The sequence below is a fragment of the Saccostrea cucullata genome, unplaced genomic scaffold (genome assembly GCF_032062105.1).
Source record: "Saccostrea cucullata isolate Sc308-1 unplaced genomic scaffold, CSIRO_AGI_Scuc_v1 ctg3711, whole genome shotgun sequence".
NCBI classification, from domain to species: domain Eukaryota; kingdom Metazoa; phylum Mollusca; class Bivalvia; order Ostreida; family Ostreidae; genus Saccostrea; species Saccostrea cuccullata.
In genome coordinates this window covers 1-52,058 of record NW_026932594.1, presented here as the reverse complement: position 1 = coordinate 52,058, position 52,058 = coordinate 1, and the positions used below count along the sequence as shown (strand labels likewise).

The 52,058-nt window shown below is 32.3% G+C and overlaps 1 protein-coding gene across 1 annotated transcript; it reads left to right on the top strand.

The window, feature by feature from the left end:
- Nucleotides 1-15,768: 15,768 nt before the first annotated feature.
- Nucleotides 15,769-51,824, top strand: LOC134235532 (uncharacterized; the record flags this gene model as incomplete). Its single annotated transcript, XM_062717673.1, has 4 exons — nucleotides 15,769-15,893; nucleotides 15,984-16,033; nucleotides 51,323-51,454; nucleotides 51,614-51,824. Coding segments are annotated over exons 1-4 (467 nt in total), but the record flags the coding sequence as incomplete, so codon positions are not given.
- Between the last annotated feature and the right edge of the window lie 234 nt (nucleotides 51,825-52,058).

The following is a 52,058-nucleotide window of genomic DNA, read 5'->3' as shown; positions in this document are numbered from 1 at the left end:
TGTAAAAATTTCAGGACTTCCCCAAGAAAAATCCTTCAAAACCTTCCAGTCCCTGGATGAGAAGGAAGAGACAGATTATGGAGCAAACACAGCTTATGGAAATGTTTGGGAATAGACTCATACTCATTGCAATTACTTTGACGCTGTCTAAAAATGTCTACGACTGAATTTTTTCGCAACATTTGACATTGAAATGCATTTAACTATACAGAATGGTGGAAAATTTCTGTCCCCACATTCAAGATAAATAATGTCAACATGCAAGATAATGATGTCTACATGCAAGAATATTATGTCTACATGCAAGTTATAAATCTGATTCAAATATGTTTAAAATCACTTGCGTAAGCCTATATCTGACATCTTAGACGCAAGATGCAACATTATTATGAAAATTGCGGTTATCTTATTTTAACATGCGCTATATTTGGGTAGACATGCAAGATATTTATGTCAGTATGCAAGTTTATTATGTTGACATACAACTTATTTATGTTAACACGCAAGATACTTATTTTGACATGCGAGATATTTATGCAGACATACAAGGTAATTATGTAGACATGCAATATATTTATGTTCACATGCAAGATATTTTTGTTCACGTACAAAATTATTATTATAACATGCTACTTATTTATGTCGACATGCGAGTAATATATTTATATACAAGATATTTATGTCAACATGCAAGATAATACGTTGCATATATCAACATACATATCTTGCATGTCAACATGATTCACTTGCATTTTGACATAAATATGTTACTTGCTTACATAATTATGTTGCATGTTAACATAATTTATCTTGCATGTAGGGGGTAGAAATACGCCACCATATAGTGGCATATTTCGGCCCCCTTGATGCTAGAAAAGTTATGTTAACATGAACAATATAATGTCTACATGCTAGATAATGATGTGTCCGTGAAAAAAATTTATGTTGACACGCAAGTTACAAATCTTATGTGAAAATGTGATTTTTGTAATGGATGAACCACGTACGTAAGCCCGTATCTGACATCGTAGATGCAATATGTATCATAATGATGACAAGATGCAATTAAATTACCGTATAAGTGGAAATATTAGCGAGACAAAAATTTAGCGATTTGTCCTTAATATTTTGTAGTTTATTTTTAGCGAGAAGTAATATTAACGATTTTGAAACGTTCTCTAAAGAAACTATTACAACTAGGACACAATTAATTTTTAGCGATATTCAATTTAGCGATCTTGGCACCCTCGCTAATAATGCCAAAATTAAATCCTCGCTATAAATTCTGTTTATACGGTATGTTAAACATGCGAGATAATTATGTAGACGTGCAAGATATCTATGTTTACATGCTAGATGGTTATGTTAATATGCTACGTATTTAATATATCAGCATGCGAATTATTTATATCAACATGCAAGTTATATTTTAACATACAAGATATTTATGTCATGCATAATAAGTTGCATATCAACTTCCATGTCTTCCATGCTGACATAGAGAGTCGCATGTCGACAGAATTATCTTGCAGGTGGACATAAATAAGTCGCATGTCTACAAAATTATGCTCATCTTGCATCTAAAATGTCAGATACAGGCGTTAGTAAGTAAATTTACCTATATTTGAATAATTATAAGATTGGTAACTTCCATGTCAACATAATTGACCAATGTATGTTGACATAAATATGTTGCATGTCTACACAATTATGTTGCATGCTAATATAATTAATCTTGCATGTAGGGGAAGAAATATGACACCATACCATCACAATACTGAAACTATGTTCCACCATCAGATTTTTTTGTATTTATCATATCTTATATTTTAAAAGGATGTGTTACATCTTTGTAAATGTAACAGATTATTTATGATAATTATGTAAAACAATTTTAATACTGAGTATAGAATTTGAATGTTTTCCGTGATATACTCGTGGTATATATTTAATATATATAACGGAAAAAAATTATATTTTATTTTTCATCAAATTCAGAGTATAAATTTCTTCCTGTTATTGCTTATTTTGAAAATTTTATTCATACAGGAATTGAACAACTGAACAAAATTTTCTTAAAAACTATATAATCCCAGATTTAAGTGATAATGGAATATTACTTTACTAAAAAGAGAATTGACGATGGAAAAGCTGGTGATTTTTTGTCATACAATATTCCTGTTTGACCTTATCATCTATCATCAAATATACATCCAAATATAAAACAGATGTGTCGGAACCTTTCATGCATTTGTCATTTCACTTCCACTGAGAACCCATAGAAATAACATCACAATTATTGATCTACAATGTGCAAAAATTTTTTTTTTATTAGACTTTTTTTGACTCGGAGTGAACATCCTCCTTATAATGAAGAATCTTAGAAATATAGATCCTTAACATACCTCTCCATTAAATGGAATTGATGAAATTTAAAATTCATCTCACTACTCTATGGAACCTGATCCCACCTCTGATGTTTTGGAGGTCCGTGTTTGCTCTGCTCCTGTTTTGTATTGTTTTATGGACTTTTGATCTTGAATACTGTTCGTTATCTCTGTATGTCTCATCTTTATTGTGAATGTTTGAAATTGTGCACATTCGGGTTTGATTGTTGAAATGTATTTGCACATAATATGTATTTTATAATCATACTTTATGATACATTGATATTGCATCAATTTAAAATGTTATTAATGTTTCTTTCACACGGGAATCACACATGTGTTGTAAAGGAAATATTTCATGTAGGTTTCAGTGTGGTTTGCACTAGGAAGTAACTAATAAACTGAATCAAAAATTCAGCAAAGCAAACATAGATCTCCAAAACGTATTTTTTCATAATCTTTAATTATAATTCAATATTAAGAGTATTCAATATTAAGAGTATAATTTTATATTTCATAAGAATTTTAAAATGAAATATATAGAGATAACGAACAGTACATATTCAGGGTTACAAGTTTTGGACTTTTGATTCCAAAATCGAATTCTACGGTTAAAACTTTAGTTTAAAACTTTGTTTTTAAACGTAGTTTTTAACCCTGATCTCTGAAAAAAGTTGATAAATATTGTTATTCATGGAAAAAAATTGACAAAGAATAATTCTAAACGATGCACGTGTGGCGCATGCTTAGTGTCATTTCTTTCGGACTTAAAAAAAAAAAAAAAAAAAAAAAAAAAAAAAAAAACAAACGAAATGACATTGAAGCTGAATTAGGATCTCGGAAAAATAAAGAAACAACTGAATTTTATAAACTTATTTAAAACACACGTCACTAACCCTAATCCATCGGATGGTAATGCAAGGACTAAGACGTTTAGACGAAATCTGCCGGGCAGATACTAGACTTACCCTAATCAGTCGAATTATGTGCAAGGACTAACCCTAATGTCTAGGATGGATGCAAGACTAACCCTAATCAGTCGAATACTAGTGCAAACTTACCCTAATCTCTCAGGTGGGAGCAAGACAAACTCTTATAAGTAGAATATAGTGCAAACCCATTTCAGTTGAGTGACGTAGTTGTTACGTCATAGTCCAATGAGCGCGAGGATCTTGCGGATCTGGGGACCGGTAAAATAAAGTCTACCCAGTCATATAATTTTTAATTTTAAGAACATTATAAATTTTATGGAATATGTATGGAAACATAATGAGACAACTTTTAAATTGGTTTAAAAAATCACAAAATATATTTTATTGACATTTTCATTCAATTTGAATTGAAAAAAAACCAAATATTGATTTTTTATACTTCATAAAATAAGGGGAAAAGTTTTGACAATCTTCGCATTTTCTCGGAGAACACTCATATAAAATGAGCATTGGTATTATATTTAAGTTTGTAACACATTTCTGATTATGTATTTGAACTAAACGAAGAAAGCATTTTTAATAGAGGAAATATAAAATTAAAAGAATATTGAACATAAGTAATTTAATAAAAACTTTATATCAATTAAGTGTAAATGCTAGTTTCTCCAGTTGAATTTCCTGAGTGTTCTTAGTGATATTTAAGAAGTATAAAACAAGAAATAACATTTTTTGAATTTTTGAATTAAAATATTTAATTATCAGACATGTTTCTGAGTTTTTAATTGATTGATGCCTAATTATAAAACTTTCTAAAAGCTAAACACCTGGTGTATATTAACTTATTAAGGAAGGACCCTTTTTCCTGGTCATTTAAAATATATAATTGGTATATATTCAAACGACTTTACAAGGAAACGTGCAATGAAATTAATTTGAGGTAAATGAAAATGGACGTTGTGTCGTTTGTGATATTCCTAAATGTTTTGTATTTCGCTATCACAATTGATCCAAATATGTGTAGGTAAGGGAAACAAGTGTTGTTGGCTTAATAGGTGCTCTAAGCTAATGCATATTTAAAGAAAAGCATATTTAAAGAAAAAAATATGTTTTTTACAGACCTGGAATATGCTGCTCTGGATATTTTCTCCAGGAAAACAAATGCACAGGTGATTTTTAATAGTAAAAATGATTGTTTAGTTTTCCAGGAAACTCTTTAAAGTGTAATCTTAATTGCATAATGCATATATGATTATCGATAGTGTATATATAAGAGAGTAATCATACTTTAGATCAGATATTACAAAAATAGGTGTAAATATAACAATAGGCTCTGCTCCTATTTTGAATTGTTTTATAAAATTTTGATCTTAAATACTGTTCGTTATCTCCATTTGTCTCATATATGGATTTTTATAAATGGTAACAACAAACACAAATAAAGGAAAAAGTGAAAATGATAGCAAAAACTCAATTTACTACACAAATCATTAACAGGGTTAATACAGGGGCACCTGAAACAAAGGAGAAGTAGGTATAGGCATCTCTTGTCGACCAGTCACCTCTACTGTGACCCTTTATATGTGTATCAATCACAGTAGGGAGAAATCGATATAAATATTACGTCCTAACAAATAAAAGAAAAAAAGGTCAGTCAGAACACAACTCAATATGACGATTGAATTTTTAAATGAAATCAATTAAAAAAAGTACCAAATGTTGCCTTTTAACTATTCTTTGTCATTGTTGAAAGCCCTTTAAAATTAAGTAAATTTCTACTACCCCTTTAATCTTTTTAATTATTTTTTCAAAATTATATATGAAAAGAATTATGTGAATTTTCTTCGCTCAGTAGAATTTACTTGACAGAAAGTCTATATTATGAGATCAATTTTTGAAGCAAAATTATTATAATTTTGAATTACTATTTAAAGAATGTATTCCCGGGAGATACGGAGCAAACTGTAGTAATGAATGTCATGAAGGCTTTTTTGGAAGAAAATGCAAAGAAAGATGTCCGACTATGTGCAAATATAGCTGCAATAAAACAACAGGGATATGTTTAGGTAAATTAATGAACACGAATTTGAAGATAATTCATAACAATCACTTTCGGAAGAGCAACGAATGCGGCGATGAAAAGAAAACCTGTAAAATAAGACTCAAATAAAGTGAGAGCATTAAAATTTGTATTTAATTTTGTTTTGTGAAAGAAATCGAAGAATTCTTTGAGGAAAAGCTGTTGGTCGTTATCGGAACATCATCATCCCTTGTTCTTATTTGCTGTACTTGTATGGGAGCGTTTCTACTCTGGTACGTGTCAAACAATTTATTTCATATTAGAGTCCGTTTTACACATGCATCTGATCTTATGTTTCTTCTTTGCCTCATGTATCTTTTTATTTAGACCAGTTTTCGTGAAGTTCTGTATTTCAGTCTTCTTTGTAAATACCTTATAAGTAGAATTTTTAGCGTGGATTTAATTTTGGCAATATTAGCGAAGGTGCTGACATCGCTAAAATTAATTGCGTATTTTTTGTAATAGCTTCTTTAGAAAATCGCTAAAATTACTTCTCGCTATAAATAAAATACCAGATTTTAGGTAGAAATCGTTAAATTTGCGTCTAAAATTTCCACTTATACGGTATGAAGTTTTATTCACCTAAAAACAAATCATCAAAATCCCTTTCTATTATAATCGTAGCTGATCAAATTATTCTTTGTTTCCTTTTAAGAAATAATCCCGGAAAAATATCATTTAAAAATATATATTGTGTAATAAAAAACACATATTAAGGAAACCCCTAAAATGATTATTTAAAAAATGGAACGACTTGTAGAAATGTAATTCTCTTTTTGCTGTTGGTGTAGATCATAAGAGAGGGGAAATGTTTACTTTGGTATGAAAATTTATAATCAGAAATTAAAAAAAAAAAGATAATTATTCAAAGCGTACCTGTTTTTTTTAAATTGTAATTCAATATGAATCCATAAATTATGAAAAAATGCCCCTTTCTATTTTTATTACTAGTATTTAATTCATTCTTTGGGGACAAAAAAAATCTGAAAACTGTGCATTTTGATAGGATTGACCTGATTATGGGTGAGGACGTCTAGCAGTTAATTGTTAAGCAACTCTGTATTCCATTGCCATATCTATGTGAAATGGGATTCTATTAATGCCATATCTATGTGAAATGGGATTCTATTAATAAACATAAATCTATTGGTTTCTTTTTCTCAGTAAAGGAAAACAGAAAAAGAATGGAGCATTTGGTAAAAGTTCTTCATTAATTATGAAATAAATATTATGATTATATTATGATAAAATATAACGAAAAGAAAATTTATTTCACCATGCAGATAAAAACATATGTTGGAAATTTTCGTAACTCTTTGCAACAAAATTTAAGTCGTATTTCAGATAATCAGTTGTGCCTGAGCAAAATCGTTTACTTTTTTATATTTAAGATAATGCTACTTCTGCAAAGCAAAATAAGATTTCCTCAAACAACGAAAGAAACGAAAGTGAAATGAAAATGCATAACTACCTTAGCAGTCCAATTCCACCTCCCCCTGCCCAGGATAATGGAGAAACCAAATTGTCCACCAATAAAACCGAAACAGACAGTTCAGAGGTGGTTTACAGTAAACCAGAAAAGAAAAGATTCCACATTACAGTGCAGGAATCGGACATGTCTCTGGAACTGTTAAGCCCGGATGTGTCAGATGGAGAAGACGTGCTTGATAGTGACGAATTTGATGACGAAGCAGATGTAATAAACATTGTAGAACATTCTGTCAACACCTTCATATCCACAACTGACAAGAAACAGACGAGAACAGACTATGAACATATGTTTTAATTCTAACAATGATATTTTGTACTTTTACAATAGTATTGATTTTGTTTAACTAAATCTAACATGATCTAAGGTTACTTTATTGTAATTTTTTTCACACTTTCACTTAACAGTCAGTCCTTTTTTTTTTTTAAAATTTCCAATACGTAATATGACAAAATCTTTGCTTCAGGTCCCCTCAGAGAAATGTTAAAAATCTTTTTATAAAGCATTTTAATGTGCATATGACGTTAAGTATTCATTAGGTTGAGAAAAAAAATATAACAAAAAAATATATTAACTTTATTAAATGCATTAATTTTTTTTATCATTTATACTAATTTTTTTCTACTACCTGAAATCAGCAGTAGAACAGCTTTCACAAAGTTAAGTTATAGATCTAAAATTGATCTGATAAAGTTCGGAAAAATTTATCTCTTACTGTCCAAAATGTTCAGAACATGCACAACATCATGGAATTCAAGAACAGGTCATTTTGTGTTTTACTGCCTTTTTACGAAATCATTATGCTGAATCTATTGTATAGAAATCGTACCTGCTTATGATTTCTACGCACCAGTAAATTGAAGTTGTAGCCACTTCAGCTATATGACAATGTTCTATTTGACAGATTATGATAAAGAGCGCTTGGTGGATAAAAGATGTCGAGACAACAAGCTTACTCCTTAATGGGCGTGATCCATTTCTGATTGTTTCAGAGATTTGTGTTTTTTATGTTTTTTTTCTGCTGCCTATTCGATGCATTTCAATGGGACATCTGGGCCTTAATTCTGCTTGCTATGTTCATAAAGTACATGTTTTCTACCCTTGATAGACGTTTTTTTTGTTCATAATCATGTCAATGGAGAGTTTTCACTATAGAGACTTGATGTAATAAATTTATCACTTTTTCCTCCACAAATCATACAATTTTTTAGAAACTTCTTAAAACAAATGTATATTGAAATCTTCTGAAGGATATGGAGACAAGGAACGGTATGCAATGTAAAAGTCAATAAAACAATACAGAATAGGAGTAAAGCAAACACGGACTTCTAAAACATCACAGGTGGTATCAGGTGCCATGGAGGAGTGAGCATCCCCTGCTGACCGGTCACACCTGCCGTGTGATCCTTGTCATAATAGTGAAATAACGGAAAAATTAATCGACAATTCATTGTTTAAATAATGGACGAACAATTAATATGAAAAACGTCAGTCAGCATTCAACTCAATGATAATTGCATTTGCTGACAATGTCATTGTGTCGACCAAAGAACTTACGAAATGATGATTTCAACCGAAACTGTTGAAATTCTTGTTTCATCAACTTGCTTATTAATAATTTACTCTTTAAAAAAATTGTTCATACGTAGAGCATGCTCTTGCTTTTCGAATCAACAGAGATATATAAACGCCGTATGAATACTAAATATGCTTCAAGTATCTTAAATGGATTTTAGATTAACGACTAACAAATTTCTTATAAATAAGACTGGTAAGATTTTACTTAATAAGGGAGTTTTTAATTTTGATGTGCTTATTCTCTATAATCAATATTGAGAATACTGAACAAATTATTTGCAATTAAAATAATTTGGATTTTTTAACTAGTTTCTGTGTCACAAAAGGTAGAAAGAAAAATGGATATAACGAACAGTGAAAAAGCTCCAATGGCCTTTCAAACAATGAAGATCAGAAATAGACAAACAAGATTAGCCATTGAGTAACAAGGAGACACCAAAGGCAGTATCATGTACCATGGAGGCGAAGCATTCAATTTTGACCGGCCAACCAATACGGATACACCTTGTGATAAACAGGCACTCTAGAATTTCCCTTAACAATATAGTGTACAAATAAAATACTAACAGGTAGTAAGAAAAATGACAGTTAACTTTCAAACAAATGATCAATTGTATTTTCAAGACAGTTTTGTTGTAAGGTTTAAATGAAAAAATTTTCTAGTTAGAATTGCAGAGGAAAAAAAATTGTCTGTTTTAGTTGCTAAATAGGAATGTCAGAGTATTTTATTTATTGGAAATACGTCGTCGATAACCAAATGTTGCAAGCTTTAAAGGATGCGTCAAGTGATTCCTTGTTCATGTAGATTTCAAAAATATATTATGCTTATATTAAGTCATCACATTTATCACAGAGCTTTGTTGTTAGATTACCATAAAAAATAAAATATTGAAATATGAAATAGATGTGTCAGACGTTTTTTTTTATCGGAAGATCCCCGGGATATATCAAATCGACGTATTGAAATAACCTTTGCTAGTTGACAAAACGTCATAATAACTTGATAAGATAAGATGCAGCTCTTTTTGATGTCAAAAGCCTAAACTTATCGTGAGTAATAATTGTTAAAGAATATTATTAATTAATATTAAAGAATATTGAGAATTTGGAAATTGGAATGCAATTGATTTTAATTTAATGTTTTCAATCCTTAGAGTTCTTAAGTATCCACATGTCCTTTAAACATATATATTGTAGCAAAGCATCAAAAATGTTTTTGAGATTGAAAAAAAATATTATAAAATAAATAGAGGATATTTAATGTTTTGTAGTTGAATATTGAATTTATTTCACGAGTGGGACAGGATTTTTGATATTTTCACGAGTGCGAAGCACGAGTGAAAATATCAAAAAATCCTGTTTCACGAGTGAAATAAATTCAATATTCAACTACAAAACATTGAATTTTCTGTTTATTACATTTTTAAAAAAAAAAATTTGATTTTTCCTTTGCCTCTGTCTTTTTTGTAATACATTCATGGACTCGTGACGTCATAGTTGAGCGGTTGAGACGTCATACCTAAGTGAAGCGAAAACATATTTTTTGTAATTTTGAAAGTTATATTCGCTGCCAGAATGTTTTATTTATTTCAATCTATCTTATATTAGGTCAAGGAAGATATTTTTACAGCAATCTTCGTTATGAGAAAGGAAATCGAGAGTTTTCCCGCACTTTTGATATTCGTCACACTGTGACAGGATATCATTTTGATATCCTTTCACACTGTGACAGGATATCATTTTTATTTAATGAATAAATTACAGTATTTCACGGGTAAAAACGTAATAAACTGATATATCCCCTTTGTTAGCAAAGTGAATTGTAAGGAAAGATCGGGCTATTTAAGCAGTATTTTCTTCCTAAAATAATCTTCTTTGCTATTTAAGCAAATCGTCTCAAAGAATTCTTGTTTCTGAAAGATGCATTTTCTTAGCAGATAATTAACAAGTGGTGAAATATTGTCAATTCATTTTGTAGAGTAAACATATTCAGTATATGATAAATATGGAACTTCATCTCATTTTAATTCTGTTGCGGACAACCTTTTCTTCTTTCTTTGATTTGTAAGTTGTCCTTATTAATTGATGCTATATCTGCAAATTATGCAGGTTTAAGCAAAGTTATTTGAACCAGATCTGAAATATTTACAATAGCAACGAAAATGAATTTTTACACTAGGCTAAATTAAAGCCAATCTTTACTTTAGAGATAATTGCAGTAGGGGGTATGTACAAACTACCAATCAACTTTTAAAGAGGACAGGTAACAAAACAAAAAAAAAAAAAAACGCTACGTAGCAACTGGTGTGATATTTTTCCACAAGAAATTTTTTAGGAGTCACTGGTAGAATTACCATTTCGCCAAATGGTCAAATTTTGGTCTAAGTAGTATTGCCAGAACAATGGTATATTATCAAAAACTTACTGTGACCACATTCTTATGATTCAGAAATGATCTTAATACAGTCGATTTAATGTCATTGTTGTTTTTAAAAATACTGATACTTGATTCTTTGATAAGCATGAATGAACAGAAAATCTTAGCCTCTATTCTTTTTTTTTGAAACAACAGCAATATTTCATGTAAGTTCTAGATTTGAAAACATATACTGTAAAACGAGAAAATTTGGCGCATACGTATTTTAGCGCAAAGGCAAGTGGGAATGCATTGGCACAAATAAATTTTAGCGCTTGCACTTGTCATTAAAATATATACATGTGATATATTTTTTTATCCACACCCGTATTTGATTAGTCAAGCACGGAAACACATTAGTACTCCCACATATCAGTAAACATTCGTTACCTTTAACGCAGTATGTGTTGCTATCACATGGACGTGTACAATGTTAAAATTTATTTTATTTCTATTTTCAATTAAAAGAAATTGAGTATTTACTTATTTAAATCACATTAAAACAATGCATGCATCAACAGAAAATTACTTAGATAAACGGTAATCCTAGTCAGGTATTGTCTGCTAGCTCAATCGCCTTGGTTGATTGCATTGTTTACCTCGAGGCGATAGATGATTGACACATCGAGAAGCCAAACTTTGAAGGTGCTAATGAAAATAATCAGGTAACAACTACCGGGCTAACGATAGTTTAATTAAAAATAATTTGACAGAATATTCTGTATTTCAAACATGTGCAGTGCTAGGGTGTATATAAAATCCAATGACCCTTTGACATTACATAATCGCGCTTTCCGGTTTACATGTACTTATGTAATAGCTTTGAATACACACAAAACTAGAGGTACTGTGAGCGATGAGCTCACTAAATGATACCTCCCGCCTCCATATAGTTATAATGGCAAAGTCCATGTTTTGCTATGGCCGGGAAACCCAAAATATGCGTCGGATCAAAAATTAAAATAGAAGGTGCACAATGGCAGTATATAATAAAGATTCTGTGAAAGTTTCATCAATTTCATTCAGTGGTATGAGAGGAGTTGCGGATAAGAGATGGGTACCCCAAAGCGTAACAGACTGAGGAACGGACGGACAGACGTACAGACGGTGTAAAGACGAATAATGACCCCATCGAATAATGACCGGGGGTCATTTTTCGACAGCGAAAAATGACCCCCGGTCATTATTCGACGTAGAAAAATGACCCTTTTGCCCGTAGAAAAAGTGTCACCACCCTAAACAAAATGCTAACCCACGAAGAAAAATTACCCCCTGTAGATTAAAGCTAAAATTTTTTGGGGGCAAAAAAAAAATTAGATTAAGAAGCATATTGGCCAAAATGCTCACCTGAGCTTATTGGGAATAAACTGATGATATGTTGATCTCATAACATTATACAAATATAGCTATATTTTAAGGTCAATGCAATGATTCAGAATCTAAAGGAGTAAAAGATTTATCAAGCCTTAAGGGTTAGGTAAACATTGCTTTTTGATGGTGGAAATCATCGAACTGACAGAAAAAAATCAGCAGTATTATATATTATTATATCCTCCGCTTGAAAAGCGGGTGGGTATATAGTGATCGGGATGTCCGTCCGTCCGTCTGTTACGCTTTGAGATATCCATCTCTTATCCGCAAATCCTCATATATAAAAAAGATGTGTTTGTGAAACAGCTATGCCCCTGTATGGCAACAAAGCGAAGATTAAACTTTTCTTAAATGCAATTTAAATACATGTATATTGTTACCCAAAGTAGGGTCTTCTCACAAGTAATACAACTGCAAAATAGGAAAGCCCTAGCACCACTTGTTCAAAAGAAATGGCTAAGGATAAGTTTTTGAAAGGTAGGTCAAACTCAAAGGTCAAAGATGATGATTTCTTAAGAAAATGTTTAATGTAACAAGGATTACATATGTGAAGTTTGAATACCCTAGCCCTTACCGTTCAAAAGTTATGGCCAAGGTAAAAAAAATCATAAGTACGGTCAAAAGGTCAAAGTTTTAAGTATCCAATGAAAGGTAAATGCCAAAAAACTACATATGTGAAGTATGAGAGTACTGGTATCTACCGTTTAAAAGTTATGGCCAAAGTAAAAATTTGGCATTTTTTATGTAAAATGGGACAAACTCCAAGGTAAAGATCAAAAGGTCAAATTTGGTGGTACCCAAAGTAAGGTCTTGTCACAAGGAATACACATATTAAATATGAAAGTCATAGCTCCATTAAATGAAAAGTTAAGGTCAAGGTTAAGGTTTTTGAGGACAAACAAACCGCCAGATAGACAGACGGACATACAGACGAACACGATAAAACTATATACCCCCGAATCTTCGATTACGGGGACATAAAAAGAAATGGTCTTCAATTAACTTTTCATATTATGATACATTATAAAGAAGACGTTACAACAATGAAAATGTTTGTTCTGATTTTTATATTAAATTCTCTGAAAAATATACCCAGAACTGAGTAAAACAAGAATTAAGGTAGAACCTATGTCGGAAAAGTCTTTGTCATAAGGCTTTCAAACTTTTCAAAATGATAAATTAGTACTTGCTTATCAATCAGTTAAAATATGATGTGTTTCCTTGTTTTTTAATCTAGAACAGGCTGTGAAACTTGGTATGGTATTTACATACTGCGACTTCACATTTTCAAATGTTTTTAGGAGTACATGTCATAAAGGAAATATGAAAAATCACAAAAATACTTCTTCAAACATCGTCGTTTATTTTATTAACTGAATAATATTAAACAATATTTTACCAAGAATAATTTATTTTTTATTCAATTAACATAAAAGATAAGTCCACCATTAAAAAAAAATAGTCAAATGAACTCTATTATTTTTAGTCAATTATGCACCCTACATTTGTAAATTTTTTTAGAAGTCACAATGTTTTCAATCTTCAATATGATGAAGAACATAGCCAAATGATTACAAAAAGTGATTAAAATATATACCTTTCCCCTCTAACTAATGAAAGATAGGCTATTTACCGATACTCATATTCTTGACCCTTTTGCACTTACATGGGATTTAATAATTAAATGTCTGTTTGGGGTTACTTTCAGATTAAATATTTATCAGAAATTGTACTTTTACTTTAAAAAGATCATATTTAATAGAAAAATTGTAATCAAACACAAAGAATATGAATAGGTAACAAATAATTGTTAAAAGGAATGCACATCATCTCATTATAGATATCACAAAAATGTACACACGATCAAACGATCTATAACACGTACATCTTTGACTTAGATACATTTCATCAAGATATTACACTATATAGCTGGCAACTAAAGATTTCTTGCAATTTATGCATTCCTTCAAAATGGTCACATACCATTCAAATTATAACGAAAGTTGTATATACATTGTAATTTCATTACACTAAATAGTCTTGGGTTTGTCAACTTCAGGTCTAGTAAATAAAAGGTGCCTACATATTTTCTCTTATTCCAGAAATATATTGCCATTAAGCATTATAAACCAAAATATATATGAATTGAATTAAGATTATGTTGGCATGATTGAATTCTGTGAATTTCAAAATGCAGTATTTTCTACCATTTTATTGAAGTTATCAAGTACGGGAAAAAGTGGCACTGAATTAATTATGACGTCTTAATGGGTTAGCACAGGTTAAACACATTTACCAATTATGATGTCATGCGAAGTAGGTTCTACGTTAAAAGAAATGTACTGAATACTGTGTGCTAAATCAAAAGTTTATGTCTACATGTATAGTTTTTGCATTAGAATGACTGTGTATTTTGCACTAGCCCATAGCTTTACAGAGCATACTTTTAGGTCTTATACATACCCCACCAGCTTTCTTATTTAGGAGGAAGTCGATATTGAACAAAAGCAAAAAAAAAAAAAAAAAAAAAAAAACCCTACCTTTATTTTTCTATAAGAAGGAATTAAAAATAAGCTTAAAATAATCTACTATTCTACTAATTTTTAACTGTAACTTTGCCACAATACTTTCAAGCATACCTCCACCAACATTTAAAGCATGCTTTAATCATGGCGAAGTAAACTATGATATGATAGTACTTGTGTGAATGCTAAACTTCATTTCAATATTTTATCTAGAGCCTCTTTCAGAATTATTGAAATGTAATATTTCCTATTAAAGAGTATTTAAACCTGATTTTTGCATGGTTTAATTTCTAAAAACAAGTGGAATATCATTCTTTAAGCAAACATTATAAGGAGGAATATTAAAAAGAAATTTTATCTACTTCACAATTAAAGAATCTCTTTTCAAACACATTTCATACGACTTTTTGTATTTTTCTGGTTACAGAAAATGTAAAAATTAGTTTCGCTGTAAAAAAGATATCGAAAAGTGTATATTTTGTATCACTTTAAAGGGGGTCATTTTTTAATGGGGGTCATTATTTTACAGGACTTACATATAAAATAATGACCCCCCAGGACTCTTTTTCTACAAAAAATGCTTTTTTTCTACGGGTGGGGGTCATTTTTTGTCGTTGAAAAATGACCCCCCAGTCATTATTCGATGGGGGTCATTATTCGTCTTTACAACGGACGGAATTAACGATTACTATATACCCACCCGCTTTTCAAGCGGGGGGTATAAATATTTAGAAATCCTTTAGCGCACAATAAATTTTAGCGCTCAGGGGGCTCTTGCTCCAAAGGCGCTAGAATTAGTAGTGCGCCAAATATTCTCGTTTTACAGTATCAAATATAATAAATAAGAGTTTACTTGGTTTTTATTGATGCACTCATATGTCAAGAATGATACTTCGAACACATATAAAATATACTTTTGGTGTAACTTACCTCATCAGAAAATAATTTCCAAATAAGGAAGAATGTTATTTTTCCTGGTTGTTTGAAGTATGAAAAAAAATTGAGGAGGAAGTATTAAAAAAAATAGGTGTGTCGTAAAGGAAAATGGATATTTTATCTTTTGTTACATTCCTGAATGTCATCCATGTCTCTATTGCTAGAGATCCATACATGTGTGGGTAAGAGAAACAATCGTTATAGGTTTGATAATGTAATTTGCATATTTAGTTAAATCATCAAATAAGAAGAAATATACTTTACTTTTTCAGTACTGGACTTTGCTGCAGCGGTTATTTTCTAAAAGGCAATATATGTACAGGTATGTTTGTAGTGGATTTTAGTCTGCCACATTAAACTAAAAACCACTTATATATATATATATATATATATATATATATATATATATATATATATATATATATATATATATATATATATATATATATATATATATATATATATATATATATATATATATATATATATAATGAATACAAGTGTCATACGAGTGTAATAGGGCTTGTTTCTATATCACAATATGCAAATGCTTCTAGTCTACTATTTAGACCGTAGAACTGACATTACAAATAGATGGAAGAAACTCAGATGCAAATTTCTATACTCTATAATATTATTTTTTTTATAGAATGTCCTCCCGGGACATACGGATTAAACTGTAGTAGTGACTGCTATGAAGGCCGTTATGGACGAAAATGTAAAGAGAAATGTCCTACAGAATGCGCACTCAGTTGTAACAAAACAACAGGGGCATGTCCAGGTAATTAGAGATAAGATGTAATGATTTTTTTCTTTATTTCCCGATCATGACAAGGAGCACACAGCGGGAGTGACCGGTCGGCAGGGGATGCTCACTCCTCAATGGCACCTGATCCCATCTCTGATTTTGTGGTGGCCCATGCTTGCTCTGCTCCTGTTTTGTTTCGTTTGTCTTTATAGGCCTCTGGTCTTGAATTCTATTCGTTTACTCCATATGTTTCATGCAAGTATATAGATTCACTCATTGTAGAAGCTATCACTTTAACTTGTTGCATGTACAAACAAACATGTAAAATATCGCTTCAGGGAGTAAAATATTGCTACAGTTGACTCCCAATGGCTCGAACCTTAATCTCTTGAAGTTCTCGATCTCTAGAAGTGACAGCTAGATGATCATTGTTAGAAAATAATTTAGAGATTTAACAATAATTTTCCATAGATAATGAACTTTATAATGGTTTACATAATTCCAATATGGTAAACATTGCGCAAAAAAATCCTATCACCAGAACTAAATTGAATACCAACTAGGAGACTTATTGTTCACAGAACAATAAGAGGTCTTTCCACCTTTATAAATTTCTTATGGTTTTATATTTTACTCTCTAATTTAATTTTAAGGTAAATGGCTTAAAAAAAGAAAATGAAAATTTAAAAAAAAAAAAATTGAAATGACCTTGACCTTTGACCTTGATCAGATCTTCAAGGTCAAAGGTCAAGGGTCACAATGCAATTGACCGCATGCCTCTACGACTTTTAGTTCTATAGTTATAAGTTTAAATTTTAAGTGCAAAGAAGTTAAAGGGCAATAACTCATTTAAGGGGTCATTAGATCCTTTAGTACTTATATAATGAAGGTGTGCCTTAAGACCCTTAAGACATTAGTGAAGGTTTCATGCCTCTACGGTCTACTGTTTTGAAGTAGTAGCGATAACAATGTTTTTCACATAAGGGGCAATAACTTTTGATAGGGTCAATCTTTGAGAACAAGAATGAAATCATTGAAATAGTTTTAAGAGTACATATTACTGATGCAAAGACTGATTGCACATGTTAAAAGACAAAAGATATATAAAAAGAGCTTAATTTCTCATTTTTGGAATGACCTTGACCTTTGACCTTGACAAAATATTTAAGGTCAAAGGTCAAGGGTCATTATGCAATTGACCCCAGGCTTCTGCCATTTATAGTTTTCAAGATGCAAGGTTTAATAGTAAGTATAAAGAAGTTAAAGGGCAATAACTCATATAAGGGGTCATCAGATTCTTTAACACTTATACAGTGAAGTTAGGACTAAGGACTCTTAAGACATTAGTGAAGGTTTGGTGTCTCTACGGTCTACAGTTTCGGAGGAGTAGAGATAACAGGGTTTTTCCCACAAGGGGCAATAACTTTGAAAAGGTTTAATCTTAGGGGACAAGAATGAAATCTTTGAGACAGTTTTAAGAGTACATATTAATGATGCATAGACATTAAGTATATGTTGAAAGACGAAAGAGATACAAAAAGAGCTAATTTTCTCATTTTTGGAATGACCTTGACCTTTGACCTTTACATGAATTTTAAGGTCATAGGTCAATGAATCTTATGCAGTTGGTCCCATGTCTCTACGACTTCTTGTTTTGAAATTTTTTAATTATTTGTAAAATTCAAAAACTTCCAGGGGCAATAACTCATTGATTGGGTCAACGAATGCTTTTGCAATGAATCAATGAAGGGTCTACTAAATTAGTCTAAGACATTAGTGAAGGTTTTATTTCTCTAGGGTTTACAGTTTCGGAGGAGTAGCGATAACAAGCTTTTTTGTGAAAGGGGTAATAACTCCGAAAGGGGTCATAGTTCATATACGCAGGGTCAACTGCGAAAATCTTTTACGGAGTACATTCTTATGAACTTAAAATCTTTTCGATAAATCTTGAAACTCAAAATCACACGGCGGAAAAATAATAAAAAATAACTAGGAGACTTATTGTTCACAGAACAATAAGAGGTCTTTCCACCTTCTTTAAATTTCAAATTTGTTTTATATCTGACTCCTAAAAATTAAATTCCATGAAAAAGAAATCAAAACCCTCTTAAAGCATAAAAAAAATGAAAATAAAAAAAAAGAATGGCCTTGACCTTTGACCTTGAGTAAATTTTCAAGGTCAAAGGTCAAGGATCACAATGCAGTTGACCCCATGCTTCTACGACTAATAGTTGCCAAGTTATAAGGTTTAATAGTAAGTACAAAGAAGTTAAAGGGCAATAACTCATATAAGGGGTCATCAGATCCTTTTGCACTTATACTGTGAAGTTAGGCCTAAAGACCCTTAAGACATCAGTGAAGGTTTGGTGTCTCTACGGTCTACAGTTTCGGAGGAGTAGCGATAACAAGGTTTTTAGCACAAGGGGCAATAACTTTTAAAGGGGTTAATGTTAGGGAACAAAAATGAAATCTTTGAAAGAGTTTTAAGAGTACATATTATTGATGCATAGACATAAAGTATATGTTAAAAGACAAAAGAGATATAAAAAAAGCTTAATTTCTCAGTTTTGGAATGACCTTGACCTTTGACCTTTGCATGAATTTGAAGGTCAAAGGTCAATAAATCTTATGCAGTTGGTTCCATGTCTCTACAACTTGTCGTTTTGAAAATTTTTAATTATTTGTAAAATTCATAAAGTTTCAAGGGAAATAACTCATTGAAGGGGTCACCGAATGCTCTTGCAATGTATCATTGAAGTGTCTACTAAATTAGTCAAAGATATTAGTGAAGGTTTCATTTCTCTACGGTTTAGGGTTTCAAAGGAGTAGCGATAACAAGCTTTCTTGCGAAAGGGGTAATAACTCCGAAAGGGATCATTATTCACATACGCAGGGTCAACTGCGAAAATCTTTTATGAAGTACATTCTTATGGATAAAAAATCTTTTCGATAAATCTTGAAACAAAAAATCACATGGCGGAAAAATAATAAAAAATAAGGAAAAGAAGAAACAGAAGGAAATCAATAGGTCTTTCCACAGAAAGGTGGAAAGACCTAATAAAAAAAAACAGAAGAAAATCAATAGGTCTTTCCACAGAAAGGTGGAAAGACCTAATTACGAGCAGTCTGGTGAAGGACCCGATAAAGACAGGGGTTTTACCACATCAAAATTAATTATTCAGGTTTCATATAATCATGAATTAAAAACAAATACTATAAATGATGAAAATTAATTTTTTTAATATGCAAAATACGACCATTACTGTTAAAATCAATTGAACTATCTGTAAAATTCCTAATAAAAACATGCAATGGTTGACATTATCAATATGATATATGTTATATTTTTTTTTTATATCTATAATAGTAGAACAATGATGATCGGGACTGGAAAATATTTTAGTTCCAGATTTTATTCATTTTTGATTTCTCGAACAACTCAATCATTTAAACATTTCTTACGCTTCTGTTAAATTCGAGAGACGAGATTTTCTGAACGAAACATATGGAGATAACAAACTGTATATGATAAAAGGCTAAAAATATAAAGTTGTTACATTCATCGATAATTATTGAAAAATAAATGCCATAAATATGAACTTTATATAATTGCAATTTAAAGTCATAGATTCCGGAACATACGGATTCCATGGTAGTGAAGAATGTTCTGAAGGCCTATATGGAAGAGGGTGTACCGAATCATGTCCAATAGAATGTGTTCGTAGTTGTAACAGATCAACAGGGGATGGTCCAGGTAATATAAAATCATATGAATGGTTTTGCAGTAAAGCACACATCATAATAATATATAAAAAATACCCACATCAATAACATCAAAACGTACATTTGTTCAAATACATTCTTTACGCACACACAAGTACATGTACTCCAATGTTGTTTCATGAGTTTCTAATTGTTAATATACGTAGCATTGAACATACATTTGAGGACATTTTACAATCTGTTGAAAATCCCATGTATTCCAAATACGCCGTGATATTAGCAGACTTTGTTTCGTAATCCTATTTAGCAGAATCTGTTTTATTTTACATAAAAATAAGTATTTCACTGTGACTTTCAGCTTTATAAGCTATATCGATGACGCTTTTTCATGCAATAAACATGTACATTTTATATTCTAAGTCTAATTTCAAATAAACTGCATTACCTTAAACAAGGATCACTATAAAGAGTAACACATCTGTTCTATTATTAGACTTACATCAAAACATTATGATAAACATGATGACGTCAACATTGTTATCATCATTCCCAAACTTATGTTGTAGTTAAAAATTATCACTTGCTTACGAAGTTTATGTATCTCAGTTGATTGAAGATTTCAGCAGTCGAACTATTACTTAAAATTTCGCAAATTATATGGTTTATACAATACCCTTGTAAAAGATTTTTTATACAAATTGTTGGGACCTATGTAGATAACGAACAGTTTTAAAGATCAAAAGCCCGTAAAAACAATATTACAATATATTAAAGAACAAGTTTTGGAAACTGGACGTTTTCCTTCCTGTATCTCACATTTGATGACAGTACCATTTTACGTGAGGTAAGCATGAAATATATCCATGTGTTTTGGATGATTATTTAATACATTTCAGAGGTTCAGTTATCACCATTGTGTCACAACCTACGTTTGCACCTCCAGCACTTCTCATTTACGTTACAGAACAAACCTTACTCCTGAAAGTAACAGTTACCAATGGATTTCTATATAAAATCAATTAAAAAATATCTGATATAACCTAACATTTACCTATCAACCGTCTATATGACGTGAGTTTCACCATTGCATCGACAAAACAAATTTGAGTGTACGAGCATTTTTTGAAAAAAATAAGCACTCCTAATTATAATTGAAAACACTAGAAGAATAACCTTGTCTTTCCCACAATTTATTTTAACCAAGTATTACTTTTCCTCTGGAATTCTTAGACTTGCAGTAAAACTTTCAAGTTTTTTTGTTCACGTCGGACTTAATACTCAAGCCAATTTTTAAATATCATATTTGCTAGCCCCTATTGGACCCACGTAACACAAGTTGAAATCCAGTAATGATTTATATGCATCTTTAAAAGAATCCTTTTAAAATACGACATAAAGCCTTTCAATATAATTGATGGCCAAAGGACGGACAAAGATCTGTTTGCTCTTGTGGCTCCTCTTTGAGAGTTAAATTAAGACTCTGATGCTTTTTTCAGTTATATACACACCACGCAGAAAATGTTCAATTCTTTACACATCAGAAGAAAAATAAACGCTTGACCTGGCCTTCAAATCAATTTTGACTTTTACATATATCGACAAAATGAAACTAATGGCGTACACAATTTTTTTCGTCCCATATTATTGTTGCATTCATAATCTGATAACATTAGTTACAAATTTTGAATTGACCAAAACACCAGCTGAAGTCCTCGTTGAACAACGATATCACTTGTACTAATACCAATATAATGACGAACATACGCCGTTACAAGTAAACAAAATCTAACAAATGCTGTATAACCCTTTCAAAGAAAACGGATAACATTTTGTTGAATAAATGGAATAACATGCATCCAGGAACCGAATACGATATGACTTGTACGTGTATTAAAACACAAAGTTGATTTAATACATTTACAAATCTAAAGAAAAAAGTAAGGGAAAATGTAAATTCTTAATCTTTTGTGTGTGAAAACGGTGATGATTGGCAGATAACAAAAAATAGGTCAGAATTAAATCCAAGCAAAGCCTGGGTTGAGAAATCTACGGAGGAAGAGTACAGGTAAGCCAAATAATCTTGTCAATCGTAACACTGATAAAATATTCAATATAGACAACCCTATTGATTTGAGATTTCAAGCTATTTACAGTACTCAACATCAAAAGTATTCAACATAAAAATGGATCAACACGTTTAAAAGATCATTTAAACACAATGATGCAAAGAAAAATTTAGTTTTGAGACATTTTGTACAAATATACAAGATATTGTCAAAATCAAAGCATTGCTTCAAATCCCATGTCCCTATGAAACATGCAATGATACAGCAACTTTCAGATTCTAAATGTTGCCAGCGTGGCAAGGGGCTTTAACGTTAAAAAATAATATCAATAAATAAATACTGTCAAATCACATATTTGCGAGGGGTAAAATTTTTGTGGTTTGAGAAAAATATATTGGTTCATGGGGATTTGATTTCGTGATTGAAGAATCGTTCAATAGTAATATATGTAAAACATTGCATTTCGTGGTGGAGATCAATTCGTGGGTCTCTTCATACATCGAAAACCATGAAAATTAACCCCCACGAAAATTGGTGATTTCACAGTATTAAAGATGCTACATGGTCAATAATCAGTGTTGACACTTATGAATTACATGAAATGTCCTATCAAATGTTGAGTATATATAGCGATTTATTCATAACGTAATCTTTCATTTTGTTTATCCTTTCATGTTTTGTTCTTTATAGTAGTACATTCTGAGATTTTTTTTAGCCCGTGGATCTTATTAGTTTGATTATATGAGTTTTTTTGTCGAGACAATGACCTTGTCAGCAAATTCAATTTATCAGTTTTTCATACTAACTGTTAGACCATTATTAATACATTGAATTGACGATGGATTTTCTGTTCTTTTCCGAAATTGACAAGGAGTACACGGCGGGTGTGACAGGTTGGCAGGGAATGCACACTCCTCCATGGCACCTGATTCCACTTCTGAAGTTTCGGAGGTTCATGTTTACTCTCTCCGTTTTAGTATTATTTATTGGATTTTTGGTCGTTAATTCCATATATTTCATGTGTCAAATAAAGAATCAAATAACTTTTTTACTCTTCAAGTCATTTTGTAGTATCTTCCTTTAAATGTTTTTTTTTTGTACAATTTTATCTGTTATGTGTTTCTATTTCTTATATTGTGTGTTTATTATAGATAGTAAGTTTAAACATTCAACATTCGATTGTATTCGAGTTTCAATGCAGAACAACAACTATAGATAGCCGAATGTTTATTGTATGATCTTGTATAAATAAGGGTTATAACGTATAATTACTAGTTTAATACAATAATTGCATTTCATACGGAAAATGTTTTGAAGAAAATGTACAAGTGAAATAAAGTCCTTTTTGTGTAGAGCAAATTCTCCATTTTGCTAAAATATGTTTTAATTGAATGTTTTCAGGATATATACTTTTAAAATATTTTATAATAATAAATACTTCAATTGCATCAATTAAAGAGGGAAGTACATTTTTCCTCGTCATTAGAAATATAAATCTGTCATAAATTAGGATTTACAAGGAAGCAGGCACTGAAATAATGTTGCAAAAATGAAAATGGACGTTCTGTTTTTTGTTTTGTTCCTCTGTGCCGTCCATCTGTCTGTCACAAACGACCAAAATATGTGTGGGTATGGGAAATAGTTTTTGTAGGGTTTATTTGAAATGTGTTTTGAAATAGCCGGAAGGAACATTTAAGCTTATTTCTTTTTCAGTAATGGCTTTTGTTGCTCTGGTTATTTCCTGAAAGACAACACATGTACAGGTAACATTTGGCAATTTTTAAAAAAAATTAGAAATGAAGAAATGTTTTTTTTTTATCCAAATGAATTTATATAAAACAGAATATAATCACATACTTAATGATCAGATCAAGTAAAAACAACTCTCAACTTTTCTAGTTTTTCGCAGAATATATAAAATTATGGGTTTTTTTTTTGGTAGATAACGCTTTAATTATGTTTATTCAATATATTTATTTTAATGGTAAATTCTACATAAAATGATTGCGGTTGACGAAACGCTCTTCCGAGCAAATGTTTCCTGTTGTCGTATCCGATTTTCAAAAATTATTTACTAACCTTAAGAACAGATGATAAAAACATAAAAATGAAACCTGGGTTGATATATATTTCTGGGCATATCATTTTGTTGCAAATGAGTCATCTAATTAATTTCTAAAATACTAGGGTATTGTAAACCTCTTATGATGTTCAAACTCTACCTGCCTGCAATTATTCGTATTAATCTACACAAATATTTTTCACTTCAAATTCAATTTTTGAAAGATATGGATACCTGGATCGGTATATATTTATTGGCTTATTTTTGTTCAAATAAAGCATCAAGTACATTTTCAAAATATTAAGGAATTGCAAACCTTCTATGATGTTCAAAACTCTACCCGTCTGTGGCCATCCTTACTAATATATACAAATGTTTTTCGCTTCAAATTCAGTTTTGTGAGCACTTTTACAACATTTTACCCATTGAAACATGACTCAGCTGGTTATTTTTTTTCATATCTATTTTATTAAAATTAAGAAATACATTCATTTATATTTGATTTAAAAGCTATTGATTAACAATGGAAATACATGCTTTGAATAATAACTAGCAGAAAGATATTCAATGTAGAATTGCCATTGATAGAATGTCCTCCCGGAACATACGGATTCAACTGTTCTGAAGAATGTCCTGAAGGCCGTTATGGACGACAATGTCGAGAGGTATGTCCGGAAGAATGCGCACACAGCTGTAGCAAATCAACAGGGACATGTCCAGGTAATATGAAATCAGATAGTTGTAAATAAATTCTGAAAAACTGATTGACTTAAGTTATCACGTTTATGTAATGTGTTTATGTACAAAAAATATATAATTTAGGTATAATATAAATGGCCATGATATACAGTTTGTCATATTTAAATCAATCAATTTTCAATGTAATGCAGACAGATACCCTGAAGAAACTCCACATTTGAAGAATATTAGCTTTATCCAGCCTGATACTAATACAAACAATACCAATATCAGTATTGAGAAAAAGATAGAGGACTTTCTGAAAGATAAATTATGGATCATTGCTGGGGCCTCTTGTCTTCTTGTTGTCATTTCATGCAGTTGTATTGGACTTTTTCTCCTGTGTAAGGTTTGGTAAGTCTTTCATTGCATCCTTGAAAACCTTTAATGGGAAAAACATCATGTTTGCAATATCTAATGATATTTACATAAAGATGTAGCAGTTGAATGTTGAAATTTAAGACCTCTGTTTTCATATCGATATTTAATTCGTTTCTTTTCATTTTTTTTATAGTAAAGGCAGACAGAAGAGGAATGAGGCATTGGGTAAATAAGAACTTACAGTAAAACACATTTAGACTGATGAAATAATCGATATCTAAATAAAATATAATCATCTTTATTTTTTAAGGAAAATTAAATATCATTACAGTTTGGATTTTTTTAAAAATGAAAAAATAAATAAATTTTATCTATAATAAAGTTTCTCTTATTTATTTAGATTACGTCACACCATCCACTCAGAATCAACATTCTTCGTACAGCGAAAGATATCAAGACCTTGAGCATAACACCTCAACCAGCCCCATTCTACCCCCACGTGCTCAGAATTGTCGAGGAACTACATCCACCACAGACAAAAATGATACAGATAAACCGGAAGTAGTATACAGCAAACCAAAGCCCAAAAAGCGATACAGTCTTGTCCGGAAGTTAAAGGTGTCGCAGGAATTGACATGCCCGGAAGAAGAAGATTTTGACAGTGACGAGTTTGATGACTACACAAATTCTAGTGGCGGTGTGGAAATCTCCGGAATCCCAATGAATCAGTCTTTTAAAACTTTCCGATCCTCAGGTATCAGCAAACAGAACAGAAAAAGAAATAGCACTAACTATGGACATATCTGGTAGATTGCATTCTGAATCGAATTTCCATAACTTCCATTATAATCCTTTTTCTACATTAAGAATAATTTGATGATCTTTTTTTTCTTACTAAAATACCAATTGACACTCTTCTCTAAAATAATGATCTCACCTCTGATGCTCTAGAGGTCCGTGTTTGCTCTGCTCCACAATTTGTATTATACAATGGACGTCTGAGTTTACTCGTTGTCGCGATAAAAGTCATTTTTGTTATAATTTAAAGTTATTAACTAACATATAGAAAAATCATTTAAATGAATATATATCTGATACAATTACAGGAAAACACGTTTAGTACGGACACGGATATAGCGAATTCACGGATATAGCGAAGTCGTTCTAGGTCCCCTGCAAAATTCTTAACAAATTTTGTAAAATTGTACGGTTATAACGAACTCTGATATAACGAATTAACGGATATAGTGAACTTATTTTGAGTCCCATTGAGGTTAAATATAATGAAATTTACATCTTTTATAACGAACTTTCAAAAAACTTTCTAAAAATTTCATAGGTTGAACTGACTTTATTTTCTTTTAGCTTTTGTATATTAAATCAATTCATAACAAAACCTTAGTTATCTAAGGTATGTTTTGTAATATTTGCTTCACTAACATGTTGGGTAGTAATACTTGAGGGAAAACATGCATATTGCGAATTCGCGATATATGATTATACGAATTCGTTATACTGATATAACGAATTACGGATATAGCGAATTAAATTCACTGGTCCCCAGGGACTTCGCTATAACCGAGTTTTACTGTACTCCATACCGTCCACGAGAAAAAAAAGATATACCAAAAGGGAATGTAGATAATATATATTGTGTCAAATGCTGATTGTCGTTTTTCAAACTTATTGTTGGTCCATTATCTATACACTGAATTGACGACGGATTTTTCCGTTATTTTCCTATCATGACAAGAAGCACATGGTGGTTGTGACCGGAAGCCAGGAGATGCTCACTCCTCCATGTCACCTGATCACACCTCTGATGTTTTGGAGGCCTGTGTTTGCTCTTCTCATATTTTGCATAGTTTTATTGACTTTTGATCTTAAATACTATTTGTTATCTCTATATGTTTCAAGTTTAATAAAATAAAGAAACAACTTTATGATGCTTTTAACGTTTTATATTCTAAATTATATCATGTACCTGAACCATTCCAATCATAAGAAAAGAGTAGCTGTACTGAGCAACATCCATAATCACAAACACTAGCTTGCATTCTGGAACTAAAGAATATACATATTGACTTGCTTTAGCTTTTCTTTCATTTCCCCGTTATTTCCCAGTCATGACAAGAGGCACGCGGCGGGTTAGTTTAAAATATATTTCATTCATAGAAAGGAATTGAACAGCAGGCATAAATGCCTATAAACGTTCTCTCCATAGGTCAAGGTACAATTACAAGTACATGTAAACATTGAAAGAATGTGTGTGCCTAGTTGCAATTGGATACTCACTTCGCCATAGCACCTGACCCCATCTCTGACATTTTTGGGGTCCGTGTTTGCTCTGCTCCTTTTTTGTATTGTTTAATTGACCTTTGAGCTTGAATTCTGATTGCTATCCCCATACATTTTATTCTATTTATAATTTTTATGGCTTTCGAGATCCTCGATGATTACTTTTAGAATATATCAAAAATCTAAATCGTATAGGGCAGTAACACTACTATAAATCTTAAGTTTTAAACCAGACAGGAAATGAAGTTCCAATATTTATGTGTATTTATCCCTTTTTCAACTATTATTAATTCGAGTTTAATTAAACAAACAATTTCAAGGTATTTTCAAAGCATCATAAAACATGTATAATATACTCTTATATCAATTTCATTCGCGGGGGTCATTTTCTTTTGAGTTGTGTGATAGTAATTTCGAGGGCAACTCTAATATTCAGATGAACCTATTTATAAATATAAAGACAATATATGCTCATTCGGGATATAGATTCATGATACGAATGACCAACAAAAGCCACTAACATTGGCAATCAACAACAATGATTCCATAGTATTTGTTATATCAAATGTTAATATGAACATAGAAAAATGAAATCCTGAATTCATTTTTAGTATATTTGGTATTTTCAAGCAATGAGAAAAGTTCTGCTTTATATACAGAAAATAAGGAAAGAAAAATGTTGATATCTTGGGAGTTCTTTAACTCAAAGCAATTCTTGGTTTTAAAACCACTTTAGTATACAACCCCTAATCAATCTGGAACATGTAACAAGTGTGTTTTCATGATTGCAAAATTGTAATGTAACAACATAAACATCATCTAAAAATCACACTCTTACTCTATTAACAGTTGTTCATACAAATGACTTCCGATTCTGATTCCATTTATAATTTTTGAACAGGAAGTACACCGTTGTATTTAACTTCAAATAAAGTTATAAAGGAGAAAAAAAATGATAAATCATTTTCCTTGAATGAACTATGTTACAGAGAATCTAAACGGACATAACAGAAATGAATAGAATGAAGTTTCCAAAAACTTTGAATTTTGTGTGTTTTGCTCAAACCTTTACTTTAATTCTTTGTCAGATTACACATGATAGGAACCAGGGTGGGTAAGTGTCACTTTATTATCAAACTGTTCACTATTCATTTTATGATTATATTGCTTTATGCCTAATGCTTGTCCATAAATATGGCACATTCAGAACTATCGACACATTAATACTGTAAATTTCCCATGATAAAAAGTAATAGATAAGACGCCGTATAGATAAAACGTGTTTTTAGTGCTCTAGTGCAGTATCGACTGTATTGTTTTTTATGGGTGAATTCTTGATTGAAGATAAAATTTCATTTAATTTTTTAACTGCTAATTATGATGTATTGTTTGAGTAAGCACCGACATTCTTTTTATGGAATTAATGCATAACTTTGCCTTATTTTTGCATGAAAAATTACTGAAGTATAATGAATCATTTGTGTTTAAGAGGATAACGTTTATGAATAAGTTTGTGTTCTACAAGAGTAATTTTAAGTGTATTTTAAAATAATAATTAGGATATCTATTTCAATTACAAATTAACAAATAATGATTGAGATTTAGGTCATAAAGGTAAACTCATAATAATGCTGAGTATGCACAGCAGTGTACTCGGTATACCTCAGGGTTTACCTTGGTTTAATCAAAATTAGAAAAAAGGATGATTCCTAGAATTTATCCTATGACAAGGAGAATGAAATAGATTTGAAAAATATTAGTTTGTAATTGAATAAATTACAAATATGGACAGATCACGCTCAGTAGAGGTTAACAGATAAAACAAATTTTAAAATATGGTAGTTTGGTGTTACAAATTTAAAATTAACCTTAGAAAAATACACTAAGCTAGGTGAATTTTAGGGTGAAATGCGAAATTGTTAAAATACGCCTATGTGATCTGTCTGATTTTTTCCTTATCATTTTATTTTTCCTCATAAAATTTAACAAGTATTATAGTTCATTTCATAAATTAATTTTGAAAAATGAAATTAATTTTTTCTATTAGACCCAGTTTTTGTTCAGGTTACAACATGAAAAATGGCGTATGTACAGGTACAGTATCAATCGCCTGGAAATTCCAAAAAAGATAATTTTTTTTTTTAGAATTTAATATCATCGCCGTAATAGTAAAACATAAAATTATCATATAGGGATGCTTACCACTCCATGGCACCTGATCCCACCTCTGATGTTTCAGAGGTCCGTGTCTGCTCTTCTTCTATTTTGTATTGTTTTATGATCTTAGATATCGTTTGTTATCTCCATACGTTTCATAAAATAAATCAGAACTTTATATTGAAAGTTTGTGAAGATGGTAAATATGGAATCAACTGCAGCGCATCTTAACCAAAAGGTTACTTTGGACGTCTAGGTATATCAAAATGCCATAAACCATGCGAGCTTGCATGTGATAAAGTCACTGGGCAATGCAGCAGGCTAACATCTATATGTGAGTTTTCTTAAGCATTATTATAGAGAGGATGTACATAACATGTCTGTATTGTCTTTAGTCTTATGTAATTTTATTTTTTTTTTTTGTGGTGTGTTCCCGTTTTGCACACATTTTAGAATTACGTATAGAACAATAGGTGTGAAATGTGTTTTGATTACAATTTACCTCGATTTACCTGTATTTAATTATCAAGTCTAATGTATTCTGAAGAGGGATAGTCACCCGCGTGGCTAGAGCATCTGCTCTAGTCTCGCGAAGTTAGGAGTCGATCCTTACGTCGCGGGTTCGATTCCCACTTTGCGACGTGCAGACCGGTCCTTCGGATGAGACCGTATAAACCGAGGTCCCGTGTCGCAGTACGTGCTGGCACGAAAAGGATCCCTCCCTGATCAATGGTCCTGAGTGCAGAGTATAGGATAAAATTTGCAGCTCTCTACCGGCAAGTGGTGGCGTCTCAATATGAGTGAAAAATTCTCGAATGGGGCGTTAAACAATATAAAATCAATCGATCTTAAGAGGAATAATAAATTTTATTAAAATTCTACACACATCTATGGGAAAAAAATGATTTTATTGTATAAATCATTAAAATATATTTGATTTTAATTATTAATTAAGTCCAATTTTATATAAAGATATAACTAATAATAATGAAAAAAGAGAATAAAAATTAATTTTATAAATAATGCCCAAGCCAAGCCATGAAGAAGCTAAGACCACAGATAATTGTTTGATCAAATTGACGATCGAATCGTCCATGATTGCTGCTGATCCAAGCTGATCCAAGCTGGTAAATTTTTAATTATTATAATTTCGTGTCTATCAATGTTAGTAAATTGTTGCTTATTATATAATTCTATGTTTTATCATCAAAGTAAATATATATTCAGTTTTATCAACATTATGAAGCATAAAAGAGATTAAAAAATTCAGAGTTATTACATTCATCTTGTGCTAGAAGAAGAAATCAACATGGTTAATGTTATGCTTGCTATCACTTTCTTGTGTAACAAGAATGGGGGTTTGAATCTTTAATTCAATGATAATCGGAACATGGTATAGATATTTTTCCCAAAATATTGAATCACAATAAATAAATTAGGAAATTACACACTGTCACAGAATACACATTTTTAGCTGATTGATAGTTGATTAATATATATATTAGGGATGTCAACGAATTAAATTATCCGGGTACTCGATCGAACGTTCGAGTATCGAATACTGAATTCGGTACTCGGTTACTCGGATGTATATTTTTGAATATTTCGAAGCGTATTTATTAATGCATGAAACAATCTGTTTTAAAACGTAAAATGCTCATTGCACTTGTACATACAGTAATTAGGGCTTACTACGACTCTAAATGACCGTTATTGCCTGTGGCAATGTTTATACAGTAATTATCATGACCAAGTACCTGGGATACCTGACTTTTCTCACCTTTGGCTGTCTTCTACCCTTATTTTTTGTTTGGCTTTAATTATTTGTTTTCACTAAACATCGTTTGAGGTCTTTTATGTTTAAATAAATAAGATAATTTTGTCAATTCTCCGAGAAGCCGTAAATTATCAGGAAAAGAGCGGATGATATTACACGTGCGATTGTTGATATGGTTGGGTTTTATTACATGCCAGTACAACTGCATGTTTGAAAGCAAAGGCTTTAAAAAAAAAACTTGTCCATCGTTGCACCAAACTAATATCATAAAATCTAGGATCGAAAAAGTGTACGAAAATCGTAAATCCGCTCTGTTAGGAGAACTTAATCAAGTTCAACTTTTACAGGGTTGATAACATACGATAGTTGTTGTAGTTGTTCAGTTGATGTGTACGTGTATGTGTATTAACAAGAAAACATTGATGTAACCATCAAGTGTCGCCTGGGAAATAAATAAAGTAAACAATTGAAATAAGTCTTGATCATTAAACCGCTTCGATGTGTGTGAAAAAGGCATGCGTCTAAATGATGGAGACGACAGTCGAGAATATTTTGAAAACTTATAGTCGGATGAAAATCGAACAAAAACGATGCCCTTTTTAAAACTTTATCAATCCCTAAAGTAAATGCTGGCTGCATAAAATATTAATTGAAACTAGACGCATGCAACACTTATTTTCAAAAATGTATTTCAGATTAAGAATATAAAACAATAACTGTCAGTGTGTAGAGTACGTATTTATGCGATTAGGAAAATTCGATGTTCTAAAAACAGGGACCTGTCGTTTTTTCAATAGTAAATGAGAAGCTACTTTATATATTAGATATAAAAAACTTATACATTTTTACAAATTCACTTTATGGAAGTAAATGTATTATGTATCTGGTAATTTATAAAGGGAAAGAACATTCTAATTGACAATCTTTTTAATGTTTAGAAAACCTTTAAATTTGAATAAATTCTCCCACCGCAATCCCCATACACCAACACTTAAACTTATATGTATAGAGCAGCCCGGTTCTCCGGGCTGCAATAATATACAATTATGGACTCTCTTGGTGTTGAAAATGGTTTGTTACCGGTTTGTTGATCGAGGCGAAGCCGAGGTCAATATTGATATTTTTCTGGTGAATAACAAACCATATTAAACACCAAAAAGAGTCCATAATTGATTTATTATATAGTCCGGATTCGAATAAATAAGATATTGAAGGCTGCGTGACGACACCATTTTCATTTACAAACTTTCATCATTGAAAAAAAAAAATTACTGTCCAGATTTCAAAACTTTACGCCCGTGTTTTCCTTTCTGAGTTTCGCTTCTTGTAAAACGTCAAATGTTTAAAATTAATCTTGCAATAGGTTTTTCCAACATTTTTCCTGCTCGAATAGACAGTTGCAACCATTGTTTACAACGTTGTTTGAGAAGTTGATTGTGACGTCACAATGCCAATGCACGTGCACTAACCCTCCGGTGAATACGGCCTCAAATCCGGTGAATATACTTAAGAAATAAACAACGTTATTCAGTGAACATGGCGTTATGAATAGCAATTGCTCTGCTGGCATATTCCATGATGCCCATTAGCGCATCATGGAAAATATGCCAGCAGAGCTATTGCTATTCATAATGCCATGTTCACTGAATAATCGTTGTTTATTACTTATATTTGCATTCTTTGATTTATTCAAGAATATGAGAGGAAATCCTGACTTAAATAAGGACGCGGCTTCTTGTCTTCAGTAATGAAAAACATTCGGCTCTAAAATCAGTACACCTGATCAATGATCCTTTTATCTAATAAATCACAAACAATTATAAAGTATTTCCCTCTCAAACACAATTATCTGGATACAAGCAGCACCGTCAACACATTCTCTTAATTTTTGTTTTGATGCAGTTGTGAGGTCATCGATCAACGTTATTGAAACCCTCTGACAAAAATCAATGATTTAACACTATAATGAAAAATGATAATGATTTTATAATGATTATTACTCCAGAATGCTTTTCTATGATTTTTTTTTTAGTTTTTCTATTTATTTTTAATAGCTGAAATTATTCTTGAAGTAGATATACAAGTTATACTAGTTTTCTGAATGTTATTACCCAAGTGTGAAGAGTTATCTTTCTTTGTACAAATATACATGATACAAAAAAATTAAAATATGGCAGTTTTACACAATTTTAAAAAGTTTTATTATACAATTAAATACATTGACCAAAACTAAATTTTTAAAGATATAAATCAGCAATTAAAATTTTTTTTAATTTCTTTTTTTTCAAAGAATATTATTAAAAACTTATTTTTATTCCTTTTACGAAATGTTTCATATATATACTTCTCGACACGTGAAATCATTGTAGTGGAGTTTGTTCTACACGAATGTGATAGAGCAATTGCAGTCATAACTGAAGCAATTGCATCTATAGTCCTATGAACGCAGTTGATGACCACATGTTCATAGTGGGAGAGAGCAGTGAATATGCAAATATAATGTTATGAACTGTTTGCGCTTGTATAGATTATATAGGGACTATAAATAAACTATATAATGACATTTATTATTAATTTGCAGATCAATTCCAAGAGATGAGACCGACGCTACTTGAAATGTGTGATACCGGATTGCCGGGCAAGACTTAAGGACAGATGATGCAAACACACTTTTGTCTAAAATTTTGAAAATAACAACTTTGGTCATGTTTTAATGAATAAAATGAATAAGATTCACTGCGTAGTTTATCATGTTTTATTCAAAGTTGCAAAAAACGGAATTTGAAGTGAAAATTATTTGTAAAGAATAATAAGAATGGTTTCCGAAGGGTAGAATTTTGAATGTCACAGGTTTACAGTTTCTTTATATTCTAGAAATTTATTATTTGCACCATTTGCAATGAAATTAGGTAAAAAAAATATATACAAATCCAGTCATCCATTTCTTTTTTTATGTTTTTATCATCTGTCCTTAATACTCACCACGACTACATCACAAAATTCGTCCATGTAAACAACCAACCATGATGCTGATACAGTGGATTTTAAAGTGGGAAGAATCATGCAGACTATTAGAGAGAGAAGCAGTGAATAAACAAAACCATTTCTATTTATTTACGAGAAGGGACGCTGTCTTCTACGATCTGTGGAGTTCATCGTCACAGAGCCTGATTGTAAAGAAATAACAGCTTCCTTCCAATACTCTACACTTGCAAGTCAGCCCTTCATCGTCAGCGTTCCAACGAAATTCCAAAGTTCCCAATCACACCACAGGATGTCATCTTGAGAGAAAATGGACCCGTACCAGTGCTGAAGGCAACTTCCTTGTGGTAGACGAAGGCAACAACTCAACAACTTTCATTTTGTAAAAGACAACAACCTTCGTCACCTTGCTGTCAGCAACAGAATCTTCATGATAGGAAAATTCTACCCATCCCTTAACTAGCTCTTCCAACTTTATTCCATCCATGGATAAGTCAATGGCCGCACATGTCCACGCACATGTCCACGCCTCGGTCAACAAACCGGTAACAAACCATATTACGTTTGGACTGCTGCCTGGAAAATGTCTACCAGCGATTTCTTCTTCTCTACTATTTTTCGGAAAACAACATTGTGTTTTAACCCCGTTGTGATGTGCGATTTTGAAACTGCTGTGAAATTTTGTTACAACGTGTGTTCCCAAAAGCTTTGGTAAAAGGACGTTTCCTCCACTTTACACAGTGCATATGGGAAAAAAAACTTTAGCCCTAGGACTGGCAGTGCAGTAACGAAACGACGAGGATGTACAACAATTTGTGCGACATGCCGCCTCCCTTCCTCTAGTGCCTATCAACGCTGTAGATGATTTATGGTTCAACATCTTGGAGGAAGCAGAGGACATCAACGTAGACATCACCAGATTCAGCGACAATGTGACAGAGCAGCGGATAGAAGGGGCAAACAGTTTTGGAACCACCTGACAACATTGGGCGTAGGACTAACATTTTAGAAGGATGGCGCTCCCAGATCAACAAACAGCTCAACACACCACATCCCAACATCTACAGACTGATCTCGGTTCTTCACAACGTCCAGGCCAACAACGAAGTCGATATCATCCAGAAAGCAGCAGGAACAAAACAGAGACCCCGGGAAGTGAGGTATCGGCGCATCGACCACCGACTAACGCAACTAAAGAGAGGATTTGTCAATGGAGAGATAGACATTATGCACTACTTGCACGCTGCCTAACATCTCCTATACCTTGTAAAGTGATAGATTGCTAGAACATTTTTATGTGATGTGAACATATAAGCGAAAAAGACATAAAGTGTGCATATAGTTAGCATTTTATGCTTAAGCTCATTGTGTCAATGTGTCAATTGTATTATACCTATTATTATATACGAAATAAATTAATAAATTAATGTTAAATGCATTATTTTGTATTTATTTCCTATTCTTTCACTATAGGTTCATCTTTCACCCACTAACTATGGTATAGACTATAGTAATTAAGTAATTATCTCACCTACACAAATTCCCGTTTTGCACACATTTTTTCATTACCTGTAATTCAAATGTGTGCAAAACGGGAACAAACCTTTTTTGTATATAATGCCCTTCCATTTTCATTAGAGTGGCTGAAATCGTTAACACGAAATGTTTCTTTTTAGCAGTAATTGGTTTGAAGAAGTTCTTCAAGAAAAATTCCTGGATTCTAGTTAGTGATTCTTCCGTGCTTATGATTTTGACCTTTGGATGCATTGTACTCCTGTTCTGCTGTCATGTATGGTACGTTGCGGCTTTTGTTTCCATGAACATTATGTTATGAGCTTCATTTACCGAATTTGAAAACAGTTGAAGTATATCAATTTAATCTTCGATGTCTTTAAAACTTTTGCAGCGGTAAAAGAGAAGACGTGTTATTTAATTCATGTATTTTATATTTTCAACAATGCAGTTTAACTAAGAAATCAGGATACTATTCATCGTAGAAAGGTTTTTCCCTATAATGCATTTTTTCTTTCTTATTGCAGATCGTAAGCATAGTAATGTCCTAGCAGGATCTGTGAAACAAGGAAAATTCACTCCACGTCGATCAAAGAAAATCCTTAAAAGAAATGATGTTTCACTAACGTTTAGAGATCAAGACTGTGGTAGAAACGGCAACAAAACAAACAAATGATAAAATTCACTACTGAAATTAAAGAATTCTCAATAGAAAGTATTCACGATAAGAAAAATGAATTTGGTCGGGATAGAAGTAATCATAGTGAAGAGAAGCCCCAATATCGGTATAGCTTAGCTAAAAAATTCGAATTCACAGAAGAAATAGATATAAGTCAGGATTTTTCAGAAAATGAAGACATTTTCAATAGTGACCATGATGTTGAATATGAAAACACGAGATTCCAAAAGACAGAGTGATGCACTGGAATGTCAGTTTAAAATATATTTATTCGTAGAAATGGATTGTCCGACAAGTTTCTGGGGAAAAAAGCAAAATATTTTCTAGTCTCCCAAGCCTAAGTGTATATAAGAGGATTTCTGTAAAATGTGTTGGTTATCGACTTTTGACCTTTAAGCTTTGATACTTAAAGTTCAATGAGTCACACACTTTTCTACATTTCCTCTTTTCAAACCAAATATATACTTAAATGATCACGTAGTGTAACAAACCTTTTATAAAGGAAGAAAAAATCCCTCAACTTTCCTGTTCCCTTTGCCTTGCTCTTTTATATCCAGCTGTTTTTGATGTAATAGAGTCCTTTGATGCAAAAAAAGGAAAGTTAACGTTTTAGTAGGCTTTAACATAATTCTTTATAATTCCAATTCTCAATAACCACTGGGCCAGAAAATATTAAACTCATGTTGAAGCCTCCTCCTGTAGAGCAGACTCATGTTACTTCAAATCATGACCCCTAGGGGTAGGGTGGGGCCATGATGGGGGGTCAAAGTTTAACATAGGAATACATAGGGAAAATCTTTTAAATTCTTCTTATCAAGAACCACTTGGCCATGAAAAATGAAACCTAAGTGGAAGCATCCTCTGGTAGGTTAGATTCAAGATTGTTCAAAACATACCCCAAGGTTGCAGGATAGGGTCACAATGGGGGATCAAAGTTTAACATAGGAATACATGGGGGAAATCTATAAAATTCTAATTCTCAAGAACAGCAAAGCCATGATTGGTCCTAGTTATGTGGAAGCATTATCTATTAGTGTAGATTCAAATTTGTTCAAATCATGACTCTCAGGGGTAGGTTGGGGCCACAATCGGGTATCAAAGTTTAACATAGGAATACATGGGGGATCTTTAAAGAAAATTCTTCTCTAGAACATCTAAGCTGTGATTTTTTATATATATTTTTTTAAATCAGCCTTGGATAGTGTAGATTTAATGTTGGTCAAATCATGACCAACCAGGAAAATAGAGGAGCCATAAAAGTGGATCATAGTTTTACAAAGGAATATAAAGGCTCTAAAAAATGAAATGTTTTATCTTTTAAACAGCTAAGCCATCATGTATCATATTCATGAGAATCGATGGGAGGTGTAGATGGAAACAGATCAGATTTGGAAACCGGCTCCGGGTCATTAAACTCAAAGTGGAATTCACTATTGAGCTCAGTGTCATTTTATCAAAAGTGAGCTCATCTAAGTGTTGGGATCCTGGAGCCAGGTGCTTGTAGACGAATGCATTCTTTGTTCGTCGATCACACAAAGCGGGACAAAACCACGTACTACTGGAAATAATAGAGGTAGGATAAGGTGTCTAGAGGAGGTAGGCATCTCCTGTTAAAGGTGCACAACCACCATGAGCTCTAGTTTGTCACGTTAACGGACATGTCCGTCGTCAATTTAAAGTTTTCTAAAATTTAAAGTCTTATTTTTTTCTTAAGAGCTATTTGCACATGTGCCCGTGCTACTTTGAAATTTTTAAATCTTGATTTCCCGCAATCCCACATCAGCTTTAAACTCGGTATTTTGTAAATTCTATTCTATAGTGACTTTGTTGGCAAAAATACCCTAAATTAACTCTCCTTGATCTATAGATAAGGCGGATGTGACCGATCAACAGATAATACTTACTCCTCCTAGGCACTTGATCACACTTCTGGAGTTTCCAGGAATCCATGTTGTTTGACCTATTCTCAAATTTGTATCTCTGATAGATTTAATGATATCGCTCACTGTTCGTTTTTCGAATTCTACGGTCATTAAAATAATATTGCTTTTAAATACAATCTAGCGTTCAGTCGTTTTTGCCTGGCTTATTTCACATTGTTTGTATGATCATTGTTTTTGGACTTAATTTCACAACGGAATTTTACGTATTCGAGAACAACATTTAGAGCTCATGGCGGTTGTATACGTTTAACAGGGAATGTGTACCACCTCTAGACACCTAAAGATCACTTATTTTCAATGTTTTGAAAGTTATAATGGAAGAAGGATATGGAGATAACAGTATTCAATATCAAAGTCCATTAAACAATACAAAATAGGAGCATAGCAAACGGACCTCCGAAACATCAGAGGTGGGATCAGATGCGATGGAGGAGTGAGCATCCCCTGCTGACCGGTCACACCCGCCGTGCGTTCCTTGTCATGATCGGGAAATAAAGGAAAAATCCGTCGTCAATTCAGTGTATAAATAATGGACTAACAATTAGTATGAAAAAAGTCAGTCAGAATTTGACTCAATAATAAACTGCATTTGCTGACAAGGTCATTTTATCGACCATAGAACTTACGAAATAATGACTTATACGAGACTGCTGATATTCTTGTTTCAACTTGCTTTTCAATAATTTACCTCGTTTTAGAAATTGTTCATACGTAGAGCATGCTCTTGTGTATCGAATCAACTGAAATATAAACTCTGTATGCAGGTGATGAAGGTATATTGCTGCATAAGTAAGGAAAGCTGACGATAGAAAAGTTAAAGTCATTACGTTTATTATATAGTTTGGTTGTTAGATTACCATTAACGTCTTTTTCAAGTAAAATATCCAAGTTTAAAACAGATGTGTCAGACTCCGTGGTATCCTTTATTTTAAACTCACCAGGATATATCGTATAGACAAAGGAATAGGTATAACCATTACTAATTAACAATACGTCGTCGACATATCTAAATATTGAGTTCAAGACCAAAGTATTTTTATTTTTCAAATTGTCTAAAAATGTTCACTGAGAGTTCTATTTTCTTTAAAAATAACCAACTAGTGGTAAAATACAACCAATTTATTACATACCTTATAAGTAGTCTCTGAAAGAAATTCCAAAAATCTATAAAATTTTAGCGTTCAATATCTTGACGTTTTATTGAACGCTGAGTTTGTAGTACGTATACGAGTATGCCTGAAACATTCCGAATACGAGCGTTCAATATCGAACGCCCCGTTGTAAACAAAAAAGTCGTCTGGTCCAATTCTCAGTGCTAAATTAAAGAAAGGAAGTGAAATTGTTGTGAGATGTGTATTGTTTCATCATGTTTATAATTAGTAACATTAAGTTTCTTGAACATTCCAGAGTGGTCAACATGTTCGGTCATTTTATCTAGAACATTCTTAAATTTTGTGTATGTCCAGATTGTTCCAGTAATATCATATTTTAACAATTTCTAGAATATTCTAGATTTATGATACTGTATAAATACCCTGTCAATTCGATGCATATACAATAATTGTGAATACTTTGTCGTATAAGCACTATTGAAATATAACTGGGATATATATTTTCACTGGGACATTGTGTGCAGCAACGGACACTCTGATGTATGTATTTTTAGATTCTTGCTAAGTTTGTACTTTATGTTTCATATACTTATTATATATTATTGTTAAGTTTAAAATTGTGTTATTGATCTTTGCTGGCATTTAGGGTTAGTCTGACCCATAACAGAATTGGGGGCTCGTCCGGGATAAAGAATATCTTGCACTTTTGCAGTTTATTGTCAGAATTTTGTTTATTGAACCGTTAAATTTGATTATAAGCCAGCAGAAATCAACATGGTGTTTTCGGTCACAGACTTTCTTAGTTCACCAAGTGTTCAGGTTTTTGATACGTTAAAAAAGGATGACTTGATCGCATTAGGTTTGCATTTTGGGTTAGATGTTAAATCCTCTCAGAGAAAGCAAGACATTAGAATTAAGGTTGCAAACAAACTAGTAGAAGAAAACGTCTTTGAAAAATACGATCTTCCAGAATATACAGTTAAATCAGAGTTAGCCTCTTATAAAATGGCAGAATATCAGTTTCAAGTAGAGTTAGAGAAAATGCGATTAGAAAGAGAAAAATTAGAAAGAAGAGCGAGAAAAAGAAAGAGAAAAGCGAGAAAGAGAAAGAGACGAACGAGAGCGTGAACGAAAATTTGAATTAGACGAATTAGAAAGACAAGAGCACTTTGAGTTAGAGAAATTAAGATTACAGCACCAACCAGAACCGTCATTTGTCAAGAATGAATTTGACGCAGCAAAAAATATTAGATAAGTTCCGAAATTTCAAGAAAAATCTGTAGACAAATATTTTCCCCAATTCGAAAAAGTCGCAGAGAATCTTAAATGGTCACAACACGTTTGGTCAACAATGTTACCAAGTGTACTGGTTTGCAAAGCAGCTGAGGTATACTCTGCACTAGGAGTAGCTGAAAGTTCACACTATGAGAAGGTCAAAGCAGCAATATTAAAAGCATATGAATTAGTACCTGAAGCATATAGACAAAAATTCAGAAAGTATAGGAAGTTTGATAATCAAACATTTGTTGAATTTTCACGAGAGAAAAAAGATTTATTCGATCACTGGTTTAGATCTAAGAAACTTGATAAAACTTTTGCTAATTTGCGCCAAGTCATCCTGGTAGAAGAGTTTAAGGAATGTGTTCCTCAAGATTTGAAAACACATTAAGAAGATAAGAATGTGAAAACTATTGAAGAGGCAGCAGTCATATCCGATACTTACGCTCTGTCTCATAAAAAGAATTTTGTATCAAGATCTCAGACTAGCAGAAATTCTACCAATTCAGACACATATAAAAAGAGTAGTTCAGGGTCTCAGTCTTCCACAAGTCTCCAGTCTCCATCACAAGGTGGTTTTAAGTCCGGTCCAGGACGTGTTGAAGGATCTTCTGGAATTGGGTCGCTTCCTACTTGTAGTTATTGTAAGAAAAAAGGTCATCAGATTAGTGAATGCTTTAAACTTAAGAGAAAAAATGATTTTGATAAAACTCAACCACACTCTTGTGCGGCATTTAGAGGTGATAGAGAAGCCTTAGTTTCGATTTGTTCTGACACTCATGATGTCCAGGGTTCACAGTCCAGTTCTATTGATTCTATGGAAGATTGTAAACCCTTTATGTCTCAGGGATTTGTTTCACTCGGTGACTCTAGCGAAATAAAGCCTGTCCAGATTTTGAGAGATACTGGTGCTGCACAGACGTTATTGTTAGAGGGCGTGCTTCCTTTGTCTGAGCAGACTTCTACTAGTGGGTCAGTTTTATTACAGGGTGTAGAGCTAGGCGTCATTGATGTTCCCCTGCATAGAATTAGTTTGAAGTCAGATTTAGTTACTGAACCTGTTATCGTAGGTGTTTGACCTACTCTTCCCGTTCCAGGCATTTCTTTGTTGTTAGGCAACGATTTAGCTGGTGGGAAGGTTCTACCTGATCCTATAGTTTGTGAGAAAATCACTTCCAATGTCATGTGCGATGATGAAGATGATGACATTTATCCAGCCTGTGCTGTTACTAGAGCGATGGCCAGAAGACGAGAAATGAAGGCAGACCATACTGAAGCCTTTGACGAGACGAATTCCTCTGTTGATATTGATTTGAATGACACTTTCTTATCTGACCTTGATGGCACTCAAACAAGCATGGAACCACACAATATCAAGAAGCAAGAGAAGAAAGAACTTTTACCAAAATTTGGTGGTGAGGATGATGAGTTGCATCAAATAGTAAGCCAAGGCAAGGACATCCTCAGCCGAGAAAGTTTACTCTCTGAACAACATAAAGACCCAGATATCATTCAACTTAGTAAGAGGGCACTTCCACCAGAAGAGGCTACTAAAGTTGGAGAATGCTTCTATATGAAAGATGGCATCCTTATGCGAAAATGGCGACCACCTGACGCTTCTCCAGATGAAGTGTGGCGTGTTGTTCACCAGATAGTGATCCCAGCTGCTTATCGTCGAGATGTCATGAGTTTAGCTCACGATACACCTATGGCTTGTCATTTAGGTGTCAATAAAACTTATAATAGGATTTTGAGTCATTTTTATTGGCCTAAGCTAAGAAAGGATGTTTCAAAGTTTTGTAAGTCATGTCATGTCTGTCAGATGGTAGGTAAACCAAATCAAAAGATACCATCTGCTCCTCTCCAACCCATTCCAGCTTTTGAAGAACCCTTTAGTCGAGTATTAGTGGATTGTGTAGGACCTTTGCCTAGGACCAGATCTGGAAACCAGTATTTACTTACCATTATGTGTACATCCACTCGATTTCCTGAAGCCATAACTCTTAGGAATATAAAGGCAAAGAGCATAGTTAAGGCCCTAACCAAGTTTTTCAGTTTTGTAGGAGCACCCAAGGCAATTCAGTCGGATCAAGGCTCAAATTTTATGTCGGGGTTGTTCCAGCAAGTCATGCATGAGTTGGGTATAAGGCAATATAGATAAACTGCTTATCAGCCTGAGTCCCAGGGAGCGCTAGAACGTTTTCATCAAACCCTAAAACAATGCTGAAGACCTATTGTTACCAGTATGAGAAAGACGGATGAAAGGTTCATCTTGTACTATTTGCTGCACGAGAGGCATTCCAGGAGTCTCTTTGGTTTAGTCCTTTTGAATTGGTGTTCGGTCATACAGTTAGAGGTCCTTTGAAATTGTTGAAGTAAAAGTGGCTGACTGAGACTAGTGATCTTAATCTTTTAGATTATGTGTCTGATTTCAAAGAAAAACTTTACTATGCTTGTAAATTGGCACAAGAAAATTTGAAGAGTTCTCGGATGAAAATGAAAATGTGGTATGACAAAGATTCCAGAAATAGGGTGTTTAAGCCAGGTAATAAGGTTCTTGTATTTTTACCTATTTCTGGTCATCCTTTACAGGCCAGATTTTATGGCCCTTATGAAATTGAAAGCAAGATTAGTGATGTAAACTATGTAGTTAAGACACCAGGTCGACGTAAAGAGAAACGGGTTTGTCACATTAACATGTTAAAAGAGTATTTTGAAAGGTGTGACCGAAATTCTGTAAAACCAGTTTCCACTTTAGCCAATGCTAAGACTGTTCAAAATTGTATTGAAAGTGATACGAGTGTAGAAATAAATGAGAAAGATTGTAATCAGAGTGTCCGCTTGAAAAACTCAGAAATTTTGGCTGATTTTGATGCCAAACTTGGACATTTGAACATTCACCAAAAAGAACAAGTTAAAAACTTGATGAATGAGCATCATCAAATCTTTTCGGATGTTCCAAAGAAAAGTAATGCAGCTTGTCATGATGTCATAGTGAGTGACGTTCTGCCTAATCAAACAACATCCGTACCGTCTGAATCCAATAAAATTGAAGGGAGAAGGGAGGTGCAGTCCATTTTGGACAATGACATTGCTGAACCTAGTAAAAGTGATTGGAGCTCACCGTGTATTCTTGTACCAAAACAGGACGGTTCGTACCGATTATGTACAGACTTTAGAAAGATGAATTCTGTTACCAAAACTGATTCATATCCAATACCTAGAATCGATGACTGTATTGACAACATTGGAAACGCGAAATTTGACCTGTTGAAAGGCTACTGGCAAGTACCGTTAACGGAAAGAGCAAAAGAAATATCTGCTTTTGCTACACCAGATGGACTTTACCAGTATAAAGTAATGCCTTTTGGCATGAAAAACGCACCGGCTACATTCCAAAGGATGATTCACTCCCTTCTTCAAGACCTTGGGGGATGCGATGCTTACATTGATGATGTCGTCATATACAGCGACACATGGGACGAACATCTCAGAATCATTCGTGCTTTATTTGACATTTTAGCTAAAGCAAACTTAACTGAATCTTGAGAAGAGCGAATTTTGTCATGCTTATGTAGAGTATTTAGGTCATAAAGTAGGTCAAGGTTATGTTACACCCATTATGGCTAAAGTGGAAGCTATTGCAAAGTTCCCGATTCCTACAAACAAGAAAGAATTAATGAGGTTTTTGGGCATGGCTGGGTTTTACAGAAAATTTTGTCCAAATTTTCCTCAGTTGTTAGTCCACTTACAAATCTTTTACAAAAGAGGGTTAACTCTGAATGGACAAAGGACTGTGAAAAATCCTTTCATAAAATCAAATCTGTCCTTATGAGCAACCCAGTTCTGTCAACTCCAGATTTTTCTAAGCAATTTAAGCTTACTGTTGACGCTAGTGATGTTGGAATCAGGGCAGCTTTGTTTCAAGAACATAGTGATCATGTGGATAGAGTTGTTTCTTATTTTTACAAAAAAACTTACAAAATGTCAACGAAATTATTCTACTATTGAAATAGAATGCCTTGCTTTGTTGTTAGCTTTACAGCATTTTGATGTTTATTTGAATGTTACTTTGCACCCAATTCTTGTGTATACTGATCACAACCCCCTGACATTTTTGTCAAACAAGAATCAAAGACTGACTAGATGGAGTTTGTTGTACCAAGAATACAACATAACAATTAAATATATCAAAGGCAAAGACAATGTTATTGCAGATGCCTTGTCCAGAGTATCATGAACAAATTAGATTTTGTATTAATGTACATGTTTTACAATTTAAGTTTTTCATTGACATTCAAACTTTTTAAGGGGGGAGGTGTTGTGAGATGTGTATTGTTTCATCATGTATATAATTAGTAACATTAAGTTTCTTGAACATTCCAGAGTGGTCAACATGTTCGGTCATTTTAACTAGAACATTCTTAAATTTTGTGTATGTCCAGATTGTTCCAGTAATATCATATTTTAACAATTTCTAGAATATTCTAGATTAATGATACTGTATAAATACCCTGTCAATTCGATGCATATACAATAATTGTAAATACTTTGTCGTATAAGCACTATTGAGATTTAACTGGGATATATATTTTCACTGGGACATTGTGTGCAGCAACGGACACTCTGATGTATGTATTTTTAGATTCTTGCTAAGTTTGTACTTTATGTTTCATATACTTATTATATATTACTGTAAATAAATTATTGTTAAGTTTAAATTGTGTTATTGATCTTTGCTGGCATTTAGGGTTAGTCTGACCCATAACAAAATCTAGGTAAGATGTGTTTATTTGTACACAAAAATGAAATTATCTATTAAGAATTCAGTACGTATTAGGCCCATTTAAACCTAAATAAGCAAATCATAACGCTCGGTAGGGTCATCGGAATTATGCGATATTGAACACTTACAGGACAGGCGTTATTTTGAATACCGATAACAAAAAAATCATTAATGTGATTTTTTTAATCGGAATAATCATTTTAAAATATGAGGAAATGTTTAAGATATGTAATAAAAGAATTATTGAACTTATATTGGTGAATATTGGCACTCGTTGGCTGTACAAATGCACACGCTAATATTCACCAATGTAAGTTCAATAACCCCATATTATTATGTAGAAAAAATTAAAACATTTTAAGTGTATTACAAACATGCAAGTTCATCCCAATTTACAAATGTTGTTGAGAGCCAATCCTTATGTGTATTTGTAAAGTGCACTTATTCACTGACACAGATATCTGATTTTGCAATATTGGCTCTTTGCAGGTTGAAGCAAACGTATTGGAACCAGATATAGAATATTTACAATAACAACATTTTAGCCACACTTTACTGTAGAGATTTTTGCAAGATTTGGTAAGTGCAAACTACCAATTAACTTCAAAAGAAGACTGGCAACAAACCTACTTCTTTGTAGCTACTGACGTGATAATTTTAAAATATTAACATTTGAGAAGTCACTGGTTGAGTTCATCTGATGGCGCAGCTGCAGTCTGAGCACCATTGTCAGAACAATACTATATTGTTCAAAACATCAGACGAATTATTAACACATTTATACAATTTTAGAAACGATCAAAAGAAGAAGGATATGGAGATAACGAACAGTACTCAATATCAAAGTCCATAAAACAATACAAAATAGGAGCAGAGCAAACACGGACCTCCGAAACATCAGAGGTGGGATCTAGTGCCATGTAGGAGTGAGTATCCCCTGGTGACCGGTCACACCCGCCGTGTGTTCCTTGTCATGATCGGGAAATAACGAAAAAACCCGTCGTAAATTAGGTGTATAAATAATGGACTAACCATTAGTATGAAAAACGTCAGTCAGTATTTGTCTCAATGATAAATTGTATCTGCTGACAAGGTCATTGTATCGACCATCGAAATTACGAAAATGATGACTCTAAACGAGACTGCCGATGTTCTTGTTTCATCAACTTGCTTGTTAATAATTTACTTCATTTTAGAAATTGTTCTTACGTAGAGCATGCTCTTGCGTATCGAATCATCTGAGATATATACACGCCGTATGCAGGTTATGAAGGTATATTGCTGGATAAGTAAGGGAAATTGACGATAGAAAAGTTAAAGTCATCACGTTTATCATACAGTTTGATTGTTATATTACTATTAACGTCATTTTCAAGCAAAATATCCTACATGTAGTATGAAGCAGAAGTGTCAAACTCCGTGGTATCTTTTATCTCAAGCTAACCAGGATATTTTGTACAAATATTAATTGACAATACGTCGTCGATATATCTAAATGTCGAGCTGAAGACCACAGCAAGTGTTTTATTCTTTTCACGCATTTTGCACAAATTCTGCTTCATATGAATTTAAAAATAGGTCTGCTTATAACGGAGTGCAATTGGTACCCATGGGAATTCAAATAGATTATTGGAACACCTGGTCTCCAAAAACCACAGATATTGTCAATCAGAAACTCAAGCATCTCTTTGATGTCAACTTCAGAGTACTTGTGTGTGCAATCAGAATATGTTTTATTAAAATAATTTTGCAAAAGACCAATGACGAGTTAAGTAAATTTACAAGAAACAACAAAACGATGCTTTTGTTGTCATTGCTGCATTTTGAAATTAAGAGCGAACTGATGCTTGATTAATTGACAAGTATAAATAAACAGAAAATCTAAACCTTTAATATTGCTTTTTATTCCAAATAACAACAATTTCTTTATTCTAGAAATGACTGAAATTACTAAAAATAAGCAAAATAAACAAGAATTTACTTTTTCTTTATTATTAATGTACTCAAAAGTCACGAATAATAATTTGAACACATAAAAGATATACTTTGAGTGTACAGTATCTAATTATAACTTTCAAATAGGGAAGGATTCTATTTTTTCCTGGTTGTTTGAAGGATGAAAATCTAACAAGGAAGTGTGAAAATAAGCAGGAAAGGAAAAAGGATATTTTATCTTTCGTTACTTGCCTAAATATCACCCATGTGCATCTTTTGGGATATGGTTGGAGGTGTCATGTAGATGTGCAGTAAGGTTTCGGTACATTATACACCTTTAAAGAATCCTTTTGAATACGGCCTATAACCTTTAATGTAACTGATGTCTAAACGACGGACAGTAGATCTAGGTACTCTTGCTTCCGTTTGCTGTTTGAGATTTGAATTAAGACTCTTATCCTTTTGTCATTTATATACTTTAAAGCAGAATTTATTCAATTGTTTACAAATCCAACAAAAATTAATCGCTTGCCGTGGCCTTTAACTCGATTTTAAATTTCACATATATCGACAACTTTTAACCAATAAATAGCGTATACAGAGTTCTTTTCGTCCCCTTTTTGGCATTCATAATCTGAAGTTTTTCATACTAATTTATTTAGTCCATTATTTATACACTGAATTGACGGTTTTCTCCGTTATTTCCCGATCATGACAAGGAGCACACGGTGGGTGTGACCGGTCAGCAGTGGATGCTCACTCCTCCATGGTACCTAATCCCACCTCTGATGTTTCTGGGGTCCGTGTTTACTCTGCTTTTATTTTGAATTGTTTTGGACTTTGATATTGAATATACTGTTCGTTATCTCCATATCCTTCTGATACTATTTTTGACAAATTTTGAATTGACCCAAACACCTGCCAGAGAAAGGAAAAGACCTGAAGTCCTAGATGAACAAATTTACCTGTTCAAATATCAATGCCGAACATACGCTGTTCCAAGTAAACAAAATCTAATGAACGATGTATACCCTTTCAAAGAAATTGGATAACATTTTAGTAAATAAATGGTTTTACATTCAATACAGGATCCGAGTAAGAAATATATGTATATCAAAACACCGCATAATTTAATACATCTACAATTCTAAAGAAAAAAGTACAGGGAATTGTAAATTCATAATCTTTTGTGTGTGAAAACGGTGAAGCTTAACAGATACAAAAATTAAATCGGAAAGATATCTAATGCACAGCCAGGATTGAGAAGTTTAAGCCAAATAATCTTTATAATAAAATATTCAAGAACGTATAGACATTGCTTGTTTTATTCAACCCTATTTGTTTGCGTTTTCAAACAATAAAACGATTTATTTTATAACAAAAATTTTCATTTAGGTTATTCTTTCATCTTTTGGCCCATATAGCCTTCAATTCTGAATTTTTTTTTAAAATCTGTGAATCTTATTAATTTTTATTCTTTGAGTTCTTTGGTCTATACATGACCTTGTCAATTATTACAATTTATAATTGAGTCAAATATACTTAATAAACTCATTTCATATGTTTTTGAAGAAAGTGTACAAGTGAAATTTAGTGAAATACCAGGGCAGTTCAAAACTTACGCGGACTGTGCAATTATTTTCTCTTACAGACGTCATACAGTTATGAAATTTCACAGAAATATGTATCTGAAAGATTTCAATAAATTTTGGACACAATTTCTGTATTCTAAACAAATTCTACTAAAATCATCGGTATCTTGATATCGCTGATGGATAGGTACGGAGCAAGACAAAGATTTTGAAGCAAAAGCATGCGGAATCCATAATTTAACTCATTAATTTTCTATAGTTCTCTATAGTTTTCGACAATTTTCTCAAATGTATCTTTAAATTGTTCTATTAATATGCATTAAAGATTTCTGAGGTGATATTTAAAGTACTAACAGAAATATAGTGATTTTTCTCTGACGCGATTCCCGTGAAAATGACTGTGAAAATGACGTCTCCTGAATTGACGGCGCACCACACTTTTGTTAAATTATGTGTGATGCTCGAGATCTCGCCAACATAGATCCAAAATATGCATAATTAAACATGTAATAAACTAAATTATTCGTGATATTCGTCCACACAAAGCAAATTGAAATTTTAGACCGTTAGACTTCTGTCAAAAGGCTATACGGGAGGACGGAAAGAAGATTATCGACGAAAGCATTATCTGGATTGTTAAGAACGTGATTGAGAGTCATTACTATCATACTTTATCTCATAAATACTTTCATTTTTTGGTTTTAAAACTAAAAAACATTCTTTGCTTGTTTAATAGATTTTAAGCTTGACAAGAAATGGTGTTTGAATGTTGAGTAGGTAACTCAAACTGTACATGTACTCTATGGAAAATGTTGAGAAAATGAAAGTTAATATGTTTTTATAATGCCCGTGACGTCGAAGATTTTGCTGCTCCGTGACTTAATGATATGTCCTGATAAATCACCCAAAATTGATACCAATTTACAACATTTTGATATGAAATTTTGAAGACCATATAAGTAAAGATTCTTTTATATTATGTGTGACATTTTGCCCGATTATGTCGTCAAATATTTTTTCAGTGCAACAAGTCCGCGTAATTTTTGAACGGCCCTCGTATGTGTACTGCAAAATCTTTTTTTTCTTTTTTTTTTTAAATATGTTTCATTTAAATGTTTTCATGATACATACTTTTGAAATATTCTATAATGATAAATACAATACTTCAATTGCATCAGATAAGAAGAAGGATATTTTTTCCTGGTTGTTAAAAATAAAAATTTTAAAACGTCAGAAATTAGAATTAATAATCAGGAAGCAGTCACTGAAATAAGTTTACCAGAAATGAAAATGGACGTTCAGTTTTTTGTTTTGTTCCTCCGTGTCGCCCATCTAGCTGTCACAAACGTTCCAAACATGTGTGGGTATGGGAAAAGTATTTTTGTAAAGGTCATATTTTTTCTTGTTTTTGGGTACTAATCGGAAGAAACTTTGAATTTTGCTATTATTTTACAGTCCTGAATTATGCTGCGCGGATTATTTCTATGACAACAACACATGTACAGGTAACATTTAGTTATTAAAATAAGAAGTGTTGTTAAAATGTTTTTTCTCAATTGCAACTGCGCTCCTATCCATCATAGTTTTATGTAAAGCAAGAAAATACAAATCTTAATAATTTTCAAAACTACAAACAATTGTCGATTTCTTCTGTTTTATCGTAGAGTAGAAATATTCTCTAGATAAAATCGTTTAAATTGGCAATACAGGGGAAGTCATGCATGTAAGAGCTGCCACTTGGTAAAGCTAAAAATATCTTTGTAATTGATGAACTTTTGTTAACATTGAAAATCCATAGGTACATTTTATATATAATTTGAACAAATACCCATTGATGAGCAATGTCAGTACAATTATTTAGAACTTATTGATATGCATTATATATTTTATTACTATTCATAGAATGCCCTCCTGGAACATACAGTAGTAACTGTAGTGAAGAATGTCCTGAAGGTCGTTATGGAAGTAGATGTAGGAAATTATGTCCATCTGAATGTGCCAGCAACTGCAGCAAATCAACAGGGGAATGTCAGGGTAATTGAAATCAAATACTGTGTATGGATTCACTGATTGACAGAAGTTACCGCTCAGATTTGTAATATCTTAAAACATATTATATAATATATATATAGCTATATGATGGTTAAAACTATACAGATTACATTACACTTAAATATGCAATATACATTCAAGTTTATACAGAGAATAACCCTGACAAAACTCCAGCCTTAAAGAATAACACCACTACCCAGCCTGATACACATAAAAACACTACCCATATCAGTATTGAGAAAAAGATAGAGGACTTTCTGAAGGATAAGCTATGGATCATTGCTGGAGCCACTTGTCTTCTTGTTATCATTTCATGTTGTTGTATTGGACTTTTCTTCTTGTGTAAGATTTGGTAAGTCCTTTATGGTTTCTATAAAGAATTAATTTATGAACATACACCTATCATATGATACAATCTCTAATGACATAAACATTTGGATATAGCTTTTTAAATTTATAAAAATCTATCTCTTATATTTATGCCTGTCATTGACTTCATTTTTTTTAAATAAAGCCCCTCGAACATTGAAAATTTAGATTTTTTTTTTAAATTTCGGGCATGCTTTTTTTGGAAAAGATATCATTT